The sequence below is a fragment of the Empidonax traillii genome, unplaced genomic scaffold (genome assembly GCF_003031625.1).
Source record: "Empidonax traillii isolate 1590-97213 ecotype Southwest subspecies unplaced genomic scaffold, ASM303162v1 scaffold362:size563497, whole genome shotgun sequence".
NCBI lineage: Eukaryota > Metazoa > Chordata > Aves > Passeriformes > Tyrannidae > Empidonax > Empidonax traillii.
This window is the reverse complement of record NW_020955555.1, coordinates 495,259-558,764: the sequence shown is the minus strand read 5'-3', so window position 1 is coordinate 558,764 and position 63,506 is coordinate 495,259. Positions and strand designations below refer to the sequence as shown.

Genomic DNA, 63,506 nt, shown 5'->3' with positions numbered 1-63,506 from the left:
AAAAAAAAAAACAAACAAAAAAAAGCCTAAAGTTCTTAACACCATTTAAGACACACAATTTCCTTAATGACACTTTTAACAGAATATTCTACACACAACACACTGATAACATCCACTACACCAGTCACCTAAAAAAAAAAAACCAGGTGCACCATAGAATTGCATAGAAAGAAATCCCTGGCATTGATACGCTTGCACTGTAGATTAGGACTTTCTCCCTGCCTGACTAGACCAAAGCACATAGGTTGTTTTTTTTTTTTAAAAAAAGCACATCTCACACAGCTATACTTGCCAGCTATACTCTTTGGAATCACTAGTGCATATGTTATTTCAAGCAATTTTCAGGCTGCATGCTACTGTTTCGTGTTATAAAACTAAAACTGCGAGGAAAACGAGTTTTCCTGCCTTCCCCCTCCGAAAATATAATGTGAAATAATCTTCTTATGTGGCATAAAATTAAAAATCAGACCTCTCTCAACAGTAGAGCTGAATGAAGAGGATATTCCCATGAAAAAAATTTAAAAAATTCTCTCTGTGAAGTAAAAAGTCATATTTTTTTATAGGTTGGATAAAGAAAGAATCCAAGCAATAGCCAATGGTTTTATAGCTCAGCGTCCACTTTGACCATGGAAGAACCTCCATTCAAGTCCATACAGGGGTGCAGGGAAGAAATCTTATTTATTTTGGGGCAATTCTCTCCTAATAAGCCAAACCTGAGAAAACCTTCCTTCGAATCAGGTGTGTTCTGAACTTGTTTCGTTTTGCAATATTCCACCACCTCCCATTTTAAACAAAACACTGACCAGCTCCACATGAGGCTGAGGGATCCATTTTACAACAATATTGACTATATTTACTGCTTGCCTTAAGAAGAAAACCCTTCATTTCAGTGCTCAGGAATACCTTCATTCATTCAATAATATATTTTGTTATATTAACTGTAGTCACAGGTGGTTTTTTTTCTTAATTAACCAGACAATTGTAGAGGTGTATCAGGAAGACGTATTTCTGACTGACATTTCTTTCATTGTAAAATGGGAAAATATAATCAAATTCTTCCAGCTGCTACAGATTCAGGATTTCTGGCACAGCTGAAAGTGTGGCAGGAATTCAAGTAGATTCTTATATTTTAGTATAAATTTCATTTTAATGACAAAGTCCTTATTGGACCTCTGGTGGGAGAGCAAAGGAACACGTGAGATTTCTTCCTAGGAAATGCTGAAAGGCACGTCGAAATTTTAATATATACTCAATAATACGTTAAATATCAGCTTCTGAGTGCTTCTGTAGGCTACTTTTTATTAAAATTAGCAGCTGCTTGCCTGTTGGCTCTATGGAAACACACTTCATGTCTGCAAAGGGGTGATGCTTCTGCATGAGCAGACATTTGTTCATTCAAGTGATCCATTTCCCCCCTCACATCTACTGAAACAACAAAGAGTGTGCACCTATTCTGTTGTTTTCTGAGATTCTGGGGCGCACACATTCACAGCAAAGAGTTGTAAAAGCTAAAAAAAAAAACCCAAAAAATAAATTAATTTACCTAAAATTATGTACACTTACTCAGTTTTTCTGCTCATAAATAATATGCTTAGCCAGCTGAAATTCCATTTATAGTCAATAGTTCTGATCCCTTTCAGGATCTCTAATAATCAGGGTAAATTTCCCAAACAGTGCCACGAAAGGCATGGAATCACCTGGGCAAACCTGCCAGCCCAAGGGGGAAGCAGCAAACGGGCCTGTCCATTTACGCCGTGTAAATGGACATTGCAGTGCACAAACAACGACACGGCACGGTTCATGACGCTGCAGCTCTGCACCAGAAATGCCACACACACTTTCACATCTGCAGAGACAGGAGCAGGGAATAATTCACTTAATCCTCGGGCCACGTGCTTCAATCTTACGGCCTTGCCTCAAACATTCGGGGATTGCTCGGAAATGGAGGTGCCACCAGCTCCACCCATGCCAATAAAAACACCAACAGGTGACACGTTTCCAGAAGAAGGTTGGCTTGAGAAACCTTGAGATAACTTTTCTCTGCTTGTGGAAGTTCTCTCTGTCAAACAGCACTCTTTGGAAACACGATTTTAAAAAGAGGTTTTGCTCGTGCTCCCGTTAAAAGGATGGGTGTCCTGCCAGCTTAAAAATGACCCCCTCCAACGTAGTTTTTTCCTCCTCAAAGTGATTGTTTATGTAAATATTATATAAATATCATAAATATTTTCATTTCATCTCTATTTATCACAGTGCTTCCTTCAAGCCACACGTAGGTGGCATCAGGTTGAAATCCAAACGGGTTGGAAACTCCGGGAATGGGCAAAACACTCAACCCGAAAGACGTGGTTGGAAATCTGAGTGAGTCTTGTTGGAAATAAATTCATGTGACAGAAGTGCAAATGTGGGATTGAAGTGGTGCAGCTTTGGCAGATACCACTGATAATTTCTATTAAAACACCTCAATCTCCTCCCATGGACCTCATCAAGAGCATTCTGAAGTCAAAGCTGGCTGGTGCAGCCCCACCTTTCCAGCTTGGAAAAGGAGCTGTTCCTAAATGCTTCCAGGAGGCCATGGCTGTCACTGGACTTGAATGTACGTTATCCATAATCTCTGCTCAAGTCCAAGCCCCTAAAGTTACTCACAGAATTCAGGTTTTGATCAGGCTGAGCTGCTTGAAAGCTCAGGGGATTGTTTTACAGAACATTTTTAATATTCAGATCTGTGTGTGGCAAAGGCCATACATAAAAGAGCAGTGACATCTGAGCAGGGTTGTAAAAGCCACAGCCCAATCCTGCCTGCAAAACTTCAACCAAAGAGCAACCTAAATCATGATAAAAAATAAAGGGTAGTAGAACCACCTCCTGCTGTACTTGGTGCACGAGCATCCACTCAGGTATCCCAAACCGAAAGAGTTTAAGCCACAGGTGTTAGAAAGAGATTGTTTTTCAAACTTTTTTTGAGACCTTTAGAGCATTTTTAGAGACCTGCAGATGCTGCATAAATCAAATGACAGTGAGAACTGCCACTCACTGGGAAACAATTTTGGAGTTCTGGAATTATTCACTGTTAAAAGTGGTTTTTAGCCCTGCTTTTGTTTCTAAAGCCATTGAAACAGTAAACAGGAATCTTGTTAAAACTTCATAAGCAAAGCTGCAGCATCAGTTGCTCTAAAATGCACAGAAACTGCTTTTTTCTCCCAGCATTTTCATCAGTCCAACCATCCAGCTGTTGGTTCACTCTTTGGGTGAAAAAGGCCAAGCAAAAAGTGCTCTGGAAAGCTCTAACACATAAATAAAAGATGCTTTGCTGTATTTCTACAGATTTCAAAGTGCTTTCAAATGGAGACAAGTCCTTTTCCTTCTCTCCAGTATTAAGGCTCTTATAAAAAATATCATTTCAACTAAAAGACACTTGGGCTTTTTTTCTTTCCTAATCAAATACACCACTTAATATGCTTAAATCAGGAGCGTTTGAAGACCCTAATTGTGCAATTCTAGCTTTATATACGTGTTCTAGCAACTTACAGGATTACTGTATTGCAAGATGGGGATCCTAATATTCTAAAATGTGAAATACCCAGGAGATGCTGACAGTACAGTTCTCTTATATTCTCTTTCATTAAAAACACAGGGATTAGAAAACTGCCTGGGAAATTAAAACAAAGTTACCAGTGCTACAGAAAGCAGTCCTGCTATTACTTCCATTAAATCAAAGACAGCGATCCAGAGAAATTAAATTAAATACTCTCTTCCCATCAACTTCCCAGACCTCCTTTTTTTCCCCGAATTCAAAAGTTTAATTATTCTGACTGAACCAAACCCTCAGGAGACAAAAGTGCTCTCAATTCCCACTGAAGTCAAAAGGTTCTGTGAGAACTCATTACTCCATTCATTGTTCAAGCTGCTTGGGACACTTAACTCTTTCAAGGAACATAAAATTGAAGTTAAAAATCACATTTCATTCATCAACAACGTACAGAAGATCCAAGACCCCAAAGGCCTGACCTCACAGCCCTTCATAACCAGAAAATCTCGCTGACATTGGTTTTGCCACTCTCAGAAGTCGTATTTGCAGAGGTCCCTCTCCTGCAAACACACACACACCCCCCTCAATCCTGGAAAATGAGCACCCAGATTTGGCACCAGCACAACCTGCACTCAGCTGAACTCCCAAAAACCCAAGTTTAAAAAGGAAAATGCTACGTTTGCCGCTAATACAATTTAAAAACATACTTAAAACATACCTTCGAAGGCAGAAGTCAGCCCGCTCTGAGATTTTTATTGATGTATTTTCCTATGGCAAGGGACAGCTTGCTTTGATTTGTCTCACTAAACTTTGCCAGGCTTGTGAAATCTGCCATTTACTGAAAGTATTAGGAAAAATGTGGAGCACTTAATTTTTCAGAAAGGAGGTTCCTGCACTGATACTCCTCAAAAAATTCAATTAAACCATCAACAGGAATAAAAAGGAAGGTGTTGCTTGTGATGCAGACCGGAATTATGGATTCAATTCCTGCTGTCTCTCTGGTTCCCTCAGTGCAATCCTGCTGACCTGAACACGAGCAGCTTTAGGGGCCCAATCCTACAGAGTGACACCAGACCCTGCCAAACCTTTCCACCAACATGCCACGTGAGTTCTACACCAAAATGCTTTCTTTTTAAAGTCTCCCGGTGAGTTAAATTCCCATTAGAATGTGATGCTGTTTTTTTTCTAAGTATGTTTAAATATACGAAACAGGGGTCAAAATTAAAAACAAAACAAAACAGAAATAACCAACAAAAAACTTTGCTTTAAACCGAACATTTTTACAGCATGATGAAACAGCTACACCTCAGGGCATCCCTGCTCTCGCCGTTTTGGGTTGCAAACAGTTTTCTGTCCCTCAGCCCTGCGCTGTCAGGCCCTGAACCCCAACACTGACACGGGAGGTGAGCGCGGATCGTGCCCCTCGCCGGAGCCGGGCTTTGCTTGAGCAGGATTAGGCAAATAGAACGGCTGGAGGGATGCCCTGTGCCCCTGCCCTCCGTGTCACCTGCTGCGGCCACAGCAGCCCCTCCGGCACCTGGAAGCATGTGCATCCATGGATCCCTGGAAGCATGTGCGTCCACGGAGCCCGATCCTGGCCGCTCAATCCCGCACGTCCCCCGAGCCCCCCCGGCAGATGCCGCTTTGGGGTGCTGAGGGGAACCCGCCCGTGAGGCGAGCGAGGGTCCCCCGGCATCGCCAGCGAAAATCCAAATCACCCCGCTGTAAACTGAACTCGGGGAAAGCCCTCAGCGGCTCCCGGGGAGGCGGCGGGCGAGTCCCCCCGGCCCCCCGGCTCAGATGAAGTGGATCCAGGCGGAGCTGTCGGGGTCCTGCGGGAGGCCGGAGCCGGGCGGGACGCGCTGCCGGCCCCGCAGCCGGTAGTTCTTGCCCTCGTTGTTGTCCCAGTACTCGGCGCCGGCCACGCGGTACCGGACGGCGAACTCGAGCGTGGCCTCGGCGGCGGCAGCGCCCAAGGGCACCAGGAAGGCGAAGCGGTCGGTGATGCCGTCGGGCGGCCCGGGGGGCTGATACGAGGCGGGAGCGTCCGCGCAGCTGGCCCAGCCATTGAGCGTGTACCGCACCGACACCACCTTCTCGTAGGCGAGGTTGAGGACGCGCACGGCTCCGCGCAGCCCCGCGGGCTCCGCCCGCACCCACTCGAGCCTCACCTTGTGCTGCCGCACCCGCTCCACGAAGCCCGGGCTGGCTCCGGGCTGCGGCGGGAACAGCGGCTCCAGCAGCGGCAGCGGAGGCCCGAACAGCACCGGCTCCAGGTCCCCCAGCGCCGGCGGCTTCCTGGTCTTGAGCAGGTCCGCGGGGCGCGGCGTGGGCGGCGCGGGCAGCGGCACCCGCGGCAGGTCGGCCTCGCAGAAGAGGTGCACGGAGGTGAGCTCCAGCCCCAGGGAGTCGGCGAACCGCACGGTCTTGCGGCGCGACGGGCTTTGCTGCAGCGCGGGGCGCAGGCTGCGGTCGCCGGGCGTGGGCAGCGACTTGGCGCGGCGGCGCTGCGTGGGGCTGGGGGGCACGGCGGGCAGCGTGGGCTCCCGGCCCCGCGCCTGCGGCGGCTTCTCGCCCGCCGCCTCCCGCACCACGGGCGTGGGCGCGGCGTCGCCGTCGGGGCTGCAGCCCGCCCGGCACTGCTCGGCCAGGCTGCCATAGAGGCAGGCGCTGCAGCTGAAGTTGCGGGGCAGGTAGAGCCGGGGCGGCGGGGCGGGCACCGAGCTGTGCAGCGAGCCCGCCTTATCCATGGGGCACCCGCGGCTGCTCCTCTCCTGCGTGTGGCGAGGCGGCTTCAGCGCCCGGTCCGCGGGCTCTGCCGGTCGCCCGGAGCCGGCGGGATCACCTCGGCGCTGTGCAGGTCTCGGCCGGCCGCGGGGGATGCCGGCGGGCGCATCCGTGCGGGGGCGGCGGCGGGGCCGCGCTGCTCCGGCTGCTGCCGCTGCTGCCGTGCCGCGGTCAGGCAGCGACACACGCCCCGAGCCATCCTTCCCTGCCCATGGCTCCCACCCCTGCCCGGATCACACCCCGCGGCTCCCCCTGCCCGCGCCCCCCAGTACCGCGGCTACGCCGGCCCCTCTCCTCCTCTTCCTCCTCCGCCTCCTCGCTGCGTTCTGGGTCTTTCCTCGAGGATCTCATCCAAAAAGAGGAGGCGGGAGGGATTCCCCGGTGGAAACATTAAAATTCATAGCGGCGCTCTCGCTCGCCCGACCCGCTACAGAAATAGCCGAGGGAGGAAGAGGCAAAGCCGGGCTGGGGGAGATTACACGGGCCGATAAGAAACAGCTGGCTGGCGAGTTGGATCTCGCAGTGTACATTTAAAGGAAGAAATCCAGCTAATCTGCTGTAATGCGTTTACTGTACATCTGCCGAATAAAACACACCTGCCGCAGTCCTGCCGCGCATCGCCCCCGGCGCTCGAACACGGGGGTGACACGAAAACCCCGGTGGGTCCTGTCAGAGGAGCGTTTGGCCATCGCCGAGCGATATTCAGCCGAATTACATCCTCATGACGAGCAGACTCCGGGTGCGGCCAGTTCAAGGCGCTAAACCACCATTTTAGTAAGCCGCTTCATTCCAGACTTTCCGTAATCTGGGACTCGTTTTTAATTAGTAAATTGCATTAAAAACAATGATCCAGCCATCCTGCCAGAGCCTGAGCCTGAACTGTGTTGACATGTGATTCTGATTTAGCTTCTGAGCAGGAGCTTTTTACACCTCGAGCATTTTATCTGCGGCACTTGGTGTTCCTTTGGCAGTCTGGGCAGTGGAAATGCGGCTGATGAGATTAAGAACGGGACAAGTAAACCCGATAAGGGCCAAGTGTTAAAAAGCCAGTAGAACACAGGGAAGAATTATTCGCTGCCTCATATTGGAACTATCAGCTTTCATTCCTTTACTAATAAGTAGGAAAATAAGTCCTAGATTATTGCTGCTGGGTTCCAAATCTTTTTAATGACAGATGGTTCATAAGCAGGGAATAAAAAAATTATGCTCATCAGTGTTAAATTTGACACCATTAAGCTTTGTCCTGCCATCATCTCACATTCACAGGCTGCTCATAGGTTTTGAAAAATCAAATACTAATAGCATAAATAATTACATCTGAATTCATTAGCCCAGGATCTTAAAATTGCCTCATTTGTCCTTTAACACCATCCCTCACAGACATGAGTATTTCAGGAAAACAACAGAAACTCATGGTTGGTTTTCACCTACTCACACTAATTTGGGGAGAAAAAGAACAGACCCAAATAATTGTTCAAACAGGTTTTCAGGCCACATCCTTCTGAATCATTTTTAGATTAATTTCTCTCTGTCATAGCATTTTCTAAGGAATTATCACTTGTTTTTGCTGATTTCACTTTTAAACGAGTAAAGAGTAAGAACTTTCTTTTTTTTCATGAATATGCAAAGCCTTGGCATTTTTACACCATTGTGGAACTATCAGAACTAATAAACTAAATTGGTTTAAACCCAATTCCACACTCGGTCAGGTTTGGGTGTCTTTGTGGAATGGATGGGGAACAAGACTTCAGAATAATTTCATTTCTGGGGTGTCTTAGTACTTAAAACTTCCCTCTTCTGGTAGTTGCCTAACTTCTTCTTATGATAAACTTGTGTAATACTCCTGCTTTTTGCCTTTCCCAGGCCTCCTCTTTCCTCCCACAACCACGGTACTATTTCATGGAACAAAAAAACCCCAACTTCTTTCTTCACTGGTGATTGCAGCTGATGTAGTTCATGTAACCACATTTAAAATACAGAGTCCTCAAAAGACATAAAGAAAAGAGTAGCATAAAAAAAAAAAAGAGAAAATACAGTGAAAAGAAAGGGAAAAAAAAAAACCCAAAGCAACACAATAAGCTTTGGACTAGCCAGGTCAAGGCAACATGAGATGCAGATGGACAGCCACAGAAACTGACTGACATGATGAGAACACAGGTCAGAAATGCCAGTGAGTTCTGCTCTTGCCATAGTCAGGTGAAAACCAACAGTTCTTTAACCTTGCAAGAGAATGAGAGCACTGTGGGTGTGTGGGAATAGTGGGGGGAAAGGGTAGAAAGAGACTTGATATCAAGGCATGTCTGCTGTGAATGATTCCACAGGTGACCCTTGTGGAGTAAGAGTGGAACCAAGCCATTTACAGGTTTTAAAAATCAGAATTAAATGGTACTTAAAACATCCAGAACATCAACTCACCCCCAGTCCTGGGGGTGCTCGCATTTTCACCTGCTGTTTCCTGCAGACACCTCAAGTTCTGGCACACACAGGGACACCCCAGCCTTGTCTCTGTTGAGCACTGTCACTGTGGAAATGCCCCCAGAATCTGTAACAAATGTATTAAACAAATGTATTTCTCACTTTTTTTTTTTTCCTCTCGATCTGAACATTCCCAACATGTCTCACCGAATCTGGGGATGCAGCTGCTTTCTTTTTACTCCTGCTCACTTGCCAGGGGTGAAGCTGTTGGAACTCTTACCCACACCTTTCACTGCTGAGGGTGTCCTTGCTACTGGGCTGCTCTTCCCCCTCTGATAAATTTAGGACAGACACAGTAAATGAAGGTTTTGAGGACGGAAATTTAACAAATGCACTCACACACGTTCCCTCAAATAACCTGCAGCCTTGTGCATCCTCCTGTGATGTGCAAACTGTGGCACAAGTCGAAAAGGGGAAGCACCAGACCCCATTTGCAAAAGGAAGTCCTTTGGGGTTTGCCTCCTGTAAACAATTGTAGACAGCAAATGCTTCAATCCATGGAAGTGAACGAGCAGCACCACACACAGACTGGGGTTTAATGCATGCAGTGGCAGCAGCCTCACACCACCCCCTCTCCATCCTAATTTAGCTCCCAAAATTTCGAACACGTTAAGTTTCAAAGTCTAATCTGTCTCTGCATTTATAGTGTTGTGTTAAGGACATCAGCCAAGGCTCTTTTCTAAATGATACTGCCAGTGACAGAGCTGACACAGAAATCATTAGTGCCGACCTAGCCACCCCCTTTAAAGAAATACCTATTATCTTCTTGCTGGAAAACAGTATTTTCATGACAAGATAATTTTGGAGGTTGCCAGCAGGAACAGAGACCTCATCATTTACATTCTAGAGCTGGTGCTGTTGCTCTGTTGTAGGGTAAGAGGAGCACAAGGTCTTAAATCACAATTAATGTTGACAGGCTTAGGAAACGGTGCCCAGGCATTGTTTTCATTCCTGTGGATTCCTCTCCCTTCGCAGATTGGAACAGCACGGTCACGGGATAAAGGTTTGTCCTAATTAACATTGTCCTAATAACACTTTGGTGACCTGTCTGTGCATCATCCAGCTGACATCAAAAACGTGAGAGGCAGCCTCTCGTTCGCCTCCGCACACCGAGTGCCCCCGACATTTGTGCCGTGCCAGATGCACCTGAAAACCCGCCTGATGCCTGAGATTTTCCAGCTAACTGAGCTGAGACATTTGGTCCCCTCTTCTGTTGAGATTTAAATTGTTTGCAAAGGAAAAGGCAAAGAACTGCAGCAGACAGTGAACCTGGAGCTTTTTTTTTTTTTTTTCCCTGCTGCATTTACTGATTGTCTGGAGTCCAGGTGATCCAGGAGAAAGCAAACACGGCCTCTGGGGAGCATCAGGCACAACCACGCTGGAACCATTAACAGGGCAGAGTGTCTGAGCGCTGGGGCTTATCCAAAGTGGCCACTGTCACATGTCCACTTTAACTTTCCAGAACAGGTTTATATTTAGCTCTGAGAATGGCAGGCAGATAAAATGGATGTAAAGGCGAGGTGCATTACGGTTACGTCAGCTCGGGAGGTGAAGCGGTGACTCAGTCAGGCATCGGAAAGGTCAAGCTCTACTCTCATTTGTGTCTGTGCAGCTCCTCTGAAGCTGATGAACTGTGGAGGTGTTGCACGAGAACATCACCCCCAAATTCAATAATCTTATGTGACTGCATGAACCTGACAATGGTATTTACACTGACAGTCTGTGAGCCTCGCGTGAGGCAGCTGCTCTGCACATTTGTAATTTAAAAATACCTTCCCACTCCGTTTCCCATTGAAGATTAACTCAGACTTTGCTTATTTCCCTAAGAAAGTATCTTAGTCACATCTCTAGAAGTGCCACATTAGAATTAGGGAATATGCCTGAGGTGTATAAATATAAAAATGAACTATTCTGTTGAAGAACAATGGGATTGATTTCTGTATCAAATATTATCTTCCCCTAACCAGGTTATACACTCTTTATCTATTAAGATGAAAGTTGTGTGATTCACAGAGTTGCCTCAAGGACATTTGATGTCACACAAAGATCAGTGATTCATTTCCAAAAGGGCTGCAAGTTCTGCTAAACTGAGATGGGACCCTTGGAAAAGGTGCCTTGTGGTTTTTGGTTTCTGGGGTTTTTGTTTTGTTGTTCTTTGCTTATTTTTGGTTGGGGATGCAAATGAAGGTACAGTCTGAACAAGAAAATAGAGTTGGAAGAGTTTACCTGCGTTTATGACCTCTGTGAATCTGCCTTACACTATGATGAAGCTCACACACAATTTATTGGTTAAGCATTAACTGTCTCTGTTGACTCCTAAGTGATTGGCTTAAGACTTCTGAAGAGCATAAGCTAAAAAAAAAAAACCCACCAAACAACAATTAACACAGTGGAAAAGAAAAACACCCAAAGAGATACATCTCCTTTCTGTGAAGAAAACGATAAAGAACATTTAAAGTATTTTTCTTATATAATTAGTTCTGCTCTTTTTAGAAGGGTTGAATTTTTTAACAAGGATTAAGTTACATCCAGCAGGAGACTGGGACTCTTTCAGTCCTAGAACTTTTGACACAGCTTTTTATGCAAATATCTGAATAAATGCACTGGAGGATGTCCCCAGATCCCATCTCCTGGTAAGAGTCCTTGTGGCTCAGTCTTCATGCCATGTTATAAAATAACCACAGAGCTTTCTATCAACTGCAAATGGTCTCAGTAGTCCCAGGTAATTATTTTGGACATAAAAATAAGCTCCTTGCATATTTGATTTTAATATTTTTTCATTGCTAAGCCCTATTGGTCAGGCAGTGATTCCCTGTGATTATTTAGATTCCTCCCAGAAATCCTTCAGATTTAGGGACGTTTTTCCCTGTCACTTTTACACCCCTGGTGAAGAGAAGGTGTGGAGGGCAGGAGCAGTGTCCACAAGTGACCACACACCAGAGGTCAGATTAACCTGATTACCTCGGGATAGACCTGATTCACTTGCCAGCTTCCAGCTGCAAAAACAAGGCTGAGCAGTGCCAGGCAAATGGAGCTCCCAACGAGGGCCAGGTTGGCTCAGACACGTCGCAATCTCCCGGCAACCACCCGGGTCAAGGAGCCAAGAACACAAGAAATCAATCATAACCCGATGGCAAGGAAAGTGGAGGTGGCAGAGCTGACACAGCTCCACACAAGGAAGAATTTCAACCCAGCCTAGGAAGTTTAAATGTTATCCCACCACACGTGGCACTAAAATGGGAGATACACAACAAGCTGCACCGTTCACACCTTCCAGGGTGAAATAGGGAATGCACCAATAAAAACACTGCATGTGGCATCTTCCAGAGGTGCAAAATCCAGCAGCTGTAAGGCAGAAAGAAATGAATGTGTTTGGTCCAAACCACTCTGAGACTTCAAGTCTTCCAGAAGCGCTCCCACCCGTGGAAGGTGCCACTCCCGAGGACACTTCAAAGCCTCCCTTGGAGGAACACAAAAGCTTTCCTCTCTCAGAAGATGCTCAGTGGTACTTGAGCTGAGATTGCTTCCTGCACTCAGTGCTGGAGCAGCAGAGCAGGAGAGTGAAGAAGGAGCTGGCATTGGGAGTGATGAAGGGAAGGGGCACAAACCAGAAATTCCTGAGCCACTGTTTCTCTCAGGCCACACAGAGGGCTCATTCCTGCAGGAAGGCCCTGAGCAGTCCCACTGGCACTGTGCTGCCCCGTCAGATTGAAGCAGTGCAACTGTTTCAGATTGCTTTTAAAAAAGAACAGTCCTCATGCCTGGGTGCAGATTCTACGTATAAATCAAAAAACAAGGTAAAAACATGGTGATATCCAGGACCTTTTCACTGATAACGTCAGGAATGAATCAAAAATGTGGGAGGTTCCACTGCTCCCTGGGCTCCCTCCCTTCCCAGTCATCCACGCTGGGGAGCTGCAGTGCTGTCTACACTGACCTAACATTTCTATATTTAATTTCATGCTGGTTTAAAGCTTGTTAGACTGTGAGAACACCAATAAAATTTCCTTGTGGGCATGGGGGATATCTGTAGTTTTGTAGATGCTATTAATAGGATTATAAGCTGATGAATGCCAACTACTTACATGTAGGTTTAGTTTCTTCCTGACCATAAGAGAGATTCATTAGAGCTTTAAATAGCTTGTTCTGGGGATGAAGTGCAACCTCTCCCTTCAGATTCCCTCTGAAGGACACTGTGGCTGGCCTAGCACAGTAATCAGGTGTTTGATGCTGCTCAGCACTGGAGCAATGCCTAATTTTGGGAATATTCTTAAATCCATGCCTACTCTGCAAGGTGTTTAATGATATTATAAACTTTAACACTGCTAAATCCTACTGAGCCTCAGATAAACACTTGCATGCATTCCTTGCTCATTTGTCACCCAAAAGAAATGGAAATGACCTGCGAATCAGACAGTGGTGGCACTGCCAAAGTAATTTTTTCTTACTCATTCTAAGTAGATTCATTCTTTAAATCCTGTTAATGTGCTCTTTGCTTGTTTCTGTTTAATATGTATTCTGTGCATTCTGGTGGCCACTTATTCTCATTTCATCTCATACCAAATAAGGGAATTTCAGATCAAGTTCTCTTTTGCTTTTGTGTTAAACAAAACACAAACTAAACCAGCACTTTCCATAGACACACACAGGTAACTGCAACTCAACTCAGCATTCTGAACAGGGATTCACTGCAATGACTCTCCCCTTCTTGTGATGCTTTGATAAAAATTTGGGATAGGGGAAGATCATACCTGTGCAAAGCTCCTGACGGCACGTGGCTTCCACTTTAAAACAGACGCAGGAAGTCAACATCTTTTTAGATTTGTTTGCCAATAAGTATGTGCATCAATGTGGTTTTTCAGTGTCAAATCAGACAGATTAGACAGAGGTTTTACTACAACCTGATGGAAGACAACATTCCTATGAACCACCCTCACAGATTATTTGTCCAGGACCTGTGGCAAGAGGCCAGAAAAGCTGCTGAGTAAAGGCCTAAGAACATAAAGAAACAAACCCACAACACTTGAATCATCTTAACCAAGAGGTGTGCCCTTGAACACACTGGGTTTTTCTAGCACAGGAAACGGCAGCTTCTTGTTTTCGTGTGAGTCCTCTCAGGAAAAACACCATTCCCGTGCAAGGAAAGGAAACAAAGTTAAGGGCTGGAGCAGCCAGAAGTGCTTCCTGCATCCAAGGTGCCAAAACACAACAAGTGAACTGTTGACAGCAATTAAAAAATACAATGGTGGAACACCTGAAAGTTAAATCAACATTTTTCTCCTATTGTTTTAAGGTCCAAACTTTCAGAGGACTGAATCCAGAGGACTAGCTGTCAAATCCTGGAGCCAGAAGGAAAATGTGCCTCTAATTCCATTGTTCTGAGGGAAAGCAATCAGCTTGCCAGCAGGCAACTTCTCCAAGTGAAGGAAATCCAGGAACTAAACCCAAACCAGGCAGGGACACTCTCACTGCCAGCAGAATAAACAGTTCTCAGCAGCAGCAGGCAAGAAAGTAGTTCATAAACACAAACTCCAGCAGAAGCATCCCTGGGAGGGGAATAGGGCTGTTAGTCCTAAAAGGATCTCACACATCTGACTGTTCCACAATTTTAAATGCTCTGAATAGGAATTTAGTTTGTAGATATTTATGTGCAAACACCTGAATGCTGCTGTGTGTAAATGCTTACCTTGGGGGCACGACAGGACTGAACGCAGCCTGCTGTTATCCATCTGGGAATGCCTCACTCATGGCTACAGCTGATGGAACACTGCAGATGAACTTCCACTCAAGGAGCTACTGCTCATTCACCTCCTCTGAGTCACATCCACAAGGTTTGCAGGGAACAACAGAAATCAGCATTTTATATCCTGCAGCTAACAGAAAATGGTGGGATCATTGCTAAGCATGGGAACTGTACAGGAAGAAAAGTATCACCCATATTCAAACCAAACAATATGCTGTTACATAAAACATATTTCAAAATAGCATAAGCCATTAGAGAGGACTGTAATTTTACAGGATACTTTGAAAAGTAACCATCCCAACGCAGCTGAGTTTCTCCTTGATGTTATGACAGTGGAGATCTTAAAAACTGCCGGAGGGGGGACAGTAAGGCAAAGGAATCCTGTCCTGAGAGTCTGTTGTAGAGGTGAGGCACCTGGCAGAGGTTTTCATTCCACTGCACACACAAGGCAATTAAAGATTGCATTTTGCACGTGCTGATGAGAGGTTTGAGATGGGAGAACCTTTTTGCCACCTCTAGAGATCGAGCACTGACGTTGTGATAGCTTTAATTTACAAAACCTCTACCAATTCAAAAGATGTCAAGGAGCAATGGGTGCTATTCTGCCAACAAGCAGTGAATCCCCCCAGGCCTCTGCAGGCAGGAGACCATGGCCATTAAAACAGAAGGCAAAAACTGATTGAAGTTAACTTTATTCCAAAATATGTATAATTTACAGGACTAAATAAGTGCTTCATTTGTGAACAAAACGTTTCAATACCTGTGAATAACTTACTGGTAGCTTTGTGTAACACTTCAGTTTCCAACAGAGGGAAATATGAAACAGTATTTTGGCACAAGGTTTTCTCTGCATGCAATAACATATTTAAAAGTTTCACAGTTACTAGGACAACATTCCTTCTTTGGGATTGTCACTTGTAGAATACGTCTAAGAAATGAATCCTTGACTTTGTCTGCTCATTGCAAGTTTACTGGCTTAAACAGCGAGAATTAAACATGAACATCCTTTGGAAACTAAATTTGTCCAGTAAATAAAAAAATCCCACTGGTGATGAAAAGAAAAATATTTTAAGGACATTTCTCAGCCTTGCTGAGATCAGCTCACACATGCCTGGGGAAAGACTCACCCATGAGGTTTATTACTCATCCATTCAAAACAATCCCAAGTTTCAGCGAGATCCTAATCAGCTGCTGAATTCTTTAGGCTGTAGAAATATGGCTTTCATATCTAGCTTTGCCACAGATGCACCTGCAAGTACCTGCAGATGGAAGTGCTGCCACTGTAGCTCTGCGTGCAGGTGCTGGAGCCAGGCCTGCAAGGCACTGGCTGTTGTGAAACGCACAGTTTGCATCAGCACAAGTCATCTGTTACCTTGTTGAAGGTTCTGTAAAGCCAGCAGATGAGAAAGGATCCCAAATACAGGGAATTCTGTTATTCAGCTCGGCAGTTCCTTCAGGAGCTCCTGGCGATCCGGGCTGTCTGGTGCCATCTGCACTCGAAGGGAAGAGCCACTCACACAGACACAACCATTCCCTCACACATTCACCTCCCTGGCTTCTGCTCATTGCACAGCAACGGCATTTTAAACAGGAGAATTCAGGCATGTCCTAAAGCAGCAAAGTCCTTCCAGCACACACGGAAAAAAAATCACACCAGCTCTTAAAAAAACCCAACCAACCAAAGGGAGGACGCACGTTTGCACCTTGCACTGCAGATTGCTACCACTCAACATCCTCTCAGTGTTCACAGGAGGCCCAGTTCTACCAGGACACATCATAGCAGCACCTTCAACCAAAAAGGAATGAGAGAAGCTTGCAAGGCCCAGAATGTTTCCAACGTTTTGGTGTGAATGTATTTGGAACGGTAAATTGTACATTAAGATCACGTTTAAAAAACCAGCACGAGTCAGAAATACATTAAAGCAAAGGAAGCTGTACAACCTCAACAACAGAGGCAAGTACATTTGGTTCACCAAAGCTGTCATTTCAGGAACATGTTTCTTTTTGCAAGTTGAGCACCCTCTGTTGATTCAGTATCAGTTCTATTGACTTAGCCTACGTTTGAAAGGATACTAAAAAATAAAATCTCCTAACCCTTTAAGACCCCAATCCTGCCAACACTCACATTTCTACCCGGCCTCTCAGGAAAATCAATTCAGCTACGAGCACGTGCCAGCAGCAGAAGGACTGAGCACAGGGGAAGGCATTCTTTGTTCTCTTGCCCCTCACACACAATCAAGGTCTGTGTGACAAACAGGGAAATTCAGCCTCTTGTTGTCAACAGAAAAAAAAAATGGCTGTGTATGAGCCTTGGAATCAAAATCTGTAAGCAGTTACTTACACACATTAATTTACAGACACTGGCTGGATTGTTCAGAACTAGATGAGGTCTCACAAGGCTTGTTTTCCAGCTGTTTAATTTACAGCTGCAAGTATATATACATTTTTTTTTTTTAATGCTTTCAATACCCTTTGGAAGTTAACATTTTCTAGACACAAGCAGCTTTGCATAGCTAAGAATGTGTAGCATTAGCAAACTCTGACTTAAAACTACCAATTTTTCTAGGCCAACACAAAGAGGGGGGACTCCCTACCCCCAGCAGAAAGTATTTACAGGTGTATTAGCAGAAACAGATGCAAATAAAGCCACAAGTAGAAGAAACATCTCCTGTCATACAAACTTTTAGCATTGTGACAAACAAATATGGAAGGCAACAACACAGACCTTTCATTTTTCAGCTTGTTTGTGCTCAGGCTCTCATAGAACGCAAGTCCCAAATTTGCTGTTTCCTTTGTTTGAATCTTTATAAAATAAACTCAAACCAAACTACAAACCCACTAATTCAGTTTTAGAATAGAGTTACACAGGCACCCAGGTCAAGATCCAGCAATCCCAATGGAATTGAGCAGGAAATGCACAGAGCAAGCACAAGGAACATTTGCATCCCTTCCAGACACACAACTGTGCTAAAAGGCTGTGGAGAACCTGATGTTACTTTGTGAAGAGCAGCTCTAATGGCAGCAGAGGATACAGAGGAGAGGAAGGAAAGGAGTCGCTGCTGAGCAAAACTTACAACAGAGACAATGCCTCAAAGACCAAATCAAACTGCAGAGAAAGGGAGATAATTATCATTTTAGTTCTACCAAGAAATACTTCTGAGTGAAGTTTATTTTTAACAATAACGGTGAAAACAGAAAATCAGCTCTTTCCAAGAACTTGTTCAGATGGGAGGAAATCACAATGTTCAGCATTTCAGATCGGGTTTCACGACGTTTACCGTGGGAGTCACCAAACTGTGAAGTCTGGTGGCAGTCTCCACATTTTCACAAAAATACTTCATAAATCCAAACTGAGTGACTTAGGCCAGCAACACAGGATCCAGACCTGTTTGTGACTGCTAGGAATAACTTATGGAGAACCAAATTTGTGAAGAAAAACGTTAATTTTGGTCCGAACGAGCCACTTCCCTAAGACAGTGCAGACAGATTTAATTACTTCTTAGTACTGCAGTTTCAGTAAATGGTTTCATCTTGTAGCACTGTGTTCACCAAATTAAGTTCAAACTATTTTAAACCCAGAGGATGAGTGACACCATTCTGATGTGCATGTTCTAGTAAAACACACAAAGCTCATAAATACTTATAAATAATTACAAAGTACAATAATTGGGTAATGATTACACTGTAAAGTTGTCCACATAAACCTGTATTTTTTTTTTTTTCTGGAAGTCCCCTATGGCTTACATCATAAGAACATGGCAATTATCACTCTAATTTGTAAATTAGTTTCAAAGTACTTTAAATGCCAGCTGGTCTCTCAGATGGCTACAACTCAAACCTCTCTGCAGTTCTGCTCTTCAGCACCTCAGATTCCTTCTCTTGCAGAAAAAAAGACTGACTTTCTAAATCCAGAGGTAAAGAAGTTCCTCGTTTCTGCCAGTTGAGGAAAATACCTTTCCCCAACCAGATTCATGGTAACTCCTTCTCTTTCCTGCACTTCTGTGGGAAACACAAAAGTCTGGGTATGAAGAAGTGTTATATTCCATCCAGGGGAAGAAAGGAGAAAGAAAAACACTTTGAAATGTAGAGATGCAACATAAAAAACCACAAAATAAATTAACCTAATTTTGTTGTCTTATTTCCCGATTTCAGAGTAGGCAGGTAAATACAAAACAGTCGTATCTTCACAAGAAACAAGATTACAAGTGATCCCTTCCTTTTTTTTTTTTAATATATCCCACCTTTCAGCTCAGAATTGGAGACACTGTGAAACCTGGGGGGACTTTCCCCACAGAATTACTGTGCTCCTGGGGAACTGCAAGATTCCTTTCTCCAGTTCCTCCAGCCAAAGCCTGGAAGTGCCTGAACTCGTACCTAGAAATGCTGAAAAATTAAACAGGCAACACAGCTGGGATTTCAGGAGGAAAAATGTGAGTTTCAGGGTTAATCTAAAGAAATGATTTCCAGTAGACGCTCACCATATTAGCATGTTAACCATGGCAATTTAAAGCGTGTTAGGAAGAGGCAAAAAATAGGAAAAGAAGAAAGGTATTGCTCATTTTCAACCAAAACAAACTGCCTGCAATGGATGAGTAACTCAACTCCCACATCCTGGAGCTGAGAATGTGCAACACAAAGCATAGGGAGTCCTCAGAACCTAAGGCTTGGACATCCAGCTGCTGATGGGCTGCACAGCAAAAACACAGCCAGCACTTCTCCACTGACAGCAGAGCAGTAAACTCTGTTAGAGGCCCAGGGATTTGACACGAAGAGGTTTCTCTTTCCTTTCAGGTTACAGAAGCTAAAACCTGTCCAGGACAAAACCTGAGGCCTACATTTCACAGATATCAGAGTAAGAGATAAAAAAGCTACTTAAGGCCATGTTCCAACGTACATTCACGAGTTATGCATTCTCACACGAACGGAAAACACCGCAAACAGTGGCATGAGGGGGCAACATAAACATTAAAAAAAGGATTCCAAGAGGTCTTTGTGTTTCTTCTCTGACAAATCAGGTTGTGTGAGTTTGACTGCACTCAGGGAAACTCTACAAGCTGCAGGAACTGAGGGCTGCAAATCAACGTGCAAAAAGCAAGATAGAGCTGTTCTGAAAGGGCTTCTGGGAGCTGATTTCCCAGCTCTGCTGTGTGTGTGGATTCCAATTGTTTTTGGAAGCAGGAAGTCCAAAAACAGGAGTCGAGGTGAGTGGGTGTTTTAAGGAATTTAATTTCCCATTTTTAAAGATTTCTGTGAAGGTAGTAAGAGCTATAAACCACTGTAACATTTCCCAACTTGTATCTCAGTAAAGCTAAGAGAACTTCAGCGAAAACAAATGATTCCAGTCTCAGAGGCACACACATTGTAACATTTGTATCTTACAGACAGAAATAATTTAAGCAAATCCCCCCCTGGAGACTCTCAAAAAACGTTAGTCCCATTTATTACCTCAGCTAAAAGGACAACAGACTAATTATTTTGCCTAGAACTATGAACTCCAAGTTCTTTTCCTACCCTTCAAAGGGCATCAGTGCCACTCAGGGAGAGAAAAAAGAAAAAAAAAAAAAGGTACTGCTTTCTAGATATTTTAAATAATAAATATGTTCAAAGACTTGAGAATCTCTCTGTGTCTAATGTGTAGGACAGGTATTTGGGAAGTGCCAGCTTACGCAGGAGAAAGAGCTGTGGAGGCAGAAAGTAAAAGAAGACAATACGGCTTATTATGTTCACGCCGGATTTAAAACACAAGCTCCTAAAAAAAGTAAACAGAAGTAGCTTACACTAAAAATAGAATCCTCCCCCGTAAGTTCAGGGAAGCATCTCAACTGAACAGGTCAGGGTTTTGGTCCAGCACATGGGAACCCTGCATGTAAGCCAGGAAGAGAGAGAGAGAGAGAGAGAGAGAGAGAGAGAGAGAGAGAACAACTTGGAAAAGTTCTTCCATTGAAATGAAAGCAGTAACAGCTTTGTAAAGAAGTTTGAGGAGAAAACATAGGCACCACATAATTTTTAAGGTTCAAATGTACATCAAGATGTTACAGTCCCCTCCCTCCCCCCCCATCCCCATTTATACACACATAGTTTATGTAAAGTTACATATTCAATGAGTACCTTCAGCACGAAAAATCTCTTAGGTCAACTGCTCGTGACAACTACATTCAGTGATGCAAAGTGGATCACTTGGTAAAGCCATTCTCTCCCACCCCAATAAGTTAAACTCAAACCATCACGTAGCACTCAGTGGCTGGGCTTGTCAGAGCTCTGGAACAAGGAGCACAGCTCTTCACAGGTCTGGGTCTCCACGGAGCTGAACTGGGACTCCATGGTGTTCCAGGCTAAGTCAGCCAGCAGGAAATCATCCATTGCTGTCTGTGTCTCGTTGCTGGTGAGGAACAAACTGCCCAGGTTCTCGAAGCAGCTGTCCATAGTCTGTGTCTCAGCACTGCTGAGCTGGACTTTGCTTTCAATGTTCTGGGCAGGTGTGGTTTTAGTAGCCATCATATACACTTCTGTCTGGGTCTCTGTATCAGATGAGTCAGTGCTCATGGAGAAACTGGACTGCTTCAGAATGCTTCCTAAAGGCAGGTGGGTAGTGCTGTCCAAAAAGAAATTCAGGTCTGTCTGGGTCTGTGTGTCAAACATCTCCAAACCCAAGAAGTTAGAACTGCCTCGGCAGTTGTAGGATTGAGTGGCACTATCTGAGAATAGGAAATCAGTCTGAGTTTCAATGTCCAGTGACTCCAAAACCGGCTCAGAGTTCAGGGTACCGAGCTCACTCTCTTCAGTCTGGGTTTGGATATTGGATGCTGAAAAGAACTCTTCAATGTCGAAGTCTATGCCCGTGCTCTGGGAGGGAGCAGATGGCAGATGTGTGTCAGCATTAGAACTTGTCTCGGACAAAAGGCCACGATTATCCAGTGTCTGGCCAGACATGTTTCCCGAAAAGATGTTTTCCAGATCACTTAGCAGGTCCATTGTCTGGGTTTGATTATCTGTTGTATTTTGAGGTGGAAGTATATTAGTCTGTGAATTGAAGCCGATCAGGGATTCAGACTTCACCGTGTCCTGATTCAGGCTCTTGCAATTAGTTCTTTGCAGCAAGGTTTGATCTATATTTGCAGGCATTAAATTGTTTTCTGGAAGTTCCATGTGAGTAGAAACATTGTACGATGGAGGAACATTGTCGAAGATGTCACTGCACATGACAGCCTGGTCCATCTGAACTCTTCCGCTGATACAGTCCTGTGACCTACTGGTTTGAGTCTCTCTGGAAATGCCACACGTTGGGAAACACCCCTGGCTGAAAGCATCAGTCTGAGCAGCTATGGATGATGTCAGTTTGGAAGCAGGCAGCAGTGTCTGTGTCTGTACACTGATGGGCAAGGAAACCTGGGAACCGAAGGACAGATCTGTCTGAGAGCAAGAGGACACACAGGAGCTGGGAGTCCAGGCTGCAGCTGGGACAAAGTTCTGGGAAATATAAGATAAGTCAGTCTGTATATTTATGGAAGAAATTTTGTTCTTGTGACCAACGTTGCCCATCTCTTGCCCTGTGTCACTGGATGGAACCTTGTCCAGCTCCACCTGCACACCGGTACTCACTGGCTCCCGCTCACCAGCCCCTGTCACTTTGGAAACAGGCATACTGTCTTTGAACACCAGGGTTTCTGCCTCCAGGGCTGGAATCAGAATTCCTATGGACTGAGGCAACAGATGAACAGTACTTACAACTGAACCTCGATTATCCACAGCCACCACAGCAGGTTTGACAGAAGGGTCCGTTGCAGACACATAAACAGGCAGGTGAGCGACCTGCATCACGGGCACTTTAACCAACGCCACCTTGGGCTTGGGCAAAAGCATCTTCGGGGTGCACTTGGGCTGCATTTGGTTTGTGAAGTTGGAGCTGTGGGAGCCTTCAAGAGAGGCCACCGCTTTCACTTCAGAGGACTCCAGTTCCTGAGTGCCAGGAGCAGCACTGTGAGTGCTGATGAACACCTCGTTTGCTTTCTCTGCCAGCTGCTGATTATGAGCAGAGGTTTCCATTTTCCTTTTCTTACTGGGAGGGTCCCTGTGAACAGGAGATCAATAATTTATACTTCTTTCAAGCACAGAACATCTGCCTTCCATTCTTTTGCGTCACTGCTCTGAAAATACAACCTGAAGTCACAGATGAGGGTGGATATGAGAAGATAACCATGAAGTTCAGTTTTGTTAAATGTCATCCCTCACTCAGTTAAAAAAAAAACAGAAAGGGCTACCTCTTTTATGGAGACCTATTTCTAAATGGAGGTGGAGGGTTTAGATGGTTTCTTCCTGTTGCACATTAAGCACTCTGAGTTGAAGATTTAACGTGTTACTTTGACGATAACTCAGACTGAGCATTGAAGGGACAGGGCTCTTAAAATCAGTGTACAGGTAAAGGTCTGGAAACTGGACACACAATTAGCATTCCTTCACACAAAACTTAATTTTGCAGCAGCTGAACCTCCCAGAAAGACAGTCCAGGCCTCAGAAAGCAGAGTGCCCTTTATGAAATATATACACATGTTAAAACAACTGTGAAACTAAACATACAAAGAGAGGTGGTAAAAAATGAATCCATTAATAACTGCAAAGACAACTAAACTATAAAAGAAAAAAACCTGAATTGCATTCCACCCCTACTTTACTAGCTAGAAACACTTACAAATCATCTCTGCTCTCAAGGAACTGCAAAAGCAGACGCAACAAGTGCCATCAGCACTCACGCCAGGCAGTGCAGTGTCATCAGTGCTTTTCGTTTGATCCACAGGGAAACCTGATCTTACTGACTGCACAGATCACCACTGCCTTCAACAAAACACCCACTCCTAAAAGCAGCAGAGCAAACTGTAAACTGCTCCCCAGCTAAACACACTGTGAGCCATTTTCCGTGGAACCAGCGGGAAGGAGACAGAAAGGCAGGACATGGGAGACACAGAACATTACCATGACAGAACTGCTTCACTGGTACCTGTGCTCTGCAGGGATTTCGTGGCCAGTTCTGTAAATGTGAGACAGCAGCGCTGTTCTGCTGGCATAGGGGCACCCACAAGTACACTGGAAAGTCTTGCCACAGACCTCTATGTGGCGTTTCAGATACCACTCTGTACCGTAGGAGTTACTGCATTTGTCACATTTGTGCTTCTTCTCGGCATGCATTTTCATAAAGTGCTAGAACACACAAGGGAAAGCAAACATTAGCTGCAGTGTAGATTAAAAACACAAGAAAATCATGTTTAGTTGGAATTTTTTAGTTGTTCAGCAACACTGAGGAGTAGCAATCTTCTTTAAAGTCTTACTATTAATAAGTTACAAGTTTAAAGAAAACTACAGAAAGAATTAAAAGTTGGCTAGATGTATCTTAAACCACAGATAAATATTTAACCCACTTAAAGCCACTGAAAGCTTCCTGTGGAAACAGATTAATAAATCTATAGCTCAATCTTGCTGCAGAGCACAGCCACTCAAACCCTACAGTCTCCCCAGCTCGTCGCTGGTAACCACCAGCAGCACCAGCTCTTTTTGCTCACTCACTCAGAAAACAAACCTTACACCTTTTCTGAAACAGGTAACTAATAAATAAATGCATTTTGATAATAAAGCAGAGAGAAACTCTTCATTCTCGCCCACTTAAAAAAAGCAGTTAAAAGCATCAGCCACATCTGAAACCTTCATTGGTTGCTACTGTGATTCCTTCCCCCATTTTTGATCTTTCTCCCTCTATTTTAATTTGGGGACAGGGGTTGTCTTCCAGGTCAGCAGAACATACTGGCAGCTGCCTGATCAAAAGGCTCAAATCCTCTAATACCAACATGCAAACAGGCAAATCCATTAACCACATGCACATCAGGAGTTCTCTAAGTTCTGCAGACATGCTGAGAGGCTCTGATGATATCTGAGTGCAAAAGTGGAGTAGAGACAGTCAGGACTAAACCAGTGTGAAAATACTTCAGGAATACCTGTTTTACAAGAGAAAACTGGGAAAATGGTCTGTTTGGTCCTCTAGGGCAGCCTTCAATAGGACAGCAGTAGAATTTCTGGGAAGTTTTCAAACCCTTCCTTATTGGTGCATTAAGTTTTCCATCCTGAAAAAGAAGCAGGTGAGAAGTTGACGATTCTAGGGGTTGGGATTTTACAGACAATATTCAGAACACACCTCAGGGAGCTGAAGGCACTTTCCTAAGCTATTTGAATGTTCAAATGCAGCTTTTCCCCTGTGGATGCCACTTTGCAAATGTCCCACCCAAAGTACCAATTGCAATCACAAGCTCTAGGGAGTGGTGGTTCTGCACTGCTCACTTTTACCAAGACACTCCAAGCCAATTAAACTCACATTTTGTATTTTTTTGATCCCCAAAAAAGTTGTCCATACAGATACTACACTAGACTGGTGTTACTTGTTAGTAGCACAGTAGTTGAGGCTCCACTGTGTAACACAACACTTCTGTGATGTTGGAATTCTGTTGCCACTACTCATGGTACTAAAATGCAAATAAAATGGAAAATGCCAAGCATGCTCTGCCTTTTAATTTACATCATAAACCAAATGTCACACCTGTGAAACAACTGGTATGCAAACTCTGAACCTCCAAACACTAAGGGACCACTCCACCTGGGGTTTCCATGTGATCTGTCTCACTGATCCTCACGTGCAAAAAACAGAAGAAAGCAACACAACTTGCTCAGAGGACCTCAAAAATACATATAAAAAGGACACATTAATGTCCACAACCACACAGAACCTCTTGCCACGGAGGGGACAGCTGTGGAAAGCAGACAAGGTGTGAACCTCTAGACATACCCTATCTGAAAGGGTCTCAGTGGAAGCACCAGGCATCTGTGTGTCTGAGCACAAAATTAAAAAGATCAGTCAAAACCCAACAACGCTGTTCTGAGTCACTTCTTTACGTTCCGAAAGCTGAGGAGGGGGATATTTCAATGATTATTTGGTTTTCCCCCAAATCACCTCTCTGTTTACTCAGTGTAAAATGCAATCCCTTCAAACAATATTTCAGTTATGTCTCCACACCCCCAACACTGCTATTGCTGCCACTGCTGCACGTTCATTGTTGGTAGTGACAGCCCATACTCGTGGTAGCAACGATTAGAGCCTCTCACCAAAATAATCAGCTGCCATTTCATCAAGAAAACATGGAATAAGGCCATAAAAAGGGAGTTTTCCTGTAACATTTTAACCTTCTAAGCATCTTTATGCACAGCAGTTTTCCCCATGGACAGCCCATTCATAAACAGGCCTGTTTTATCTCTGCTGAATCATCACTGTGATTGTTGTTGTGCCTCCCACAGCCACTGCCCAAAACAGGAACATGACTCAAACAAATCTCGGTGTTCCAGCCCCAATTACACTTTTTAACCCTGAGTTTACACAGAAACACTTTGGTTCGATGTCAGGCTTGAAGTCTTCAGGAGGAAAAAAAAAAAACCACATTTGCCTTTATGTTTGGCCTCTCCCACTGCAGATGAAATCAATACAACCAAGTGGCAACTGGAGTTACTTATTCCTAAGTAAAAAGTTATTAAGTGTGTTACATTTAATGTCACAACCCAACAAATGAGAGGGCAATATGGCAAACATGTTCAGGCACTTAACAGCTCAACCAGAGTCAGGTTATTTAAAACTACTGAAATATCAAATTACAGAATAACAAAATGTTTAAAAGCTTTATAAACATCAGTGAGGTGCTTTTTTTAACAGCTGGAACACACTTTGGTGGCACAGAGCACAACAAATTTGTGGTGGCAAGTTGAGAGATGCTCTACATATATAAGAAACCCTATATGGACAGTAATCTTGTTTTGACCTCTCCCAAATCCTCCTGGACTGATGATTAATGTTGCACCTTCTCAACCCCCACCTGGTCAGTCATATTTCAGACATTCTCCACTGACTCCAGCCTTCCTGCTATCCCAGGAATCCACAGAATCCTCACCTTTACCTCAACTCTCCCAGCTTCATTTAAACTACACAGAAGTCTTCCCCTTCTCCCCATAAAATAATACAGACAAAAGACCAACAAAATAAAATGAAAAATTCCAGTCTAATATATTGTGTCATTTTATACCCAGTGGTCTAATTTATTTTTTTTTAATTGGCTTAATTAAGTCACAAAACCAGAAAATAGAAACTTAGATATCAACACTTCATCATATCTTCTTTTGTTAGGCTGAGCAAGCCAAATTCTATTTCCCCTTTGTCAGACACACTTGCCATTCATCATCCTGAGCAGTTCTTTTCTACACCTTTTCTGGGTTCATTTTAACTTATTTAAATCAGATTTTTACTCCCCAGCACTGACAGAGAACATCCCTCTGACGTGTTTTAGGACTGCCCCTCTCACAGCAGCACTACCCCAAATGCTCATCCCTGTATGACCAAATTGCTTTTGCAAGTTTTCCCCATCAAAAGTTATTTCTGTTACAAACCAGGACCATTCAAACTGTTTGTTATCACCTCCCAATACTATAACCTTGTACTGCACCCATGTTTCAGTATTTATTCCAAGCTGCCCCAAGATCCAGTAATGAGGTGTAGGAAGCGGGTTGTGATTCCACAGGGCACAGGAGCTGGAGAACAGAGGCTGGGTGAGAAAGCAGCATCTCCTCATCCCTCATCCCCTGGGTTATGTAACCCCCCAGCTGCACTGCACTGCCAGAGCATCAGCTCACCACCAAAGTGCCTCTGCTGACCTCAGAGAACACTTTCAGCTCCTGCTGCACCTCCCCTGACACCGACACATAACCCGCACTGAAAGCTGTCAGTGCACGGCAGCAAACGCTTCAGAAATGAAAACATCTCACAGATAGCAGCCAGCAAAGTGCACTGATCGCTGCTTCCTCTGCTTCATCACCCACCAGCACCAGGAGCCCTCCCTTGGCCCTGCCATTCACCACCTCACACCACCCGGCTGTTCATTGTTCCCTGCCCAGGCTGCACTTTCAGGACGCAGCCACCAACGCTGCAGTTGAAGTTTTGCAGCAGAAGGATCTGTCCTGGCAGGCTTGGCACTGTGATTTTGGGAAGAGCAAGGATATCCTCCTGGAATCTGTGCCTGCTGAGCTGTGGCTCTCCTCCCCCACGAGCACATGCTGTGTTTTCTCAGGAGTATTATGGAAATGAGGGCTTCTTTCCAAAATGGCATCCATCTGGGTTGTTTTTCTTTTTTTTTTGGCTCAGACATTTAAAAAAAAAAAACCACAAAAACTCCACCTAAGAGCCCTGGGCGCTGGGATGAAGGTGGATTGCCAGCTGATAAGAGTAGGAAATGCTGCCTGTTTGCACAGCACCTCATAAATGGTGCTGTAAAGTCTTACTGCAGAAAGATAAGGGATAAGCAAGTGAAACAACAGAAGCTGAGTCCTGAAGAACTTTTTAACTGCCTGGGGTATGTTTATAAAAATGCTTAAAATTCGTTATTTTCTGTAAGTAATTTTAGAGGAATCCTCAACACGACTGGTCAGGCCATGCACACACACACCTGCTGGGGCCTTTCCCACAGGGGAGATTTAAACGAGAGACAACGAGAAACACTTTGTTATTCCCATCTGGAATCACAGAATGGTTTGGTTTGGAAGGGACCTCAAAGCCCGTCTCATTCCACCCCCTGCCATGGGCAGGGACACCTTCCACTAGCCCAGGTTGTTCCAAGCCCCATCCAACCTGGCCTTGGACACTTCTAGGGATGGGGCAGCCACAGCTTCTCTGGGAAACCTGTGCCAGGGACTCCCCACCCTCACAGGGAAGGATTTTTTCCTGATATTTAATCTAAGCCTACTCTCAGTTTGAGCCCATTCCCCTTGTCCTGTCACTCCATGCTCCTGTAAACAGTCGTGCCCCATCTTTCTTCTGAGTTCCCTCCAGGTATTGGAAGGCCCAATTAGGTCACCGCAAACCCTCCTGTCCTCCAGGCTGAACAATCCCAGTTCTCCTCAGGGTGGGGAATCACCCCCCACCCCGAGTCTCACTGCGAACCAAACCCCGGCACAGCCACAGCCACCGCCGCCCCCCGGACCCGCCCCCGGGCCGGCCGCAGGCCCCGGGGCCGCCCCCGGCGCTGAGGGAGCCGCGCAGCCAGGCCGAGGGGCGGCCCCGCGGGTGCCGAGCGGGCGGGGGCGGCGCGGCCTCCCGGCGGTACCTGCAGCGGGTGCGCCTTGCTGAGGTGCATGTTGAGGGCCGGGCTGTTGGGCAGCACCTTCCCGCAGCCCGGCACGGTGCACAGGATGTTGGTCCGCACTTGGGACAGCTCGGTGACCGAGGGCCGCACCAGCTCGGCGGCGGGCGGCTCGTCCCGCCCGGGCGCGGGGGGCCGCCCCAAGCCCCCGCCACGCCGCCCGGCTGCCGCCGCCGCCGCCATGTTGCTGTCACCGCTCGGCCCCCCGCGCCCCTTCCGGGCCCCGCGGCCAATCAGCGCAGCCGATGCAGAATATTCATGAGGCACGTGGCGTGGCCCCGCCCCCCCGCTCGTCAGCGCCCCCCGGCGGCGGCTGCGGGCAAAGCGGGGGGGGGCCCTGAGTGGAGAACACGCCGGGCTGCGGAGCGGGAACAGAGGGAGACAAACACATGGAAACACAGGGAAATACATGGAAAACCGCGCGTGCCGGGCCTCGGAACGGCACAGCCCGTCAGCGCAACCGGCTGAGGCGTCCCCGCTGCACCACGGAGGGGCTGCGGGTATTGGGGTGCACAGGCAAGCGGAGGGACAGGCACTGATCCCCCCTATGGCACTCGGATCCCAGGGAAGGGCCGGGAGGTGGGTCAGGGAAGGTTGAGGTGGATATTAGGAAAAGGTTCTTCTCCCAAAGGGTGGTCGGGCACTGAACAGGCTCCCCCGGGCAGTGGTCATGGCCCCAAGGCTGACAGAGCTCCAAGAGAGCTTGGACAAGGCTCTGAGGCACAGGGTGGGATTCTTGGGCATGTCCTGTGCAGGGCCACGAGTGACTGATTGTTGTGGATCCCCCCCTCATTCAGACTATTCTGTGATTCACTGATGTTGGAACCAATGACACAACACTGTGGTTTTTCCCCTGTAATTTGTCAAGTTCAAGGACAATACGTGCGCCATTTACTGGGGAAGGGTTGTGCCATACACAGAGCTCCCAGGCTGTGTGTCCATCCCACAGCCCCTCTCCCCACAGCTGCTGCTTGGGATTATCACAGAACAGAGGTCATCTAGTCCAACCCCAAACTTCCAACTTACTGGAAGAGACCTAGCTGGAGTGAGGAAGACAAGTTTGGTCTCCACGTTCCCCCCTTGCCTTACCTTCTCCATAGGGACACCTGCTCAGCAAGAAGGAACGCGGGAGTTGCAGACGTGTTTTCTGAAAAATTAATAAATACTCACCTCCTTGCCTGGAAGTGCTGCATAGATCCTGTAATATCCCTGCTTACAGAAAGTTAGAGATAAAACACATCTCTGAAAATCAGAGATACCAATGTTTTGGTTGTTAAAAAGGGGATGGAGCCTGCCTTTCCCAGAAACAAGAGGCAAGCACAGGCAGTAGGCCAGGCACTCACAGTGTTTTAGACCATTTGGGAACTTTACCTTTATGGTAAATCATTGTCATCTCAGGCATTTAAGTTATTTGGGAGAGAGCATTAGGAAGAACAAGTTGCAGAGAGTGAAATGCACACTGGAATCTTAATGGACTTGAATCCTGGAAGGCTCTGGGAGGGTGAGTGAGACACATTAATGGCCAGCTCTTAATGTCTATCACACAAAACCTGGAGTTCTTTCAGAATCCTAACATGAACTACTTTGTCAAACTAAGATTTAAATCACGCAGGTGGAATTCCTAAAAACCCTATCACAAGCAGAGAGTCCTAAACTAACCTCTTTTAAAGTGTGAGTTACAGAGAAAAAAAAAAACCAAACATCAGTATGTGAGAAGTTATATTTCTAAGCGAGGCCAAACAAACTTGTATGAGAAGATTTAATTTACATGTTTATTTACAGTTTGAAAACAAAAACATGCCCATACAACCTCTCAAAATAAGGCTATCTCTGAGCACTGAGGTATCCAAAATGAATTGGAAATTCCACATTACACAAAGAACACACAAAACTGTCCAGGTAACAGAATTAAAGAGAAACACTTGTACTCAAGAACTGAATCTTGGGATCAACTTCATCTCAAAAAAAACCAATGCAGCAACTATCTACACAATTCCCAAAGTTTACCAACTCTAAGGAACTCCAATGCAAAGCTGTTTGCATTAGTGACTGTTGCCACCTTGATCCTGCAATCTTTGTCCCCGAGCACAAAAAAGTGGCAACATGCAAGGATTTCAGAAGGATGAAATATTATTTAAAATGGGTGTAAACAAAACATTGCCTGTTTCATTGTATTCCTCCAAGACAAAGTTTCCTAAGACATCAATAGCAAAGATAGATTTTTCTTAAGTATTTACTGGCATCCACATTCCAAGAGTCCCTTCTTCCCTGTTCCCTGTAATGGTCTTGGAATACAAACTTCCCCTCCTTGGATAAAGAGCTGCCTGGCCTGCAGTCCCACCCATCTGAATGGGACATTCTCAACTGCAGTCACAATAAGAAGGGCCACCAAAAATATCAGAGTCACCTGCAGCTCTGAGAGCAAACTGAGCAGCTACAGCTCTGTTATTGCATCTTCATTAAGCTTTAACTCCACAAATACTGTTAAAAATACAGTTAGGAGTAGTCCTTACATTTACATTTAAAATAACCACGATCTCTCTGTTTAAACTTTGTAATTGAGGCTTTTATTAGTTAAGGGAAGGGCTAATTTCTGTCAAAGGCAACTGTGGGGAGAATAATTCAAAGAAGCCATAACTTGGAAAAAAATGTAAGGTATTACCAAAGAATAAGTTATTTCTTTAAGGTCTGTTTTAAAGTTTATGATGATTGAGATTAATACCAGTAATAAAAAAATTGCATTTTTCTCTATGACTCGGTTTTCAGTTAAGGGCTTACAAAACTTTCAGGAAATAAACCTCTTTTCTCTCTTATTCTAAAATAATTTCTAGCTTTTTGTGGGATACATGTAAGGAGTGGTGAAAGTGGTGCATCAGCCATACCTGGAGAGAAAGACACAAATGATTATAGCTTGTACTCAGCTGTTATTTACCTTTCACAAGTGTTACAAAACTAAACCACAAACCTAAAACTACAGCTTGAGTCTCCATAGACAAACTAGTCATTTTAAGAATGAACTGTTATGTATTTAGATCTAAGTTTTTAAAGTGGTAACATCTTTGTTCTACTACACTTCTATCAGTTTCCAAACAAACCATAAGGTTATGCAAGATATTTAAATTAAAAACAAACAAACAAAAGCAAAAACACAAAACAAAAGTGGATTTCCCCTCCATTTTATAGAGTTGGGACACTTACCTGCTGGTGCCAAGGATTTCAGTGATTCTAAAAGATGTGGACTAGAAAACTTGACCAGACATCTGAATGGTTCTTTTTTATCCAAAACATCCATTTCAGGACTACTTTTAAACATTGTCTCAAGCTGTTAAACACAAAATTTAAGCAGGGAGTATAAGCAATGAATATATTTCATTTATATGTTCTTAGTTAAATGTAATATGCAATAAGACTGTTTCTCATTTGTAATGAACATGATTCCAGCAGGAGGAATGTTGTAATAAAATCAGAGGGTGCCACCCTGTGGCAGTTTTCTGCTGAAGAGGCAGCTTGTTCAGTAATACTGTAAAACATGAAGTATCTCTTCAAATTGTCAATGTATCTGATCATCAGCTAAAATCAGTGCATCACTCAAGTTAATTATGGTGTTATACGGAGAATGAGCTTTGCATGTGCTTCAAATAACCCTCATTGCTCCTGCTCCAAAACACTGCTGGTCCAAGTCTACCTTTGTTCCAAAAACAAGTCAAAATGCTGAGTTTGCCAGGCTGAAACGTGAGCTAAGACTGACCAAATCTCAATGCAAATCTGTTTGTTAGAGAGACTTTTAACTAATTTATGTTAAAGTGTCCTCCTGAAAGTTTAAAAAAGCATAGTATTTCTTCAATTTGAAATTTAGCTCAACTACCTCTACATGAAAATTATAAAAAAAACCCAATCCAAATTGGTTGCTTTTATTACCTTGTATTGTGCAAATTGGAGTATTGGTTGGGGACCATCACCGAAAGCTTCCTGGTTCAGTCTGTGTATTCTTTCTTTCTCACTTCTCTTTTCATTAATTATCCTTAAATCCACTGCAGGGCAAAGGAGTAGAGAAGAGAAAACAGAAAGACAACTTTGGCAGCTGCTGCAGTGCTGTTCTTCTGCTCAGATCACCCCAGGGAAAAGTTGAAGATAATAATTTTCACAAATTCATCACCATCTTTTTTTCTTTGATAAGGTAGTTATCAAATAATTACATTTTCAGTGCTTGCCAAGAGAAAATCACAATCTAATGTGAGCTACTGGGCACTGAGTGTTTTTGGTTTCCTGTGCACAGTGCCAGTCATGGGGCATTGCTGACTTCTCCCAGTGCAGCCAGTTATGGAACAAGGAATGGATAGTGGAGTGGGAATGTGAGACGTGTAAATTACATCCTCTTACAGATCTCATGGCACAAGCCAGCAGCAATGACACTTCAAATATACTTACCGTTTTTTGGTTCTACAGCCCTTCCTTGGAGAGGTTTTGGACAGTAAGTTTGGAAGTTCTAAATGGAGAGAAAAAAAAAAATATTTTAAGTTCACTTTTAGAAGCTGTAGCTGAAAAGAACTTTATAGATTTCTTTTTGCTTCTCAAAATGAGTATTCCTCCAATTTGTGACCAGGACTAGAAGTCAGAAGGCCAAACTAATTTTGAGGAAAAAAAAACGTCTGTCCTATGATATTTGTTAACAGTTCCCTATTTAAAAGTTTTACATGGACAAGCAGACTAAGTGCCCATTTTAACAGCCTTCAACTCCTGGCTCTGAGAAGCCCAGGGAATGATGCTAAAAAATCCTAAAACCGAATTGCTCCTATAATTTTTAGCCACCAGGAATAACAATAACGAAGAGCAGGTGGGATACCAAGTGATCACACGCCCATTGTTACCTTGGAGAAAGGCTGTCCACCTCAGTAGTTCAATATTATTTTAACTTGATGGTCTCTTGGAAAAGGTGAATTTTCCCCCTTTCTAAGGGGTGAGAACTAGGCCTGAAACAAAAAGCAAGACTTATCTTAGGGTTTACTTGTGAAGTGGCTCACCTGGCTATATCTCTTAAACACAATATCTTTAAGGGAGTTTAATGAATGACTTCGAAGCTCCATTTCACGGATGTCATGGTAATTGGAAGCAACAATCAGGGCCTTTAAATAAAAATTGAAATTGGTTTAACATCATTCTTAATTACCACTGTGCTTATAATATGTCAAAAATACAGTATTTCTAGACATTGTGATGTTCTTGTTTTAAGGGAAGAAACTGCCCCTTAACCAGCAGGATTCTCATATCTGACAAAAAATCTTGCATAGACTCTTATTAAGCTCATGTTAATATTTAAAAGCATTCACAGGATTAACAAGATAAGCCCCATAGCCTTATCAGATGAAAAATAAACAAGCAGAGTAATAAAATATTTAGATTACTACTGCAGAAGTTTGCTAAATAGAGGAAAAAAAGAAGACTACCGACACTGATCACAAGTTAACAGAAAATGAGTTTTAAAACTAATGAAGAGCACTCCCTGGTGAGCTCATGTGTTTAGTTCTTCAACTTAATCCTGTTGGTGTAATATTCGTAAACTTCTACAAGACAATTTAATCAAATACTGCCTTACACTTTGCTAAGAAACAGAACAATTCAGGATCCGTAAAAATCCCCATGAACTGAATTTATCCACGAGGCACCGATCCAAAGATTTGGGGTTTGCCCCATTTTTATCATGAGGGATAAAAAAAAACCCCACAAATGAGTAATGTAGTAAATTGTGTTCAGTGAAGAATCTGTTCCCATCCTCTTAAAGCTCACACAGCTGTGGCTGGCCATGGTGAAATGAGGGTGCCAGCAGCTTTGCTGTGTACCTGGCACAGCAGGGGCAGGTTGCTCTTGAGCACCGAGGCAGAGATGAAGGCGTAGGGAGTCTGCGAGTGGTACACGACGTAGCTGGGCTTGTACTGGTTGGGCTGCCTGTAGGGTGTGCCCCAGGCAACTCGAATCCAGATGGCATTGTCCTCATATTCCCTGAAGGTGATGGTGACCTGAGAGGAAAAGGAAAGCTCTGATTTACCCACACGTTTTGGTGTCCACAAAGATTTGCTTCTCTCTTAACCCCAACCATCACTTAGTGCCCCACTGCTTGAAGAAGAAACAAAACCCACTAAGTTGTATTGGAATCGAATTTCCACTGAAAAACAATAACCTCACAAGTTGGGATAAAAAGAACAATCACCTTTTGAAATCTAGTATTACTTTTCCTCCTGTCAATGTACATTTCCTTGTGAAGGGTGACAATAAAACCAGCTTATTACAAAAGCCTTGATTTCTCCTTTGGGAAAATATCAACACACAGAGATGTCTGTTTAGATGGAGGGATAGTGGCAATAATTCCAATATGTCCATTTTTGGAGAAACTAAACTTTTGATCAACTTGTGATTTTAGACCCAAATATAATATTTATCTCTGCTCAAGAATTCACAGTCAGAAGGCTGAAGATTCCCTTTGTTATTCTTGTAGATTTGCTCCTTTTTTACTTCTTTTTACCTTGACTCAATCTGGGTGACTTTGGAGTGGAAAAGCTTCCTTTAAAAACAAACAAACAAAACAACAATTCACTTTTTGTCTGAGGCACAAGTAGGGCATAAAGTATTGAAATTGCTGGGCCAACAATACTTCTTGAAGGTTTTGAGAAACCTTTTTTAAAACCAAAAATATTGCAGGCTTTTCTTATAAGAGAGTGATGTGAAGTGTGAGCCTGATTTGTGTTTGCTGTCAGTGGGAATGCTCTGGGTGTCAGGGAGTGACACAGGGAATCAGCCAGAGACATTTTCTATTATCTTGCCTACATGAAGCTGGTGAACTAAAGGAAGAAAAGGCTTCTGCAAACTGTTTAGTAAAAAAGTGAAATGAGAGCATTCCCTTCCAATTTTTTCCTTAGCATGCTCATTTCTGCAGTTTAGAAACTGCTGCTTGCTACTGAGAGTGTTTTTTCAGTCATCTTGTAAAGAAACACCAGAGCCAAGTTCTCAGAGCCATCACAAAATGCCACTTCAAAGCCAGCATTAAAAAGAAATGAATACAATGTTGTTACTAATCTAAATTATAACTGAACTCCTTTGTCCTGCTTAATGGCTACTTCAAACTCCCTCCATCCTGTTTGAGAAGGTTTTTGTTGTGTGTTATTATTGAGTAACAGGCAAAGAAATGCCAACTTACTGTGCCCTCAAATACAGCCAAGATTTGATAAGAAGACACCACCACTTTCTTGCAGTCAGTCCCATTTTAAGACAAACTCACATTTTAATCCCTTCCAGCATAACTGTGAAGTTGCTAGAACAGATATGCAGTACATTTTTGCTATTTCACATGCGGTTCCTATCACTCCCAAATGAATAACTCCACTTAATTTTTGACACCAACTGTGAGGAAAGGTTATGAAAACAACATATTGACACCAGAGCTGTGCAACAAAACTTAGAATGGATTCATTCTTACGTTTTTCAAGGCTGACCGAAGTCTCCTTTTAAATTTCTTTTTGAAGTCTGTTAAGTCAAAATATTCCAGTTCTTCTCCTGTTACGTGAGGGGAAAAGTCAACCCAGAAATTAGAATTGTTTGTAAAAGAACTAGTTCAGAGTTGTTTTTAGTTTTGCTCCAAGAAAATGAAGCAGAAAAAGCTGAAGTTGCATAACCTTATATAAAGTGTGTGTCAAGTCTGCCCCTCATTATTGCTATATAGAGAAAAGGTTAATATTTAATTAGTAGTCACTAATTTCTAATAATCGCTTGAGAACTTAAAGTATTCTAAAAACAATAAAGATATCTCCATTGAAAAATTTGGGCTAAACTGCAGTAAAATGTTCAAAATATCTCTACAGAAGAAATCTATGTGAGACTATATATTTAAAATGTAGGATATGAGGCAGCACAGCACTAAGCTGCTGAGAACTGTGGGAAGGAAGGAAAGGAAGCAAGGAAAGAGATTTTACCTGTTTTTCTCATCTGGTAAACACTCCACATTCTTTTGTTTTGGTAGATGTGGTTGTCTAGGAAAGGCAGAATTGCTCAATAACATAATGTATTGTCAAACAGTAATTAAAGGAACAAAGAATTTTACAATACTTTTACAGGCAGGTTACTTTAAAAAAAGATTACTCCTGCTAATGCAATATAATTTATTCAGCATTCTTCAACTACTGCTCATAGCAAACATAAACCAGGTTTTTTATGAAAAGAGATGGGAATTAATATTGGAGTTAAGAGTTCCAACTGGAGCATTTGTTGATAGGTTTGCCTGTCACTCCCTGTTGGAGCTTGGAATTCCTGGCTTTAGGGTTTGGTGCACACTGGAGACAAACCTGTATCTCTGTTTATAACTGTGTGCTGGATGTGGGTTCCAACACTTCCCATCTATTGAGGCCTCAGAAGAAGCAAAAGTGCTTTTGTTGATTTTGAGCTTTTCTTAAACAAGGTCATCTACAGTGAAATTCATCTCAAATGTGATCTGCTTACACCAAGTGCTGCCCCACAGTAATCACTATGTAACTAAGGGCATTATCAAGTTACTAAAAAAAAAAAAAAAGCTATTTTAATTAATTTTTTACTTACAAATTACATCTAGGACAGCTGCTTGCTTTATGTCTGCAGAGTTCTCCTAGAAAGAACAACAGTGCATGGTGAACTGCAGGTCCACAATGCTCAATCCCACTGCTCAGCATGTGAAAACTCTGAGTATTGGGGGTTTAAATTCCATTGCACTGGAGCCCCCAGCACGTCCACTCTGCTCAAAGACACCACCCCTGGTCCCAGGGTGCACTCATTTTTCAAAGGTGGAACACACTGAGCTTTTATCCAACTTGTGTAATTTAGAGCTCAAAATATGTATTTTCATACTTAGTATGGGGCAGTTCTACACTCCTATAAACCAGACAAAACTGATGGTATTACCAGCTCAGCTTTGCATTTTCCAGACTACAAACTGCCATTTGATGCTGTTTTAGGGCCAAAGATGATTTTTTTTTGATGGTGCTTCACCATGCATCCTGTCTGTCACTGACAGTTCCCAAAGGGAAGGATTTACCTCACAGAGCTGAACGACTTCTTGGGAAATGTTATCCTTTAGCTGATGGAAGTTGAGAGTCTGCAGCTGTGCCTCAGAGAGAAAGCCCCACTTCTGCAGCATCATCTTGATTTCATCCCGGGGGATTTTCAGCACAGTCCTGCGGATGTACTCAGCCACAGTTTCGTCCATGATGGAGCCACCTGGAAAGCTGAATGGTTAAGGAAGTTAAAGACCAAGGCATGGGCAGGCTCGGGGGATTTGATCCTTCTGAAGGTGCACAAAGCTGACCTTGGCACGAGTGGCAGCAGGTTGGTGTGAGTCCTAAATATGGCACTACCACAGGCTCAGGCAGACATCAACAACAGTGAGTTCAAATGCTTCTGCAACAACTTTCATAGAACCACTGAACTAGAGAATATTCTGAGTTGGAAAGGACCCCCAAAGCTCATCGAGTCCAACTCCTGTCCCTGCACGGGACACCCCAAGGACTGTACCAAGTACCCGAGAGCGTTGTCCAAGCTCTCCTGGAGCTCTGTCAGGGTTGGTGATGTGATCGCTGCCCTGAGGAGCCTGTTCAGTGCCCGACCACCCTCTGGGGGAGGAACCTTTTCCTGGTATCCAACCTAAACTTCTCCTGACACAGCTCCAGCCATTCCCTCGGCTCTGTCACAGGTTACCACAAAGCAGAGATCAGTGCCTGCCCCTCCTCTGCTCCTCACGGGGAAGCCGAAAACCGCGATGAGTTTCCCCCTCTGAGCAAACCAAGTGCCCTCACTCCCGCCCTCAGAACTTCTCCTCCCTGCCCAAGGCCTGGTGCGAGGCGAGAGACGGGGCATTGGGACTCACCCAGGGCTGTTCCTGCCTGTCCGGTCCGGTGAGTGCCCTCAGACGGCGGGCACGGGCGTGCAGAGCGCCCCAGGCCGAGCGGAGCGGCAGCACCGAGAGGAGCAGCCGGAGCGGCGGGAGCAGCCGAACCGAGCGGAGCAGCCAGAGCAGCGGAACCCAGCGGAGCAGCAGAACTAAGCGGAGCGGCGGAGCCGAGCGGAGCGGCCGAAGCAGCGGGAGCGGCAGGACCGAGCGGAGCGGCCGCCCCTCAGCGCTCCCGCCCTGCGGGTTCGGGCCGGGCCGCGCCGCGCGCCGCCCGCCTTTCGAACCAGCCAATCAGAGCCCGCGCCGGGCCCCGGCCGCCCAATCACAGCGCCGCCCGCCCCGGCGCTGCGCGCGCCCTCCTGACTGAGGCGGCTTCCGGCCGGGGCCGCCTCACAACACCGCGCCTGCCCCTGAGCCTGCCCCGCGCCGCGGGGAGAGAGTGAGGGGCGGCCTCGGGCGGGGCCTCAGGGAACCCTGAGGGGAAAGAAGGTGTGTAGGGAAATCCTCCTTCCTTCCTTCCCCGTGTCGCGCTCTTCCCTTCCCCACCGCCTGACCTTGGGAGGTCCGCGTTCTGGGACGCTCCGCTCGCTGCGCGTCTCCCCGCGGGGCTCAGGGAGGGCTCTGGAAGGGCGGCTGTGAGGGGACCGCGGGTCTCGCCGCTGTGGGTGCTGTCAGCTGCTGTCCCTGTGTCTATGTGTGTGTCCCGCCGCTGGGTGAAGGCCTGCCGGGAGCAGTGAGGAGCTGCGGACAGCGCGGGTTCGAGGGGACCGGGACCCCCCGCCTTACCCTGGTAACAGAGCCGGCCCCTCGCAGCCACCCCGTGGCACAGCCGTGTCACTCGGACAGTGTTTAATCTTCTGCCTTTCGTCAGGGGCTCTGGCTGCCCGAGGGGTCAGAGCCTGTGTTTTCCAGCAGGGAATTGTGATTTTCTTGCTCTCTTTTCTTCCCCAGCTGTTTCAACAGTAAGCGGGGAGATCCTGCTGGCAGCACTGGGGTTATGGTGATCTTTGGGAAATTCGTGAAACAGGGATGAAACGAAGCCCGGTGTCGTGGGTGCAGCCAAAGTAGAAGAGCAGCTGGCAAAACAGGAATTGGGTGACAGCACCTTGTCCTTATAGAATGGTTTGTGATGGAAGGGACCTTAGCGATCATCTCGTTCCAACCCCCTGCCATGGACAGGGACATCTGTCTCCCACTGGATGATGCTTTACTTTTATGCTGGTTGGGTCTTGTCATTCTTGACTGCATATTGTCTTCAAGGCATAGCAGGAATAGGAAGAGACACCTTCAGTAATTGTGATACAGTGTTATACTGTGCAGTAGCACTGGCTGTATGTCAGAATAATTGTCCTGTAATTATGCTGATGTTTGTTATGTGAACACAACCTTAATGCCTTCTTGTGCTTTACTCAGTCCCTTCATCTTAGAAATAAAACTGTAGAAATGGGTTGATATTCAAGCTGGTGTTCAACCTGCTTTATTCATTAGGACCAACACCTTCTTGCTTTACTAGGTGTGAAATCAGGTATGATGTAGTTTGATCAGATACTTACTACTAAAAGTGGCAGGTGAGCTCATTCTGTTGCTGTCAGGGATGTTGAAATGTTAGCAGAAAGTGGTCTGAACCTCGTTAATCAAAGTTTTTTAAAAATAGTAGGGTTTTAGAGTAGTTTTAGAGACTGAAATTCAAGAGGTTATGACTAATTCTTGTAAGACTTGGCTAAAAGTGGTTTATTAAAGAGATCCCTTCTGTTTTGAGATTGCGTGCATCAACTGTGATTTCTCGTTTCACTGAATGACTGATCCAAGTATTCAAAGCTTGTCACCAAAAATCCTTTGTGTATAAAAGGTAACCCTGGGAATGCAGAAGTTCTGCTGAAGTGACATCAGTGATACCATTGGGTGTGGAGCTGAATCCTTTTTTATGCTAAAACTTTGTACAGTCTCACAGAAAACACCAACGATTTGAGTAAACAAAGTCGTTTGGATTGTAAGTATTTTTTTCCCAATGCCAAACAGAACAGTACTATATAACTGAGAATTTAAGACCCCAGATGTTTGGTTTGGCTCAAGTTAGACAGTGACATGAAGTGCAAAAATGAATGTTAAGCGTGGAGAGTGGCTCTTTAGAGGAATTCCGGGTTTGTTCCCCTTTCCCTGCTGCGAGTCCACGTTCTGCTTTGCTCGGTTCTGCTGCCGCCTGGTGGGTGTTGTTTTGAGTGTTCGTAGCAATGTTTGTGTTCTGTGGCACCTGAAGCAAAGCTGGGCCCTTTGATCTGTAGCTTCTGTCCTACCAGGAGGGGCCGTTGGAAGATGCTTTTGAGTTGTTGGAAGGTTTTCATTGCTGACGTGCACAGCTCACCAAGTCTTTCCTTCAAGTGCTCTGTTTGACTTTCTGGCCTGTGCTGATGTGCACATTCCCTGTTTCCCTGGGACGCTGCTCCTGCTTCCTCCCTCCCAGACAGCCCCCTCGGGTGGCTCTTTGAGGAGGCTGAATGATGAAGAGCTTTAATAATCATCTGGGTTCACACGTGTTCCAGTAAAGCAACAGCCACTGAGCAGGTCACCCTCCCCAGGGAGCACTAACTCCACTGCTATCAGAAACCTCCACTGATAAATTTAAAACATATTGACTTTGTGTGGCGTGCAGTCAAAAGCTGGTGGCAATAACACAGCAGGGTTCTTAATCACTTTGCTGTTCCAGTCGTGCTCCTGCTGTCATAATTCCAAAGGTTCATTTGTTAATTTGTCAGATAGAATGCTTAAGGAACTTGTACAGTCTCCAACAACTTCTGTGCTAGGAGTAAGTGTGGTGTGACATTAGACTTCCAGATAGGATGGGGGAAGATTTTTGGAAGAAATCACTATGTATGTTCACAACACTATGTGGAGCGTGATTCTCGTGGTTCTCAAGAGGCTTTTAAATGTCTGGAATGTTAAAATTTAGTTTGCTTGTGGAAATCTTAACTCCTGTTAAGCTGAGCACATGGTGGGAAGTAGTGGGTACTTTAGTGTATGCACCTCTTCAAGCTGAACATATTTCCTTGAGCATCCTAAAAACAGCAGTGTGGATTATTGCTGCCAGCACTGCAGCTGAATGGGGGGGATTTTGCAATTGTAATATCTGACCACTATCTGTTTGTATTTGCCTGATCTGTTCAGCTGGAGGTTTAAGACAGTGATGGCTGTTCAGTACAAGCTGTAGTGGTGTTTGCCTGATGTTTTGCAGCAGGAAAGGTGATCTCCTTGGGAGAAGAGGGAATGACAAAATATTAAGCAAACAAACAACATGGAGTTACCAGAAGGGACATTCCAATTGTGCATAATTAAAAAAAAAAATCATAACTCTTTTGATGAACTGATTAAGAACTGGTTTTTAAAACATCACCAGTGTTTGGATTAGGGCTTATTAAAAAGCCTGTAGATAAAAAAGGTGCCAGTTCTCAGAGTGCTGTAATGGAAGTGCATTGTGCTTCCTGTTCTACTTCAACTCTGTAGAAGGTAGAAAGAAAATCACATTCACTTCACTTTCTTAAAGCGAGAAAGCAGAAAATTGAAGTAGGGAAGTGAAAAGATAATCTGCAGTTCAAGAAAGATTAATGCTGCTAGAGAGTCCCTGAAAATGAAAATCCCAACTGTGTGCTTGTGTCCATGATAGCCAAGATTATAAACTTCTAGTTGACTTTTAACGTTTGGGCTGTGTGGAAGATCAGACATGTGCTGGATTTAATAACTTTACAGTGTAATATAAATTATACGTATTAAGCTGCATTTTGATCTAAAATACATTTTGTTAAAATACTGCTGATAATGTGTGTTAAGTCAAGCTTTCTAGTGATACTTTCCCATTTTAGTGTTGGCAGGTGGAAATTTTCTCGGGTTCTTGTCCCCTGTGCTACTGAAATCATCCCTAACTAAAGATGCATCCAGACCTGTCTCCTCATCTGCACACTGAAGAGTGTAACCTAATTATCAGTCTGCTCAAGAAGTGTCACAAGGAGGTAAGGAGTGCTGAGCAGAGAAAAGAGTGGGTGGGTTGGGGAAATGAGTGTCAGATAAATTAGTGAGAATATTACATGATCATGAAGAGCAAACCCTCCTCTAGGCAGAACAGCCATGAAATGGAGCTGGAGTGTTTTCACTGAAGAGGGATCTGATGACTGTGTAAAACCTTGCCAGGGATTTTTTTAAGAAATACAGCATACCTTCAAATTTCCTGTGCTCCAGCTCGATACATAGGGACCTACTTTAAGGGCTGAAATAACTTCTGCACCTTTTAGTACTGTGTGCCCCTCAAGAAAACAGTAATTAAAACAACTTCACGTGCCCTCTTTTTGTAGGGTCGTGGCATTTCCAAAATGTGATTTACACCAATCCTTACACACAATCTAAAATATTTTCACCTCCATGTTCAGATACGATGTTGATAATTTTTTCTAATGCAGTTATCCGTAAATTCTAAGATTTTGATTTACTTAAAAATGTTTTAGGTAATTTGAGAGATTGCAGAGGCTCTTTCTTTCCTTTTTTAGTTTTTTTGGTAACAACATTAATGTTGTAGTATAATAAAAGACTCCTCTTCTACATTTGCTTTAAATGCATGTCAAGATGCAGGTATCATGGGCTTGTTGTGTAATGTAGCTGATCAGCCTGCCTTGAGAACAGAACTTGTTCTGGGGGCACTTGAATTCCTTGGCAGCAGGTATTCCAAGGAATCCTTTGCCAGTGTGACTGAGGAAGGGACCAGCAGCAGCAATAATAGCCACGCACAGGGTTATATTCTCTTGGCTTTGTTTGAAGTTGGTCTTCACATGAAGAGGAATCACTTTTGTCAGTCTCATGCTCAGCTGGATATTTGGGAGGCAGTCTCGGAACAGGAAGGGTGAGGATGGCTCCTTTCACCCTCACTTGAAAGGAAGCAATACTTTTTCATCTGAAATTCAAGGGGAATGCACTGAAATATTCTTTTTAAATTGCAGTCAATGAAATCTGAACTCAGTGATCTTAATGAGTTATTGGTGACTACTTGCTTTTTTCTTACAATGCCAAAATATCCTGGGAACCTTCATCTACAATTTAAATTACTATTTCTGAGGGATGAAAAACATTATTTTTTTTAATTGGGTGTCCTGTATGTGTATTTTCACAACAGCCAATTTGATTTACCTTATTCCTAATCTAGAACCTTCCCTGCATATCAGGTTTTGCATCTAGTGAGGAGAGGTTAATGGGATTCCTATTTGATGTCACTATTTTGATTTCTTTAATAACTCCACTCTGTTGCCAAGTATGTGCTTTAAATAGACTTAATTTTTATAGGCTGCAGCTGAAAGAAATGCATATTGTCTTGCAATTGTACCACTGGAATAGGTGTAATAACTATTTTTAAGAAACTGATTCCTTTTCTTTTTCCCTCATAATCTGAGCCAAGAAGTGACATCTTAGGAATCTGGTTAAATAAACACAGATGAAACAGTTGCATAGTCAGAGTGGAGTTGGCTTGAAATGTGAGCACTCACCTTGAGATTTAACATGCAGGTATGGGAGCAGAATACAAAATTAAATCTGTATTAGCTGAAATGAAAACGTTTTAAAAGCCAGATCAGTGTGCACTGAGGTGACCATTTATTTCATGCAACTGCTTCAGAGTCACCTGATGCCCTTTATAAAGCAGAGAGGTGTAAACAAGCTAATTATAGCACTGCTAGAGTTAAGTGTTTGTCATAATCTTTATTAACCCACTCCTGCTTCCAGTGATGTTCTGTGGGCTGGAATCTTGGCCCATTTGAATCCTTACTAGTGTCCCTGCACCTCCTGTATAAATCCACCCGCTGCTCCTCAGCTGTGGAAATGCATGGAGGTCTTCCCAGCATACAAAAGTAATTTCATTTTCATCTCTTTTGTTCCTCCTGGTGTTTTTTTTTAAATTCATTAGTTGTGCACAAGATTGGCCGAGTTGTCTCCAGTGATTGTGTAGCTGCAAATATCTACTAAAACCTCCACTCCTTCAGATCTTCCAAAGCACTTGGATGCTCTGCTGCCACATTCCATCGTGGGGTTCTGTGGCATGGCAGGAAGCATCCTCTGACAGAGCAGTCCTAGAACAGGCACTCTGGGAGTGATTTGATGGCTGATAATATGGAATTGCTTCAGGAGATCCTTCAGAGGAGAACAGATTTTTCTGGTGAATATGCTGGGAATGCCCATGAGGACGAGACCTGCAGTTTTGCAGAAACTAAGGAACACTTAAAGATGTGTAAGGCCCACAGATGAGCTGTGTCATAAAGGTGCTAATTGCCTCTTATTTATTAACCTCAAGATCTGGAGAAATTTAATACCCTGTTTTTTTATACTGATTCTAATGTTTCAGGCAATTAAGCCCAGTGCCTGCAATTTCTGGAACAACAACCCATTCCTCAGGTGGTTGGTACGATGGAGCAGAGAGTCCTCTGACTGCCTAGTTGTGAAGAAATAACAAAAACTAAAGCAGGGAGAACGTTGCCTTTTTATCTCAACCTGGAGTTCAGAATATTTATTTTTAGTCCGTCATTCAAGGTTGTGTGAGAGTTGTCAGACTGACTTCTTAGATCCGTAAAATGCATGTTCTACATTAATAGCTTGAGCTCAGGTGCCCTTGTTTAGTCTGGTTGTACAACAGGGGGGATACCTTCAACCTTCAGCAAGGTGGGGGTGGCTCAAGTGAGGGTCAGGAGTAGCTCTGAACTTTTGGCTGGTCGGGAAAAAAAGTTACCAAACATCACTTTTCATAAAAAAAAAAAAAAGGAAAGGAAAAGAAGACCAGGATACATTGAAAAATGCAAGAAATTTAGAGTTTCAGAAGAAGCAACCTTTGAATTGTAATTTTGGTTTTCTCCCTGACTCATCAGCACAACATCTTGAAATTTTTTGGCCATTGCAACGACATCGACCGTGAGATGCGGAAATGCTTAAGGAAAGAGGTAAGAAACAAATACACAGTTTATAGAGTTCAGTGCTTAATAAAAAATGGGGCAGGACTAGAGGTACTTTTTACTAAGTAGCACAAATCAATAAAAGTAACCACATTCAGCTGTGGGCATTTGAGACCTTTTTTTTTGGCTAAATTTGTTAAGTAAAATCTGGCTTTAACAAACAGAATGGTGTATTTTTTGATACACAAAAACAGGCAAACAGGCATTTTACCACAGCAAATACTGCAGACAGGAACTGCCACTTCACAGATGGCTTCTGGGCTTTTTTCTGATTTTTTTTGAGCACTGGTAATTGCACAGAGTAGGATATGAAGCAGTAATGGTCACTTCTGCATGAGTGACACCTACAGCTGAAGTCAGTGGTAGTGACTGAAACTACTTAATGAGTTGCTGAGTTAGGCCCTGGATGAAAATATTGCTGTACTACATCTGCAGATACGAAGGAATGAAGATTCCAGGAGTTTAAGTGGATTTATTGTCTTAATGGGCAGGTTTTTCAGAGGAGTGTCCACTGATCTTTATATTCATGGTTGTCAGGCCTACGTTCAGAATGCAGAACTGTGACTTTTCACACACCTCTGGACTTGAAATGGCACCTTCTGATTTTGGCATAAATTTCACAACCGTAAAAAGTTTCTCTCCATGTAATCTTGTCAATCTTATTTTTCTTCCACTGAAACCTTTACATTAAAGGGGTTCTTGATGAGTATAATTATCTGCCTTCTCAAAATGGGGCTACACTGATATGCCATTACTAGGAAGCCCCTGAAAGGCTGTTCACAAGTATTGAATGTAGCTTTTAAAGATCCACTGTTCTCATTCTACGTAAAAACACGGGTGAGTTATTGAAAAATTAAATATTGGCATGGGAAAAAGTTAAGCATTCTGTAAATGTTAAGTAATGTTTCAGGTCGTTATCTCAGTTATAGACCAATCAGTATAATGGATGAAAAACTGCAAATCCTTTCCAAAATCAATTTCCTTAGTAGTTTATTGCACTGTATAGAGAATTGGGTAGTTGTGGGTTTCTTGGGTTTTAGTCATGATACTGGTTGACAAACATATGCTCTAACTTAAGGACAAGAATAATTTGCTTCTCGTAAAATATATACCAAGTCATGCATTGATTTTTAATTTTTCATTTCTTTTAGCCATGACAATGTTTCCTTTTTGGTTGCAGTGAAAGAAAGGCTCTTCAAGCTTCTGCTGGTGCAGGGGCAGACTTGAAAGCATTGGTGGTCTTACACATACATCTAACCTGTGAAAGCTTTCTTGATTCCATTTTACATGTTAAGTGGAATCCTGGAGTCCTGTCTCTGTTGTTCTTCTTGTTTAAACCATTAAAAAAAAAACCCAAATGCCTTACCCTCAGTCAATCCAAATTTGCCTTTGTTCCTTTCATCTCGGTATACTCTTTATCTGTGCGTATAATTGATGTCCAGGATCAAAAGTAGACCCAGTCTGTGATGACAAATCCGTGCTCCAGAAGGCAGACACACATTAATCAGTATTTTAAAAGGAACAGAGCCTGACCTGTGCTCTAAAGTAGCACCAGTGCAACTTTTGGCCCAGCCCACGTGTGAAGAGTTGGACGTAAAACCGCTGTATAATTAAGTTCCTTCCTAAGATTAACTGAATCTTCTTTATTAAAGTGTTCTAATACCCTTTAGCTTAATAACCTCAAACTTGGGAACATTTTATTTTAATGGAGTAGATGTAAATTTCAAAGTAAAAATGAACCTGTATGTAGATACTAACCAGAGCTCTCTGTCTAATGCATCAGTGGTATATATTGTTCCTGGATAACAAAGTCTTTTAGATTTGCTGTGTCTGTCTAATGACAACAGCTGATCTGTTCATTTCCTTATCTGTCTTCCAGTATGAAGAAAACAGGGCCATGAACCGGGTGAAGCGACAGAGGGTCATTAATGCTCACAGGAGCCCCGAGAAGTGAGCGGGGCTGGGGCTGCAGCTGCAGCTCCACACGGACACTCACTTGGAATTTGACTGAACACTGCCTGATCTATCACCAGTGGTTTGGGCAAGGGTGAAAAAATAAATGCACCTACTGCACACTCATTCTCAGCAAGGCAGCCAGTGTGGAAATAAATAAATAGATCGCTCACAACTTAATTTTTGACCTCTAAAAGGGAACTATCGTGGCAAGTCTTTGTTCTGGCGTAGTTTTATGATTGGTAAGTAATGAGGAGTTGGGGTGTGTGGAGTGCTGTGTATTCAAGGCTACTATATTCCCCAATTTGTGCTGAATTGCATTTGTTTCCTCGTGCTTAGCAGTTTCTCCCTCATTTCTCTGGGTTCTGTGTGGGGTTTTTTGTTTGTTTTTCATTGCAAAGCGCTGAATGACTTTCTCCATCGCTCTTTGTAGCGTCGTGAAAGCAGCTCTCACATGGATTAGGAAAAGGAAATTTTAAACAGATGTGGCTAGAAATTGGAAATTTCCTATCCAGGAATAATTGGGAGTTCTAGTATTTTTATTGGAGCTAAAAGGATGCAACTACTGTCTTCAGCTGAGGAGATTAAAACCCCTCCCTGCCAACCGTGTGAACAGTGTCGGCTGTTGTAAGACAATTTGTTCATCGTACCCAAAGCAAGCGGCTTTAGAGTCTCCCAGTGGAACATTTCCAGGGATTTACAAAGCTTCCCCTTGGTTTTTGTGGAGCACAGTCAATGTGTGCTGAGTGATTTTTTTTTTTGAAGAGGAGCACTGCCAAAAATACAAGCTAAGCAGCTCTTCCATGTTCCCCGGTACAAAGGTGAAGTTATGACTGTTGCAGTTGGAGAAAGGAAGTGTAATTTGCCTTTCAGGTGGGCAAGAAAACTCGTGTTGTGTTCCCAAGTTGCCTCTTAAGCTGTTTATTTGCCATCAGATTGCAGAGTCCTCGAGAAGTCACCGAATTCAGATGATTTCCTATCAAAGCATCCACTGGTTTGCCCTGTGATGGAGCTGCTGTTTCTCTGTGTCTGCTGCATTCACCTCACTTTTAAATAGTGCCTCTGTTCTGCCAAGCAACAAAAGACTGTTTTGAAAAGATTAATTTTATTCAGCCAAATATACAAAGTGTCTTGAAACTTTTTGAAAGAAGGGTACCTATTCTACAGTGAGCTGGATGGTTTGTTGTAAGAACCATTGCTGATAGTCTTGAATTTGGTACATTGGATGATGTTTTGGAAGTTTTGGAAGAAAACTGTATTTTGTGCTCTATTTTGAAAGGTGAATTATGTATTGTACTTATTTTTCAACACCTGGATGGACCCAGTTAAATTGGTAAAACATAACCACAACTGTTTACAGTGAAAGTTCCAAGAAAAGCTGCAGCAATTGTTTTTGCATCTTCATGTGCTTTTTGCTTTCTTAGAGCAAGTAAATGATGCACTGTTGAGTTAATACTTGAATGGTTGGAAGTGCTTTATTGGTATTTTTCAGAGTATTTTCAAAGAGTACTTTATAGAGACCCCCCATTTGGGAGCTCAGCATCCCTGATTCTTCCATTTGAAATGACAGCCTACTTCAGGCAAGCTCTTAAACAGGATTTGTAGTCTTTAAGTAAATAAATAAACTGAGAATTGTTCCAGAGATTAGGTTGAGAAGCTGACATCTGAGTGCAGAAGCACTGAAGCTTTTGTTTCTTTCATCAGCTTCTGTGAGCCCCGATCTTTCACACAGCAACAAAACAAAAATCCAAGAGCCACTTAACACAGCTCATTAGTCAGAATCATGTTTTCAGAGATCAATGTGCTTAGTGAATGAAAGACCAAATGGAACACACAATTTCTATTGATACTTTGAACTACATTCAGCAATAATTCTATTTTACAGATAAGCTTTGTTTACTTAGTGAAAGTCTGATCTTGTTCATCCTTCTGTTTCTCTTTGCTAATTGCCCACTAGTGGTGTGAGATGAGAGTGCCCATTGACTGCTCTGGGTTTTGTTCCTTTTGTTTGAGAGAGTTTATGTTGCCAATTTGATCTTGAAGTGGAGAAACACTGGTGCAATAATACTTATGATTTCACTGACAGAGAAAGGGGAAAGGGTGAAATGGTAAATGTGTTTTTTTTTCTTGTTTTCTAAAGTGAGCTGAGTGGTGAGAGGGGATGCCTTGGGTGAAATAAACTTTATCTCTAAGGACTTGGAAGACGCTGCATTGTAATGTCATTTGTCTGTAGGAGTATTTCCCCCATTGTTGGTTCTGAAAAGAGCGTGTTTGAGAGAGAAGAGAAAAAGAAATTGGATGTGATCTTGTGTTGTGTGTGAGGAGCTCACTGGCTTTTCACATGGGAAAGTGAAGAAGGGAGAAACAGAAAGGGCAAATGGCAGCTCTGATACAGACCTGGCCCCAGCAGTGAGGATTTTCCACACCGAAGCACCACAAAAGTCTAGGATTCATGGACAGGAGGAGCACAGAGCAAGGGTGTGATAACTGCCCAGCCAATCCCCCCAGCTTTACCAGAAATACCTGGTAACACTGTTGGCTGTGTACTTTCTCCTGCTGGAAAACTCAATGAGGACATCTTGTTCTCCTTCTTTTTAGTTTTATTTTTTTATTTATTTCTTTAGTAGAAGGAAAGAGACTCTGCTGAATAACAGCACATGGTGTCAGAGCACCAGGGCCAGTTCTTTCTCTGGTGTTAAGTTCTTTCCACAACAGCACTTGAATCTGGTGTTGCTGTTGAGCTGCAACGCTGAGTGTTAATATATTATGAATGTTCCATTTGTCTTTCCCTGTTCCACTTCAGCTGGTAACACCCTTGAGGAATTTTGTCGTTTGTGCAGATAAAGACTGTGTAGTTTCTAGACCTTGCAGGAAAGCCTCGATTCAGCTGAGCTGGCTGTACAATGTGGGTGAGAACTGTAATCCTGGCAGTGTTGGAGCCACTTCCCTTATCCCATCCGATTCCCAGCTGACACACTGGTTATTCAAGCTCACCAACACAGGGATGAGCTGATTGTGAATTTTCTGGGCATGCAGAGGGTACTCAGACCCTGTAAGAGATGTAGCCTTGGTGCACAGTCCACAGGAATGACTAATATGAGTAACTATTTCTAAAATATGCAGCTGGGAAGTTTTTTAGTTATTCCTACCCTAACTGGGAATCACTATAATGAATATTTCTGATGTGTTAAGCACTTTGCTGAAGCTCTACACCACATTCAACAGTCAGGCATTTCTTAATTTGGCACTGCCCGTGCTACCAAAGAATGCATGACATCTAATACAAAATCTTTCTGATATAACTGAAAACACATTTCTGTGGAATACCTAAAAGGACGTGAACAACAAGAAAACTATGGTACCAGAATGTGATAGTTGAGTTAAAAATGAATTGTTAACACTTGTGCTTGAGCAAAGTGGATTCTCTACTTGGGGAACATAATGGATTTTACGGCTGTAACTTAAGTTACACATTAATTTTTATTAACATTGACTAAAATGGAGTATCAGCAAGTCTTAGTGGTCCCATTAGATTGTTTATTTTACAGGCTCAGTGGTAACTGTGCTGCTCATCAACAGAACCTGCCTCGTGGTAGTGAAGGTAAAAACTTTTAAGTGAATACCAAATTCACACTAAGTTACTGCGTAGCAGAAAATTTATCAATGGCAACAACATATATATTTAGCCTAAAAATGGTTTTCGTGGACCATTAGGCTTTAAAATTACTCTTTTGAATATTTGGTGACATTTTAAGGGCTGGGAACTTTGATTTGGAGCTTTAACCAGTGAGACCCTTAGAAACCTTCAGAATGCTTCAAAAAGATAACTGCGCAGAAAAATCTTTTGGCACATTGATTATCTGGAAGGATGTTACTGATGGCTTGACAGACCTCATCCCCAGTGCAGCCATCAGCCATCCAGAACCTGGAGATTTGTTTTACCTCGGCAAAAGCATCAAACGCCTTAAGGAACACGGATAAGAGTCACAGCCGGGGAACGCTGACACGGCCGTGACATCCCCAACACTGAGGTGCTGAGAGCACGGGGTGCAGAGGACGTGTTCTGTTTGCATGACATCAGCGCTCTCAATTTTACAAAACCTTTGAGAAGTGTTCCTGACCTTTCCTGCCGCAGCCCGGGCTTGACCCGTTCGATGGCGCTGAGCCGAAGGGGCCGCTCCCCGCGCTGCCATCACCGCCCTCCGGCTGTGCCACTGACTGCGCCTGGAAAAGCCTTCCTCACAGCCTGCCTGCCAGGAGGAACATTGGGAATCTTTTAGTGTTTTTCCCCGAGCCCTGGCGGACCCACCAGCCAACAGACACCGGACGTGACCGTGCCCGGAGCGGGACGGCTGCGGGCACGGAGCTGCCTCCCGGGGCGAGCCGCCAGCGCCCCGCGCTGCGGGATCAACGCGGTCGGCAGCGCCGGCTCCACTCGCCGCCTGGCAGCTGGGAATGCCGCCAGGCTCGGCGGGCACAGCCCGGCCCGTCCTCCCCCGATCCCGCATCCCTCATCCCGCTCCCCTCATCCCTCATCCCGCTCCCCTCAGCCTGGTCCCTCGCGCCGTTAGCGCCGCCCAGCGGCCGCGCTCAGCGGGGGGCGGGGCTGTGAGGCCGCGCCGCCATCTTGGCGGGCCCGGCGTGGCGCTGGCCCCTCACGGCTCTGTGTGGGCTGTGCCTCAGGGACGGGGCTGTATCTGCAGCTCGGGCTGTCCCCAGGCGGTAGTGCTGTGCCAAGGAATGGCCTCAGCCCTCCTCAGAGCAGCGTGCTGGGTGCTGGCGGGTGCCACCGCCCCTGAACGCCGCGCGGCCCTACCTCAGGTAAAACACACATGAAACGACGCCCACGCTCTTCCCTCAGCGAGTCCTCGTGGCCATGAGTTCTCACAGAGCCCCCCCCCGTGCCCTGACATACTCGTATGGATGCTGTTGATAGCTCGTTGATGCCAAATTCTCTTGCACAATCCTGTTTTATTTGCCACCCACCGTGTTTTTTATTTATTTAAGTCAAGTGGATGTTGCGCTCAGTGCTGTTGAAATAAGCAAACGTGGTTGGACTTTGCTGTGTCCTGAGGAGGGCCCTGGTCGCAAACCCCAGCAGGGACTGGTGCCGACTTTCCCAATTATCCTGTATTTGGTAGGATTAGAAGTCTATACCTCCTTCTCTTCCACCCCCCCGGATTGCTAGTTATAGCTATAAAAGGTATTTTGGAAACAACCATGTTGTGCCCTCATAAAGGCATTCCTGTTTTCCAAAGTTCAGCGAGATATTGGAACTGCACCCTGATCTGGAAGAGGCCAGGAATATAAGGCCATCCTCAAAGTCAACTGGCATTGTTGCAGTTTATTTTGTTAGTGATTCCTTTTGGGTGGCATAGTGGTTGGTTCGTCCCTTGCTTGGGATGTTCTATAGTATTGTAATTATTTATTCAGTGGCACTTACACAGTGTGTGCAATTCACAGAACGATCCACCTCAGCTGTCTCTGTTAATTGACAATTCCAGCTGTAATTCTTAAACTTTCCTGTAGCTTTCAGAGCTAAATATTTGCGTGGATTATGTAGCTGCGTTTTGGTTTGGTTCATGTTCTAACATTCTTGGTAATGAATATATAAAGTACTTTGTGTCTAAGTGGCATTAGTTAGACAGCTGCGGTTACAAACAGCCCACATAATCATGTTAAATCAATATTAAATGTGTGCTGCTGAATAGTTGTCTTTGGGATGCTGATGGTCCCAATTTAATTTAAACTTCATCCCACTAGTGCTTCCAAAAAAACCTCAGAGGAAAACAAATCAAAAATCAAATCCCCAGATGAGGAAGTCCAAATGGAATAACAAGAGTTTCCATAATTGGTCCACAGTGGCTTCATTTAGGTGGATGTACAAGTGTGTGGTGTGTGGCAGCAAACAGCCCAAAACCTGTTGACTGTTACCTGTCACAGAGGGAACAGCTATGGAGAGTGGGATTTGAGATGGCCATAGCAAGAGCTAAACATTTTCCCTTGAATTTTTTTGGGCTGGGCTCGTGTTCAAGAGCTTCTGTCTCTATACTTGGGGCTGTGCTCAAGGGGAGGGTGAAAATGAATCAGTGGAACTGAATCTCCTGGTTGGGAAGTTGCATTGTTGCTGCAGGGAGTATGGAGTGGAAAGCAGTTCCAGTGTCCAGTCCTCGCTGGAGATGTTGCAATGTTCTCTTTAGTTGTTTGTTAGACCTCCCCATGTGTTATTGGAAGATGCTGCATCGAGAAGTTGTGTCCTACATGTTATACTGGGGCTCTACCTGCAAGGGAAGTGAGAATTCTCCCTTAGAGTTGCAAAAACCTTGTCCAGATTAAAACATCTCTGTTTTAATAGGTTGAATGTCTGGGGAAGAACGTGGGACGTTAATCACTTGTGACTTTTATTTGTGGCTTGTTTGTGGCCACAGATCAACAGGCCAGTTTCAGTGCGTTGTGGTCCTACTGAGCTGAAGTTTCCTCGTGCCCTTACACCAAAAACAGGGCTTAAGGGATGGAGGTCACACCAGGCAAATGCAGCTCAGGTCCACCTGGGGCTGGCTGGGTTGCAGAAGTTGCCCAGCAATTCTTGTGTGTTTTATGCGAGTTATTAAGGAAGGGAAAAAAGTAAAGGCACTGATGTAGGTTTTTGAAATTACTGGTGGCATCCAAAGATACATTTGAAGTGATGAGGTGTGTGTGTATGTATTATCTATTTATTTATTTATTTGTGTGTAAGTGTGTAAAAAATTGTACAGTGAAAGCAAGGAAATGGCCAATTTAATCAACTTTTCCAATATGGAAGGGTTATGGTTCTTGTTCTTCTCCCCCTGCTGTAGCAAAACCCAACAGTAACACAACTCTGCAGCTTAGTGAGGGCGTTTGCTTCTATTTGGGGATTTTGATCCAGCATATGAAAAATGAAAAAGTATTACCAAAAAATCAGGAGAGAAAACAAAATACATTAATCTTTCTGTTGTCTTTCGAGACACCGCAAATAGGCATTTTAATTTAGGTGTGTTTGACTTGGCTTTGACAGCCAGAGAAGCTAAAATAGCTTAGTAGCAGCAAGAAGTTTGGAATTATCATCTGTTTCTGTGCTAACCTGCATTTTAGAATTATTTAAGCTAGGTGCAGAATTATGTTCTGAGCCTTGCCATTCCCAAACAAATCAGATCACTAATATAGTGAAGGATGTGAATGGTGTACAAATACAGCAAATAAAGAATTTGCTATTTTTCAGCCCTGGAGAAAGAATGACTGACTGGTGGATTTGCATGCAGACTCCACAGATGCTAAGTATTTTTCCATAAATAAGTATAAACAATTTCTTATAATAAATACCTTTATTTCAGCTTTACCAGCGATGACAGGTAATGCAAATTATTTTTGTTGTTGCCGTAAAATCTTTTTAAGTCATTATGGCTTACTCTTCAAATTCAAATCACCGTATTCCCATCTTCAGTTCAGCTTCCTACAAAAGTGATGATGGATGAAGACTTGAGCACAGCCCCTTGGGGTCTGTGGTACATTGCAAAGATCCAGAATTTAGCAGATACAGCCAAAAATAGCCCAGGGAAGCCTCAAGTCTGTCAAGACCCTTAGATTTTAGTGATGCCCCCCCCTCAAATCCCATGGACTTGAACATCTGTGAACTTCAGTTCAGATCTGGTTTTGTTTTACAACTTCCTCTTATCTTTGTAAGCAGAACCAAAACTATGGTTTCAAGTCTCTTTTGTCCTGAGGATTAGAATGTGTGAGCTTGAAACTTGAATCCAGATTCAGTGGTTTAGGCAGTGAAACCAAGTCTGAAGAACCACCTCAGCAGCTGGCCAGAAAAGCTGCCATTTTCCCAGAGCTAAATTCAGATTCTCTGATCAAATGTCAAACTGGTCCTCAGGAAAGGGAAGAACAGAAGGTGCTGCCCTGAGACCATTGGCAGGTGGCAAGTTGACATCACTTTTTTCTTCCAGACCTTTGCTGGGCCCCTCAATCTCACCCTAAAACCCAGTGCTGGAATGCTGATGTGTTACTGCTGTTGAGCAGGGAGTGCTTCCAGCATGGACAGCAGTTACACACGGACACACACAGAGATACACCAGCCATTTTCTGTCCTATCAAGTACATAGACAGGGAATTTGTGCTTGGTTTTCTGCAGAAATTGTATTCTACTGCATTCTTTTCATAGCAGCATTGGGGAGCTCTTTCAGTTAGACATCTTTTGAAATTGGTTTAAAGGAAATTGTATTCTTCTTAGCTTACAAATAGGCAGTGGAGCCAGGCTGGTGGTTTTGTTTTGCATGGTTGTGGGGAGTTGTTTAATTCTCCTTTCTGAGTCCTCTTTCTCTAGGTCAGCAGCCAGCAGCGAGGAGCATCAAGTAAAAATAAAACTCCTATTTTTAGTTCAGCTACATAATGTCCTATTTATAATACTGAAATTTCAGCTACTACCTGGCCCCCTTCAGTTCAGTGAACCATCTCTCCTGTGTTAGCCCTCTTTGCTCTTTTTTCACTCTTGCCCCATTTGATTCTTCTGCAGTTATTTTTGTAGGTTTGGGGATGCTTTTCCAGGAGGGCTCTTAATTGTGCCCAGTGCTGACAGCAATCAGTTCAAGCAGTTTGACTGCAAGTGAGGGCAAGGAGCAGCTAACGGGGGATACTCAAAATTTGGCATAATTCATCCTCACAATTTTAACACCATGGAACTCGGGGGGGGGGGCGGGGGAGAAGAAACTACAATCATAATGATATATCAGTTGATCCAGATAAATGTTTGCTTCTGCTTTTAATCCCTCATGATTACTGCAAATAAGACACACTAACTTCATTTTCCTTAGGATGATACATGACATTAATTTTCTTTTTTTCCCCCCTCTTTTGTTTTGTATAAATTTTAACATGGGCCAGTGAGGGGGAGACAAAGAAGAGCAATGAACACAAACATCTCGTGGTTGGCCAGTAAACTGCCTGCAGTTTGGAAGTGAAAGAGTTAAAATTGTGTTGAAAACCTCAGAGCGGAGCTGCAGTCTGGGGTTTTGGCAAGTGAAAGATGGCCCTCGGCACACAGGACCTTAGGAAAAATGAATTTGTGCAAAGGCAGTTTTTACCCTGCCCACAGTGTTGGAGATAAGGCAGGAACTGGAACAGGAATAGTTCCAAGGTACATTTGTCAGAGTGAGAAGGAAATGCTGACGTGCTCCTGGGCCAGGTCCTGCTGCCATCACAGAGGGGCTTCCAAATGGGGGTTTCACCCTGGCTAAGCCAAAACCGATGGAGAAAAAAAATGCCCAGATAGGGGCAGCTCATGAAACCAGATAGACCCAATTATCCCCCGGGGAGCAGGCACTGAAAATAACTTTTGTAAACCCTTTTATTTATTTCCTCCATATGATGTATCTCACTTGAAAGAAATGAAATGACTTGTAAACCTCCTGCTTTTCACCGGGGTTGAGTCATTCCGGAGACTGATGAGGAGCTGGGTGGGGGTGGAGGAGGAGGGAAAGCAATTCTGGTAATATGGAGACCTTGTCATTGTGTGGCAAAGTTGGAGTTTTAAGAGCCAGGATTGTGCTGGAGAGACATTTTTTTTTTGCAGGATGTGTGTGAGCCGTGGTGCTGAAAACCAAATAAACGGAGCGAGTGGTTGGCCAGGCATGGTGATGTTGCTGTAGCAGAGGTGTCAAAGTCTAATGGTTGGAAACAGCAGCTCTTTAGGAAAATGGGGAGCTGCTTTAAGAGAGCTGAAATAATCGAAACCCACAATTTAAAAAGCAATGAGCAACAGCCCTGTACTTGCAGCATTCACAGTGGCAGAGGTACAGAACACTTTATGTAATGAGATTCCATGAACAAATAGCTCTGCATTCCATGAAATCTCACTTATCTCCTGAACAACAACAAAAAGCTGTTGTTTCTCCGTGTCCTGTTTCATCTCCTTGTTTGAATATAGATCCAAAGAGATTTCCTCCTGCTCAGACAGCCTTTTTTCCCCCTTCTTTAATATGCAGAATAATGGATATAAAATGAAAATCAGTGAGGTATAAACAAAGGAAAGAATATCTGTCTTACTACCCTGTCTCAGAACCTTCATCTGTGCTTGGGTAAGAGATTCCTTTTGGAGAGGAGGGTGGTGGTTGGAACGAGGTTAGGTGGGATAAACGTGGAATTCTGTTGTTATATTTCGTGCTGCAGTGTCTGTGAGCCCAGAGAAAGGCGGCAGGGTACAGATGTGGAATATTTGAGGGCTGTAGGTCCCAGAGACCACGTGTGTGAATGAGGTCAATAGAAGGGTAAATATAGAAAATGGGAGAAAGTGGAAAGTGGTGGGGTGAGAGGAGCCCCTTGGAAAATGTCCCCAGTGTGTGAAGGGAGGAGGAGGAGGAGGAGGAAGAGGAGACTGAATGAGCTCTGAGAAGAAGGGCATGAACTCTGTGCCAGACTGAAGCTGTGGTGAGAGACGGTTAATTTGGGATGTCAGAGATATCGAGGGGGGTTTGTAAGAGATAAAGACAAGACAGTGTTAGACCTCGAGTTTACAAAGGTCAGCAGTGATGCCTCAATTGAGCAGGAGCTGGAAACTACATTTCTGTAGACCTGAGGTGGAGACTCACAACACCTTCCTGAGGGAAGAAATTCCCATTTTTAACCTTCTTTGCCTTAAACAAGTTGTGATCCTCTCATGTCTTGTAACAGGCATCTTCCAGCCCTTCATGAAATGAGTAAAATTGCTGCACTTTATAATCATAAATAATGTGGGGTAGATGTGACCATTCCTGGCAGAGCTCCAAATTCTGTTGCTGCAAAGAAGCATTTGTTTGCCTTCTATTTAATAACAATCAAGGCAATGAAGATGCTGCTACAGTGTTTTTTAAGATATCTGGAGTGTTCAAGTTAATAACTGCCTTCCACTGAGATGGAAATAATGGAGCAGAAATGAAGCAGAATTTAGGTCTGACATATACAAACAGTGGCTTCAGAATTCAGACTTGATACCATTAAATATCTTGGATACCGAGAGCCTTCAACATTCTGCCTCTTCCTAGAATAGTTTTGTAAAAATTCAAATACCAAATTAATTGCCAACAGCCAAATGTCCCAGAACACATGAAATTCCCAGATTTGATTGAAGCCACAAAAGCAGAAAAACTTCCAGTTAGTTAAGCAGGAGTTTTTCTCTCAGGAGCAGTTCTCAATCTGCTGTCTCTGGACACCATTTTTTGGACACTAATTCATGTTTTGCAAATGCATAAGCAGGACTTGTCTGTTCTGGTTGTTGGACGTCCCAGGCTCTAAAGGTTCTCCCTTCACTTGGAGAACTAGAGAAAAGCACTAAAATTACCAGGTAGGTGTCTCCTTGAATTCAGCTGTGGAAAAACTCAGTTGTTCCGTCAATCTGAGTGACAGCTTTGGACAAGAAATTCCCATGTTTGTTTTACTCCCAGTCATCTTCCTCATTGTTAAAGGACGTTGTTTCTCGGATGGGGATGTTCATGGCAGCGGAGAAAATGAGCTTTAAGTAGGTGTATTTGTGAACTGTATGTTTTTCAGTCCCTGACAGGGGTGGGAGTGTATTGGCTGTTATGATTTAGTTGCTGGTTGGGATATTTTTGTGTTTTGTTCTTGGGACACGGTGTGGAACAACAACCCTGCCAGGTTTTCTAACCTTCCAACCCTTCCAGCCTTCCAACCTTCCAACCCTTCCAACCTTCCAACCCTTCCAGTCTTCCAACCCTTCCAATCTTCCAACCATTCCAGTCTTCCAACCCTTCCAATATTCTGACCCTTCCAAACACTTCCAACCTTCCAGCCCTTCCAACCTTCCAACCCTTTCAACTTTCCAACTCTTCCAACCTTCCAGCCTTCCAACCCTTCCAATCTTCCAGCCCTTCCTACCTTCCAGCCCTTCCAACCCTTCCAGCCCTTCCAGCCCTTCCAACCCATTCCAGCCTTCCAACCTTCTAACGTTCCGACCCTTCCAACCTTCCAGCCCTTCCAGTCTTCCAACCCTTCTGACCTTCCAACCCTTCCAACCTTGCAACCCTTCCAATATTCCAGCCCTTCCACCATTCCAACCCTTCCAACCTTCCAATCTTCCAACCCTTCCCACCTTTCAGCCTTCCAACCCTTCCAACCTTCCAACCCTTCCAACATTCCAACTCTTCCAACCTTCCAACCCCTTCAACCCTCTAGCCCTTCCAATATTCCAACCCTTCCAACTCTTCCAACCTTCCAACCCTTCCAACACTCTTGCTCTTCTGGGTAGTAATAACTCTAATAGTTGTTGGGTCTTTCAGCCTTGGCTGTTTGTTTTTGTGCTGTTCCCTTTCCCAGTGGATCTGATCAATAGCTAACGTTGATGATGCAGCCATCGAGGCACATTAAAACGGTTGGTGTAACTCCTGCTGATGGAACAATGTGTGTGCTGTGTTCTGCCTCTGCTCTGACATGTTCCTGCTTCCAGCCCCATGGAATCCCAGGCTGCCCAAGCTCTTTTCCTTGGGTAGTTGTGCATCACACCTGATTCTTTCCCTACTTCTCCCCGAGCTGGCAGCGATTCCAGAGCCAACAAAGCAGCTCATTGGCAATCATCCAGGAAGAATTGCTTTGTTTTCTTTATTAAACTGTGAGTTTATAAGACAGAGACTGGGATGGGTTTAGTTCTGGGAAGTTAGAACAGCCTGGAGGGTTTTCTGTGCTACCCCAGTGGTCTCCTGGGTGCCACTGGTCCCGTCCCCACTGTGGTGTAAATCGCTGGGTAACTCAGCACACCTTTTATTTAGCTGAATATAAATAAACAGCAGGATACTTGAAAGAAATAACACTCCAGAGAAAACACAATCCTAGTGCAATTAGAGCATTTCTATTTAGATAATTGCTCACAGAAATTATAAGCTTGGATCTAATCCTCAAAGGATACAGAAAATTGGCAGTTCCAGGATGATGTGCTTCTTTCACTCCTTTTTCCCCCCTTAATGCATTAATATCTTTGTTTCTCCAACCCTAAATGCTGGGATTTTTTTGGCTTTTTTTCCTACTACAGTGAGAGTGATCCTGAAAATGACAAAATAGCAAAGGATGCCCTGGAGATAATCTAATTTTTGAGGGAATCTGTGTAGAGAGTGATAACAAGCATGGTAATTTACTGCTGCTTGAGACAAAAACATGACCTCATGCAGTGACAGAGGGGCTTGCCCTAATTATGGATGCAGACAAGGTGGTCACTGGGGTATTGGGGAGACAGGCAGCAATCCCCACAAACAAGCACTTCCCTCAGGGACACTCTCCTCTCCTGCCCTGCCTTTTATAGGAGTTGGTTTTTTGGGAATATTTGGTCCCTTTTCTAAGGACTGTAGCTTGGTGCTTAGGCCAGGAGGTAGAGAGAGGGTTCTGTTCCTGCCTGCCCTGGTGACTTGGGCTGGGAGTTTTGGGAGGCTCATTGCATTTCCTTCATTTTATCTCATACCTCTAAAATGGGGTTTGCCAGCCATGGCAAAGAACTATGGCCAGAAAGAACCTGTTTTTAAATATTGGTGTATAAACCAAATTACCCCTGTAATCCAGGTCACTGCTTTTCAGTTGTGTTTTCTTAAATGTCTCCTCAGTCCCCTGTTTGCAGCTCCTTCCGTGAGACATCTTTGCACTTGCAGTTTATAGAAACATTTGCTGCCTTGAACACCTGCCAAAAAGTAGATTTTTTTTTTTTTTTTAAAGGATGGAACTAGAATAAAGATCTCAGGTTATGTTGCAGTTCATAAGATTAAAATCAGAAGTTTTTAGAAATGACATTTGAGCACGTTAATTATTGAAAAATGATCGAACCCATTGATAAAGCAAAATGTTAAGTCAGTGAAGCTGTGTATGAAATACCCTTACTGGTATTGAAAACGAGCTTTGTGTTTCTGTGAGGAGATTCCAGATCAGAAAACTCAAACGTTGCTCTGTGTGTGACTTACAAATACTCATTGGCTGGAGGAGCAAAATGTGCCTTGAAGTCATTTGTTCTGTGTGCAGTTTTTTTCCGTGGATTCCAGAGCTCAGATTTTTTTCACAAATATATAAAAAAAGGGGTGGGGATCCATATGCAGTTTCTGTGCATGAGGCCTCTTCAACATTTCGGGGAAAGGAAAAAGTGTGGGTGTGAAAGTACGGGGGCAGTTTGAGAAGGTGCTCTTTAAATGGTACGGGATTGTGTCATTCTCTCTCAGAAATTACATCCTCAAACCACCATTTCCTTCTTAATTCTGCTTTGAGTAATGAATATTCGTCTGATGTGTTCTTGGCTCTCCGTGGAGCTCCCACTGCTGAAGAACATCTTTCCACAGCCACCAAAGGCCCTCTGGGTCTCCCTTCTCAGGACCCCTCTGAACTCAGACTCGCAGGGGCTGCTCTGCTGTGGTTGAACCACCCTGGAAGGTCTCTGTGCAGGAGGAAGAGATGAAAGTGCTGGAATGTGATGCCAGGGATCTGTTGCTGTCCCTGCTGGGAACCAAACCCAGCACAGCCTCGGGCTCTGCTCAATGCCTGGTTTAAATGATCAGGAATCGGTAAATGCAGCGCTGTGTCCTCCCCCTTCAGTGTTTGGGTGACACTCCCGTTGGGTGCAGAGTAAAAGCCACAACAATTGGGGATTCTTCTGAGCTGAGGAAATGCTTGTTGACAAATTTCCTAGATTTCAGTTTTGATTCATGCTGTTAGATCAGGGTGGCTGGTGAAGTCATCCACATTTTCCTTTGTTGCTTGTGGCCGGCTGAATGTTCACTTGTGCTCCTGCAGGACACAAGTTTATGAAGTTGATCTGTTGTTATCAAAGCCTTTTAATGTGGCCATTATACACCTCTTTTTTTCCCTCCTCTTTAGCAATCAGCCATCTGCAAGAGCTGTTTGTTGTATCCAAGTGATGGTGAGAGCAGTCAGTGAGTGAGTCTGTAAACAATGGCAGAGCTGCTTTCATTAGCAAAGGTCGTGCAGAATCAATGTCTGGGGCTGATTCCTTCCTCCTCAAACTTGTATCAGTATAATTCACATTTAAGTGGTTAACTTCTGATTTACTTGAGCTCAAGTGAAAACAGATAGAGGTCCACACACTGACACTATTCATGTTGATGGGAAACCATTTATATTGCTGCCAAATTGTTGGGTTTTTTTATTACAGTGGCAGTGAATAAAAGCCAGAGTAAATTATAAAATTCACTATCTATAATATGTGAGAAAACTGAGCCATCTTGTACTAGCAGCCCTAAACTAATTCACAACAGTCATTTATCTTCATTGTTTTCTGCAAAAATTGGGCTGAACTTTTTAATAGACATATAGCTTTATGTGGGCACTGATTAAAAAATATTGTTGCCTTTCTTAGTGTTAAAACTCTCTGCACTGATTATATAGTGTTTGTCCCAGAGAGGGAAACAGTAGAAGGGCTCCCATGTCAAATTTTTATTCCTGTAGCTTCTCAAAGAATATTAAAAAATCCCACCAAAATCTCATTAATCTGAACCTTGGCTGCTTGATTTCCACACTCCTGTGGGGAATATATCACAGATGAAGCAGGCATTCCTAGGGGAATTGTATCTCATTACTTGGGAGAGTTAATTGGTAGGAAAACCCCACAGAAGCATCTACAAGGTACCTGAGCTGTCCACAGTGACCTCAATTTTTAGCCTTAAAAAGGAAAAAGGAGAGAGCCCTGTACACTTAAATATTGTGGATGTAACTAGAGTGAGTCTACAGGCCTGTTTTCCGTGCAGCTTTTAGGTTGAATTTTGGGGGAAGGGTCACCCTGCTCAACACTGAGGAGCACGTGCATGTGGATGTTCTGGGAGGGACTTTGCCACCAGAAACTGCAAACTTCCCTGTGTCATCAGATTCCTGTGAATCCATGTGAAAGGCAGTGGGACTGGAGAGCAGGGGCTGCTCTGTATGGAAAATACACAAAGGATGTGAG

The 63,506-nt window shown here is 44.0% G+C and overlaps 4 protein-coding genes and 1 long non-coding RNA gene across 6 annotated transcripts; 2 read left to right on the top strand and 3 right to left on the bottom strand.

Annotated features, from left to right (window-relative positions):
* Positions 1-5,259: 5,259 nt before the first annotated feature.
* PPP1R3E (protein phosphatase 1 regulatory subunit 3E) lies at positions 5,260-6,283 on the bottom strand. Its single transcript, XM_027892689.1, has one exon. It carries the CDS (start codon positions 6,274-6,276, stop codon positions 5,323-5,325), a length of 954 nt encoding a protein of 317 aa, XP_027748490.1. The 5' UTR covers positions 6,277-6,283; the 3' UTR covers positions 5,260-5,322.
* Positions 6,284-19,733: 13,450 nt separating this feature from the next.
* Positions 19,734-28,909, bottom strand: ATMIN (ATM interactor). Its single transcript, XM_027892681.1, has 4 exons — positions 28,706-28,909; positions 24,512-24,637; positions 23,524-23,723; positions 19,734-22,599 (listed from the first exon to the last, which is right to left on the bottom strand). The coding sequence occupies exons 1-4, from the start codon at positions 28,733-28,735 to the stop codon at positions 20,766-20,768; spliced, it is 2,190 nt and encodes a 729-aa protein (XP_027748482.1). The 5' UTR covers positions 28,736-28,909; the 3' UTR covers positions 19,734-20,765.
* LOC114061845 lies at positions 27,322-49,772 on the top strand. Its single transcript, XR_003572235.1, has 3 exons — positions 27,322-27,331; positions 41,845-41,852; positions 48,418-49,772. It is a non-coding gene; the product is annotated as an uncharacterized LOC114061845 (long non-coding RNA).
* Positions 31,286-38,735, bottom strand: CENPN (centromere protein N). The gene is made up of 11 exons (XM_027892684.1): positions 38,622-38,735; positions 37,794-37,983; positions 37,322-37,367; positions 36,703-36,759; positions 36,210-36,286; positions 34,579-34,755; positions 33,763-33,864; positions 33,170-33,227; positions 32,660-32,772; positions 31,940-32,063; positions 31,286-31,623 (listed from the first exon to the last, which is right to left on the bottom strand). The coding sequence occupies exons 2-11, from the start codon at positions 37,962-37,964 to the stop codon at positions 31,508-31,510; spliced, it is 1,041 nt and encodes a 346-aa protein (XP_027748485.1). The 5' UTR covers positions 37,965-37,983; positions 38,622-38,735; the 3' UTR covers positions 31,286-31,507.
* Positions 39,033-49,772, top strand: CMC2 (C-X9-C motif containing 2). 2 transcript variants are annotated; one of them, XM_027892686.1, is made up of 4 exons: positions 39,033-39,134; positions 42,509-42,646; positions 45,533-45,604; positions 47,496-49,772. In XM_027892686.1, the coding sequence occupies exons 2-4, from the start codon at positions 42,566-42,568 to the stop codon at positions 47,568-47,570; spliced, it is 228 nt and encodes a 75-aa protein (XP_027748487.1). In that variant the 5' UTR covers positions 39,033-39,134; positions 42,509-42,565; the 3' UTR covers positions 47,571-49,772. The 2 variants fall into 2 exon arrangements, with proteins under 2 accessions (XP_027748487.1, XP_027748488.1); XM_027892687.1 differs by lacking the exon at positions 39,033-39,134 and adding an exon at positions 39,184-39,401.
* Positions 49,773-63,506: the final 13,734 nt, after the last annotated feature.

Coding starts and splice junctions, on each gene's coding strand:
- ATMIN (XM_027892681.1), bottom strand. CDS start 28,735: ATGCACCTCAGCAAGGCGCACCCGCTGCAG. Junction 23,724..24,511: donor AGTTTTCTCTTGTAAAACAG/GTATTCCTGAAG, acceptor TGTGTGTTCTAG/CACTTTATGAAAATGCATGC. Junction 22,600..23,523: donor GAAATCCCTGCAGAGCACAG/GTACCAGTGAAG, acceptor TCCTGTTCACAG/GGACCCTCCCAGTAAGAAAA.
- CMC2 (XM_027892686.1), top strand. CDS start 42,566: ATGCATCCAGACCTGTCTCCTCATCTGCACACTGAAGAGTGTAACCTA. Junction 42,647..45,532: donor TCAAGAAGTGTCACAAGGAG/GTAAGGAGTGCT, acceptor CTGACTCATCAG/CACAACATCTTGAAATTTTT. Junction 45,605..47,495: donor GGAAATGCTTAAGGAAAGAG/GTAAGAAACAAA, acceptor TCTGTCTTCCAG/TATGAAGAAAACAGGGCCAT.
- PPP1R3E (XM_027892689.1), bottom strand. CDS start 6,276: ATGGATAAGGCGGGCTCGCTGCACAGCTCGGTGCCCGCCCCGCCGCCC.
- CENPN (XM_027892684.1), bottom strand. CDS start 37,964: ATGGACGAAACTGTGGCTGAGTACATCCGCAGGACTGTGCTGAAAATC. Junction 34,756..36,209: donor TTCGGTCAGCCTTGAAAAAC/GTAAGAATGAAT, acceptor TTTTCCTCTCAG/GTCACCATCACCTTCAGGGA. Junction 33,865..34,578: donor ACCTGCCCCTGCTGTGCCAG/GTACACAGCAAA, acceptor TTTTATTTAAAG/GCCCTGATTGTTGCTTCCAA.